Source organism: Hylobates moloch, unplaced genomic scaffold (assembly GCF_009828535.3).
Source record: "Hylobates moloch isolate HMO894 unplaced genomic scaffold, HMol_V3 SCAFFOLD_20, whole genome shotgun sequence".
NCBI classification, from domain to species: Eukaryota; Metazoa; Chordata; class Mammalia; order Primates; family Hylobatidae; genus Hylobates; species Hylobates moloch.
In genome coordinates, this window is record NW_026652295.1 from 41,691,705 (window position 1) to 41,752,441 (window position 60,737).

At 43.2% G+C, this 60,737-nt stretch overlaps 1 protein-coding gene across 1 annotated transcript; it reads right to left on the reverse strand.

The window, feature by feature from the left end:
• Window positions 1–3,829: 3,829 nt before the first annotated feature.
• On the reverse strand, window positions 3,830–38,705 carry ZNF318 (zinc finger protein 318). Its single transcript, XM_032140322.2, has 10 exons — window positions 37,984–38,705; window positions 34,345–34,493; window positions 25,914–26,553; window positions 23,450–24,931; window positions 21,163–21,262; window positions 17,157–17,458; window positions 10,420–10,623; window positions 9,856–9,955; window positions 8,528–8,646; window positions 3,830–8,240 (listed from the first exon to the last, which is right to left on the reverse strand). Exons 1-10 carry the CDS (start codon window positions 38,380–38,382, stop codon window positions 4,914–4,916), a joined length of 6,822 nt encoding a protein of 2,273 aa, XP_031996213.1. The 5' UTR covers window positions 38,383–38,705; the 3' UTR covers window positions 3,830–4,913.
• Window positions 38,706–60,737: the final 22,032 nt, after the last annotated feature.

The following is a 60,737-nucleotide window of genomic DNA, read 5'->3' on the forward strand; positions in this document are numbered from 1 at the left end:
ACAAAGACTTTGTTATCTTTTGTGTACCTGTATTACTTTGTGAAACAGGTATCTTGATTTATATCATTTAATGTCCAAGTGCTTGTACAACATTAATGAACAACCAGTTCAACAGAGGTTGGGGAAAGAACGGGAAGAGGAAGAGAGGAAGAAGAATGGTAAGACATTCTTGAAGAAGGTATGTTGCCCAGCATCGATGGGAATAGGAGAATTTAGGAAGTCTTGAGGGAAAAGCAGCAGGACCTATTTGTAATGATGGAAAACAGACAAGAGGTGTGAAAGAAAACAGGGATGCACTGAGTAGGAGAGACACAACTTAAAAAAAATAATTTTAATACAGAAAAGTATACAGAGGGGTAAAAAAAAAACTGGCCTATAATTCCACAGCACTGGATAACTCTTACTACATATTATCATTTTATACATATGTGTGCATGTATACATATTTTGTTTATAAAACATTTATATTTTATATAAAATGCATTTTCATGGTCACAATGTTGAAACAAAACAGAAGATACAAAATAAAAAGTGATAGCATTCCTTTTCCTTCTCCCAAAGGCAACCTTCTTTGGTTACGATTTAGTTTTGATGAGATGACAAGAGGATGCTGGAGACCATAAATGTTGAATTACTTCTTCAACAATCAGAGGGGTTTGGGGTTTGACTGACTTCAACATGCTTATGAAGTCTGGCTGGAAGGAAAAAGGAGGCCATCTGAAAACTGGATCCCCAAAACCTTTTTTTTTTTTGCTAACTGTAAGGTCAGTTTAACTCCTTCTCATCCTCAGTTTCTCTTCTAGGAGCTGCAGAAGCAGTGTTCCCATCATGGCCTGGCACCATTATTCCAGAATGCTGTTGAAGTGAGGGAACCACTGGCAACCTTGACATGTCTCAATGATACAGTGCTTTGTATACAAAGACCCAGGACAGAAGCAAGAGAACAGTTGGCTTCTAGAGTGCTGAACACCCAGAAAATACAATAGGCAATTTAGTTTTTACCGACTTATAATTTGTTAGTATTTACAATTTGTTAATAAAAACCGCTACTATTACTGCATTGATTCTTTCAATGAATTTTTATTGAGTACCTGCTATATGCCAGACAACTGTGCACTGTGAATACAATGATTAAAAAAGTAGTAAGCAAAGACAGACTTCTTGCTTTGGGGAGTTTATCATGTACTTAAGGGGAGCATATATTAATCAAAGAAACATAAATGTAAAATTACAACCATGTTAAGTGCTACAACATAAACATAGATGTTTTATATGTATTCTTCTGAAAGTGTATACGGATTGAGGGCAAATCAGGAGAGTTGTGATTTTAAGAGTAGAAGATTTTCATTATAAATTCAACTTTGTGGCTTATCGATGAATATTGTATACATAACTTAGTTAAAAATTACATAAACATTACTGCAATTTTAAACTCTAAAGAAGAGATGTGCTCACAAAATTATTTCCATTTGTCCATGTTCTCACATAAATTGTTAATAAATGAAGACTTTGTTTAGGTTCTTATCCTAGATTTGGTACGTAAGCTTTGTTAAGGTGAGAACCAAGTTTTAGGGATATATATTAATATATTAACAAAGCTTGCCTATATATGTTTATATATATAATCTATATAATCTATATAAAAGAAACTATATATAGTATATATAAAACCATATATATAAAAGAAACTACCTCACTTATTTCTGTTACAGGCTACATCCTCTCTGAACCCTCTTCCAATTTTTAAAATTACACTTCATGTTCCTATTGGATGCATGTGTCCTGTATGTCCACCTCCCCACCCCATTCTTCCTCAGTCCCTGAATCTGGCAGACTGATAAATGGACTATGTGCTGGCATGCTCTGCTACCAAAATATCAACTTTTTGACGTTTTAGAAAGATGAAGTGTCATGGGTGAAATAAGAATACTTAACTATATTATTCAGCAATATTAGCAGAGTATTACGTGCCCTGTGAATATAATATGGCTTGTAAAGCAGGAAGCCCCCATTTGTAAGGCCAAGGGGAATTTTTAGCAGGTTATTTATACACCTTAGGTAAAATTAGGTATTTGCCCAAATTTAAACGTAATTGCTGATCATCTGCTTCTCACAAATGAGGATGTCTGATAAAAGTTGTTCCTGATGTTTGTAAAATTTAAAACATAGTTGTATTACACCATAAGCTGCATTTAAAATTCAGGGCCCATTTCTACCATGTGCCTAAGTCTCCTAAGTTGAAAGTTTATTCAGTACTGTGATAGTAGAGAACAACAACAAAAAAATATGCTCTATCTCCAGCTACTGGGTTAGAATTCTGTCCTTCCTTTCACCTGTCTTCTCTGGATAGGTTCCAAAGCTAGATCCCACTAACCAAAAGGAAGGAGGCAGCAACACTTCCTGCCCAGAATACAGAATCCTCAAAGTTCTCCCTCTGCTGGTTCAAGGAAGATATAAAGAATGACACTCCCACAACTCTTAAGTGGGCATTATTTTTGAAAAAGCCGCAGATTGGTAGATGCCTTTGGTGTAAATCCTGAGAAGTTATCCAGAGAATGTAAGAGGAGTTACTACCAAAGCTTAGGCTCAAAGTACTCCAGCCCTAGCTACCTGAACTAGTTCTGCCTACAATAAATTTTGCCTTTTTCTCTTCTCACTCAAGTGGCCCCCTCCTAACCTAGAAAGATTCCAACGCCCTCTGAGGAAGTAAGGTTAGGATTGGGATCTTGATATGATTACCTCCTCCCGACTCTTTCCCTAAAACCATCGGTCTCTCCCTAACGGGAAGTGGAACTAAGTGAACAGGACTGAAAATCAGCACAAAGTGGCATTAAAAATCATGTTCCCTGAATTCCTATAACCTGCTAGAACAGGGAGGGAGTAGTTCTCTGGGAAAACAAATCTCTCTGAAGCTTACTTGGGTTTAAACTCTTCTAAATGGCATCTTTTGAGTTAGTCTATGGTTTCCAAGCAAGAAAACTGCATTGAACCCAGGCTTTGTCCTAAAAACCAGGGCTAGAAAGGTGACATGGGCAGGATACCCTGACCCTGTACATATTGGTGATAGGATAAAGATAACAATCCTTATCTCAAAGGAAAGAACACAAAACAACTCTGTGATACAGTAAGGTAAACTAACTTGTCTAAAATCACAGCAAGGTAAATGACTGAGGCACAGTCAAGGATCTAGCTCTCCCAAATCTGTGTCCTTTCCATAACATGATAAGAGAGGCCAGAATGACTTCTAAATTGACACTAGTCAAGAAAAATTAAAAATCCTTCCCATTGTTGACCTAGGGATTTTATAGCTCTGTACATAAGGAAACAGGAAAAAAGAAATTGGAGGGGCAGGGAGGTTAATACAGATTGGCAATTTTGTATTATCTTTGAGGAACAGGTGGGTAAATAAGACTCTGAAGGCCCTATTGAGTCAGGTTATAAACTGCTGACAACAGGGATATCAAGAGGAAACTGGGACAGAGATAGAAAATCTGAGGACTGAGATCCCTAATTCCCAAGAGCAAGAACCTGATTGTCCTAGGGGAGCTCAGTTCCCAGAAAAGCCTATGGAGAGTCAACACAAAGGTATATAAAAAGCTTCACAATAGGAAGATGCCAATACCAGACAACTGTTGCCTACTCACTACCCATCCAGGCTGCGCTGGGGCAGACTATATATCCTAACATTCTGGCATGAAGTAATTCTGACAAGTGAGGAAAGCATGGTTGGGGGTGAGGATAGACAATAGGGCAGCAGGGATTCACTGTTCTAGTTTTCCTTTGGAGTTCAAATGTGTGTGATTTCAAAACAAAAATCCAGAAGGAAACATGAGATTAATGCATTTATTCCAAGTAATTAACACATTAAAAATAAAGTTAAACTTGTCCAAGCCAACTCATAAATTCTTTAATCTTTTTTAACAAAATATACAACCCAAAACATCATACTATGGTGGAAATTAATTGGGAAAGGAGGAGGTAGAGGAAAGGATACATATGGGTTTGTGGAACAGGGAATGAGTTTAATCTCAAGACAAGTTTCAGAGATCTTCTATCCCTTCACAACACAAATGGCTGCTAAACAATTTAATACAAAGTGTTAATGGATCACAATACAATGAACAAAGGCCATTTCAAAAATAAAAGTGATCTCAAAAGCATATCTGCTCCTGGCAATGAACCATGAATAAGCCTTACCGATTTGTCGTCTTCTAAAAGTAAGCCTGCCAGATATTCTTCCACGTTTATTTCCAAACAGGTTTGTGGGTTAGCAGGACAATTCATCTCAACAAAGGCAACAGAGTAAGGGAAGTACAGGAGTTGACATGCCAATAAGAGGTGTAAACAGTAAACAAAAGAGCTACTCACGCTGCATTTCAAACAATGTTAAGGCAGGCCCATCCAAATGGAAGCCTAAGAGATGAACAATTCTTCCAAGTTTTCCATTTCAGCAAGCTTTCTGGTGTTTTTCCCAGAGATGCATCAACTGCCCAGGAAATTGGGTAGGAATACAACACAGCAATTGGAGAGGTCAGTTGCCTCCATCCTCCCCATTTCAGAAATGGCAGAGTCAAAGCCAAAATACAATCAAAGCACACTATGTGGTGAGCCAGTTAGACATTTGATTTTAATGACAAAGTGGGAGAAAATAAATTGGCAAAAAAATTAACAGAAAATACATTTTTACAGATACATATATATATATATATAAGTTGTTATCGATTTGTCTGGTGTTTTAAGGGGAAAAGGAAAAGGAGGTAAATTTTTTAGCTTCCATGAACATTTACTGTAAGATGCTGACTGCATCTCTTGGTGTAGGTTCCAGATGAGATAGCAAACTAGTCCTGGATCATCTGGGCATCTGATTTCTAGAAACCAATGATTCATTCACAAGTAGCTCTAGGTATTTATTCTTAGCTGTGAACACTGGGTTCTGTGTGGTCCTGGATGGCACCAACTGTAGCTTCCTGTTCAGGCATTTCCTGAGGGACCATATTGTCTTCAATTACCTGCTCCCTTGGAGGGGACCTTGACACTGGAGCTTTAACCAGATTCAGAGGGTCGCCACTGTCATCATCTACTTGCAGAATTGCCATCTCTGTGGTAGATGCATTCGATATTTCTAGCTGTAATGGCCCCAACTCCAGGGAACTACATTTAGAAGGGTCACCTGGCTCAGAGAGTGGAGAACATAGTTTATCTTTTTGAACTCCAGAGGTCCGTGTGACAAAGTCAACAAGGTCTGGAAGGCAAGGAGATGGCCCAAGTCCTGCAGAATTAATTGTTTTTACTTCCAATCCGAGTGACTCTTGTTTGTCTAACTGGGAAGATTCTTTTACTTCCTCAGGCATCATTCCTCCTGCTAACAGGTCAAGGGCCTGGTGTGTTCCCTCTAGGCCCTCCAAGCCACGGTCAACATTTTCTGTAAGTCCAGTTTTCAAAATGTTAGGAGAAGGGATCCTAACACTCCTGGGATTAGATGAGTTTCGTTCACCCTCTGTCTCAAAGTCAAGCACCAAGGTTTTGGGAGAATCTAACGGAAACCCAGAAAAAGATGGGATTGGTTCGAAGTCAGTGGGATCAGAGGAATTACACCCTATAGGTGATATAGAATTTTCTTCACACACTTTCTGAGACAACGCAGTTGGGGATCTATGTACTGGGCTTACCCGAGTAGTGCAGAAATCAACAGGCATATCCCCCAGATTCCCCAGGGCAGTAAGCTCCTCTACCTTTAAGTCTGTAGCTTCAAAGTCTTCTAGGGCCTTGCTTTCTATTGTCACTGTTAACTCTGGATGGACATCTTGTAGCTCCAGTGCTTCTGCTTTTGGTTTCTCTGGGCTCTCCCAGGTCTCTGGCCTCTTCTTGTTTTCATCCCAAACAGCCAACTCATAGATCTTTTTAACTTGAAAGTCTTTTGATCTTTCTCTTTTGAGTTTGAAGCTTCTGTACCTAGAAGTTCTAGAAGCTGATTCTGGAGCTGAATTTTCTAGCCCCTCCTCACTAACAACTGAAACTTCTTGCTCTTGTGGACTACCTGTTAAACACATAGCTGATCTGGCTGGGGAATGAAGAAGCAACTCTGGGGCAGAAATTTTCACAGGTGTATCTTGTGGGTTGAGTAAAGACCTAGCTTCTGATAAAAATGAGTCTAATTTTGCCTTTGTGAAAGAGCAAGCCTGTGGACTCAATTTGATCACTACTTTACTTGGAGTTTCACTTCCTGTCATCAATTTATTGGACTGTTCAGCTTCTTTGTCAATCATTAGCAAGTTGGGCTGTTTTACTTCTCCCTCCCACATGTATCTGTTCCCATGGTTCAAATTAGAATCTTCTATGCTGTGGGGTCCAATGCTGGTACTTGCTCCCTCATCAACTATCCCCTCAGACAGCTCCTTTACCCTTCCTTTCAGTTCAGTGTTTGTCTCTATCTCACTTTCTCTACAATCCTCAGATTTATGGAGCTCTTGGCTTTCCTTATCCTGGTTAACAGATTCTCTGAGGTGGATTTCTACCAACTTCTGAGATTCTTTGCACTGTATATCTAACAGTTGAGGAGGTGGTTCTACACCAGGTGGTCCTGGCTCTCCCAGGTCAAGCTCACTCTTCTTCTCTGGAGATATATCCCTACTAGTGTCACTCTGGAAGGAACTAGAGGTCCAAATGGCCAAAGTGTCTGTCTTTGGGGTAATTGTTTCATAAGGCCTGCTTTGGCACAACCTTGTCAGAGGCTGTAGGAAGCCATAGGTGCTGCCTGTGCTTTTTGGGTCTACATGTTCTACAACTGACCAGTTCCCTAGGGCCACCAGAGTTTTTGCAATGGGCTTTTCAGAGTTGCTAACTATAGGAGCAGTGACCAAACCCTCATCTTGATGCAACTCCTCTTGGGATGCACTGCTGTTCAAAGGAGAAGTAGAAGAGGTGTCTGAACTTTTGGTTCTAGAGAGGTTGCTATTTTCCCCATTGGCCAATGGACCACCACTTAGCTTAGTCTCAGGGGCCCCCTTTCCACCACTACTATAGAATATGTCATACAGGTCCTTAGCATTGGCTGTGGCTAAGCATGAATTTCGCTTCTCTAACTTTTTGGCTTGTTCACTGAACACACTTGAGAGGGGTGGTGGAGGACGTACTAATACAGAGAACAGGGTCTGGTCTCGGTCACTCTCACTCACCCCAGGAGCTGTCTCATCAGAAGGAATGGCAGCTGGCTGTGCTGAGGCCATGATGGCTACAGGCAACACTGGGTTCAAAATGTTAGGACCCACGAAGCCAGGGCTGAGAGTCTGAGATACAACTGGGTTTGATTTTACTGGAGCCAAGATAGCATTTGCTTGAGCAGGAGACGGGGCAGCTGGATGAGGTATAACGGGGGGTGGTGGAGGTGGTGGAGGTGGGGGTGGTGGAGGAGGTGGTAGTATTTGTTCAGGTAAATGAGATGGCTCACTCTTTTCAGCCAACACCACTTTTTCCTCTGGAGACCCTTTTAGAATCACCTCTTCCCCTCCAAATGCTTTGGAGATGATGTCTGGAGGTAAGAGGATATCAGCTGAAGACTCTTTAACCACTGGCAGAGGTTTAGCAGTGGTTCCAGAGGACTTAATAGACAGAAAGGTGTTAAGAGGAGCTGGCTTGCTCATTGTGGCTGAACATGACTTGCGGAGTACTGTGGATGGGATAGGCAGGTTGGGTCGGATCTTAGTCTGTGTGGAAGTTGTCACAACAGGCATCCAAGGGCTGGTATGTGCAACAACAGTTTTCCCAGAGAGCTTGATTTTGATAGGCTTTGCCTTCGCAGCTTCAGTTTTGCCATCCTCTTTGTCCTTAATACTTTCTACAATCTCTTCTTTAGAGATACCTGGGGTCACCACTGAACTTTTCTCCTCTTCTTTTTCTGGCTTCTTCCAGCTGAATTTCCCAAAAGAAGATGTTGGTGATTCCTTCTTTACCTCTTCTTTTAACTGGAGTTTGATGCCAGTGTTCCTTTTATTTTCAGCTTTTTCAGGGGAGTTCCTACCCTCAGACAGTTGGTCTTCTAATTTCTCAGAGACCTTGTCATCTTCCTTTACTTCTTTCACAGCCTTTGCCTTTTTTTCTTTCTTCTCCTCCTTTGGTTTCTCACTAAGTTTGCGCTTTAGCTCACTCTGCCGTCGCCGTTCTGTCTCTAGGACCACAGCCAAGCCAGCTTGGCGGTCCAGATTCCGCCGCTCCTCATATAATGGGTTTTCATCCACATATTTCTGGGAAGAAAAAAGATAAAGGCTCAAAAACTGGTGAAAATACAAGAGAAAAAAATCTTGGCCCTGCTACTGTTAGAATTCATTTAGTAGAAATCCCCAGAATAATCTTCCTCAAGGACATATGGGATGCTATCTGCTGAGCATCTCCCACTAGGATTGAGGAGAACTCAGAGGTTATATGGAATTTGAAGTGTCAATGGCTTTTTCTGGCTCAGACGCCATTTGACAAAGTCAAAATAATTACTTCAGAAAAGTTGGAAACTCCACAGCCTACTACAAAGACCAACCTTGTATTTCTCATTGTGTTGGTGACCCTTCACATGTTGCTCCCCAGAAATTGGATCCCCCAAAAATTCCTCACAGAGCTGGCAATAAAATCCACTGATGGGAACCAGAAACTCAGAGCCTGGAAGAAGTAGAAAAAAGTCAAGGAAATAAGTCGATTCCACCCAGAATGACAGCAACCAATGGAAATCCCACCACCCCTTTGCAGTAAAATGGTTACAGTATAGAGGGCCTTACCCACTTTGAAGTCAGAAGCAGTATTTAGATGAATCCCAATGGCACAGTCTTTCCAACCTAAGGCTTGAACTACAGTCCTCTATTTCTTCTACCTCTTGGGAACATTAACTGGTTAATTTAGGAGTTTCCTGTGCCAGATTAATTCCTGTTGCTGAGTCTCCTCAAACCCTAACTAGCACTAAGCATCTCAGGAGATACAAAAACTATACTCCCAAATAGCCCATTACCATTTTATGATGATCTCTCATGTTGGTATTAATTACTGAGGAAACTATCTTCTGTAGATCTCAAGGATACAGTAGCAGCACTGGCTACTTGTGAAGGTAAGAAATTGAAAAGTTTATGGGCTGGGCACAGTGGCTCATGCCTGTAATCCCAGCACTTTCGGAGGCAGAGGTGGGCAGATCATGAGGTCAGGAGATTGAGACTATCCTGGCTAACACAGTGAAACCCTCATCTCTACTAAAAATACAAACAATACAAGGCATGGTGGTGGGCGCCTGTAGTCCCAGCTACTCGGGAGGCTGAGGCAGGAGAATGGGGTGAACCCGGGAGGCGGGGCTTGCAGTGAGCAGAGATCCCACCACTGCACTCCAGCCTGGGCAACAGAGACAGACTCCATCTCAGAAAAAAAAAAAAAAAAGAAAGAAAGAAATTGAAAAGTTTAAAGACAAAGGAAGTTTCTGCTTCTCCACTTACCCCTTAATAACAATGACTCAAAATATTGTACAGTTCTTAGTTGAAAAGGCAGTTAAATTACTGCATCTCCTGTCCTTTTTAACCTGGATTCCAAACAAGTAAGATTTTGGGCCCATAAGCCAATGACAAAGACAATTCTGTTTTAAGTGACATGTCTATGTTTAACATCTGTGAGTAGTAGATTTTTGGCCGTATGGGTAGAGATCATGGTCTTATAGATCTCTTTATAGCTTCAGGACCTAGTACACTGTTTTGTACACAGAAGCCATTCTTGCGGCTTTGTTAAAAGGAATGGCTGTCTCATGCTATGCTGCTTCCTAGAATGTTAGCTCAGGGACACCTCTTCCTCAACTAAATGTAAGGAAACCACAAAGGAGGCAAAAAGGAAACATACCTTTTGCAGGAACAGTTATCTTGTCAGCACGCTTTATGGCATCTTGCTTGGCCTCACTCTGGGTCTTTGAAGCCCAAGGTCTGTTGTAGGGATCCAGTGTCTATTTGTAAGAGGCAGATGTGCTCACACAACAGCACTAAAAGCTCAATGACCCACGTTTCTCTTTTTTTTCCCCCATAATAAGGCCAGGGGACCAGAAGCCCCCAGCTACCCACCCCCACCCCCTCTGCCAACTGTTTAAATGGAAATCACCTGTGGAAAAGGTAAACACATGTTAGAGCAAGTACCAGAAAAAGGTAAAATGAAACAAAAAAATCAGGTACTCAAGGAATCAAAAGAGGCAGAAACCTCACTTACACTTGTCATGGTGTTTAGTTACAGCCAAGTCCCCTGGACTGAGCCCTGGGGATGGTGTCTCCTTTGTTGGTGTCTCTTCGCTCTTCAGATTGGGGCTCCTGCCCATATGAGAATGTTTCCTTTTCCGGCTTTGCAATGCAGATAGGGGTATAGAAGTTTGAAGAGAGTGAGGGTGGGAGTGAAAATAACAGAGAGTAGGATACCAACCTGTGTGTGCTTCTTATTGTGCATATGAGTGAAGAAATCAAACATGGTCCCACAGATGGTGTTGCAGTCTTTGCACCAGTGATTGCCAGCATCATAATACTCATAAGCAGCAGTGGGCTGATCCAACTGCTTAGTGGCTGACTGGAGGCTTTCGGCAGGCTTGGGGCTCTTAGTACGAAACTTCTCATTGTTTACTTTTGATTCCTAGAGGGGAAAAATCTGTACTTACAAGGAATTCAAGGCAATCTAGACTTGTGTTCTCTTAGAAATAGTAAGTGGCCATAATAATAGAAATAGGGCCATATGACCGTATTTCCAGTGTTTAAAGCTGCACAAGTTGGGGGGAACCCTAACAGAAACATGTCTCTAAGACACAGAACTATTTGACTTCATAGTGCTATCACAGCATAAAAAGTAAATCATAATGGCAATATATTTACTTACATAGCCTAAAATATCTCTAGAAGAACAGCCAAGGTTGTGGAAACATTGGCTGCCTCTGGGGAAGGAAAGTGGAGAACAAGGATGGGTAGGAGTCTCTTCACTGTATACCCTTTAGTAAATGTTGAATATGTTACCTATGCAACTAAACAGTTAAATTTGAAAATTATGATGACTAGGGAGGGAAGAAAAACCAATATGGAAAGGGTAATTGACAGGCTAAGCAAAGCAAATGCAGAAAATAGCTGATAGTGAACTCATCACATGCATCCTGGTATGAAAAACTGGAGAGAAGGGTTGGTGTACATAGATAAAGCAGACTATACAACTACACATAGATAAAGTCATCTATGTAGAATGATTTAAAGGAATCTAGAAAAAACATTCTTAACTGCCTAAAATATCACTTTTAGAATTTAACACCTTTAGAGGCCAGGTGTGGTGGCTCACACCTGTAATCCCATCACTTTGGGAGGTCGCGATGGGCGGATCACTTGAGGCCAGGAGTTCAAGACAGGCCTGGCCAACATGGTGAAACCCCATCTCTACTAAAAATATAAAAATTACCCGGGCATGGTGGTGTGCACCTGTAGTCCCAGCTACTTGGGAGGTTGAGGCACGAGAATCACTTGAACCCAGGAGACGGAGGTTGCAGTAAGGTAAGATTGTGCCACTGCACTCCAGCCTCAGCAACAAGTGAGACCCTGTCTCAAAAAAAAAAAAAAAAAAAAAAAAAAAAAATTTAACACTGTTAACATGTATCCTTTTTAAAAATATATCAACTCCTTAATATTAAAGTTATCAACAGCAAATATTTTAATACGAATTAATTTATTACCAAGCTGGAACAAGGCACTCAGGAAATGAGAATTCTGGTTAATGTTCAGGAGTAAGGCACAGGAAAAAAAGATAATTTTTGCAACTCAGAGGCTCACTATGAATGGGGTTCTATAGTATATAAGATGAAGAGCTGGGTACCTGGAATATTGGCTCATGCAGGGAAAAAGGTAGGATAGAGAAAGGGAAACAATTGGGGTTTCAAAGATACGCTTTCCCTACCTGAATCCTATTCAAGAATCACTAAAGAGATCACACCAGACAGGTAGGGGATGGGAGAGTTCATACACTCCTGGTGGGAGTATTAACTGGCACCATCTTCTAGAAGATAATCTAGGAATACATTACATACCTCAAAATACTGCATACCCTTTAACCCAGCAATTCACTCCTTGACATTTATCCTACGGAAATTATCATGTTAAACAACAGGTGATTTGATTGGTTAAATAAATTATGCTTAACCATGCAACAAAACAACAAAAAATAAGGTTGTTAAAAATGGTATTATAGAAGTGTATTTACTGACATGGAAAGATGTTCATGATATACTGAGAAGAACTAATAAAATACACTTGAAGAATCAACGAAGATATGTAAATCAGCATACAGCGTTGAGTATCACTTTATCCAAAATACTTTCTCTAACCACTCTATACTCCTTATCCTGTTTTCTTTTTTTAGGCACTTATCATTACCTAACATGGACTTATTTATTTATCGTCTTCTGCTATTTAATGAGAATATGAACCTTGTCTATACTGTTCAGTGTGATACTTCCCATATCTAGACCAGTTCCTGACACTTTATTGGTGACCAATACGTATTTGTTAAGTGAATTAATGGACAGAATACCTTGGTGTATGTATTTGGAATAACATACACCAAGGTATTAATAATAAATTAACATATTTGGAATACATAATAAATTAATACCTTGGTGTATGTATTTGGAATAACATACACCAAGGTATTAATAATAAATTAATGTATTTGGAATACATAATAAATTAATACCTTGGTGTATGTATTTGGAATAACATACACCAAGGTATTAATAATAAATTAATGCATTTGGAATAACATACACCAAGGTATTAATAATATTATACACCAAGGTATTAATAACAGTGGTCTCGGCTGGGCCCAGTGGCTCATACCTGTAATGCCAGCACTTTGGGAGGCTGAGGTGGGCAGATTACTTGAGCTTAGGAGTTCGGGACCAGCCTTGGAGACATGGCAAAACCTCAACTCTACAAAAATACAAAAATTAGCCAAGTGTGGTGGTGGTGAGCACCTGTAGTCCCAGCTACTGGGGAGCCTGAGGTGGAAGGAATGCTTGGACCCGAGAGTTGGAGGCTGCAGTGAGCCATGACTGTGTCACTGCACTCAACCTGGGTGACAGAGAGAGACCCTGTCTCAAAAAAAAAAAAAAAAAAAGTAATAATAATAGGTGTCTCTAGGTAGATGAAATTACAAGTTTGTATGTGCTTTTCTGAAATGAACAGAAAGGGAAAGAAAACCTCAAACCAACTATACATTTTAAAGAGAGGTAAAGACAGAAGAAATACCAAGGACAGGTAGGAAAGAAAGGCTGTGGACATAATATTCCTTACTGCTGAGATGAAAACTGAATTGTAACATATCCGTTAGTTTCAGAGACCATGAAGACTCACCCAAATCAAGATGAGAGATTATCATTGGGTTGGTATATGAATAGAAATCCAATGTATAAGTCAATTACAAAGGACCAGAGCTTTTATTTTATTTATTTATTTTTTAATAATTGGATATAGCTTATTTTATTAAAAAAAATATCATTTAACATAAAGTGCTAAATACTAAAAACTTCTAATATGTCACATTCACAGCAAGATTATAAACCCAAGAACAAGAATTTGTGACTTACTGCACTTTGTATCCTTTCGAGCAGAGGTTCTCAAACTCAAGACTCTTCACACTTTTATTTTTTAAGAGACAGGCTGGAGTGCAGCAATGCAATCCACAGCTGACTGCAGCCAGGAACTCCTGGGCTCAACAATCTTCCCCCGCCTGCGCCCCCTGAGTAGCTGGGACTACAGGCGCATGCCACCATGCCCAGCTAAAGTCTTCACACTCTTAACAAATTATTGATGAGTCTTCTCCTTTGGGAAGATAGATTAGACAAAATTCCATATTCCTCCCGCTATGTACAGCTAAAAACTCTAGACAGTCTGTATGAAACAAACATAAGAAAACTCTGAAAGGTGAACAGAAAGTGGCAGATTGGCTAGGAACCGCAGGACCCAAGAAGTCACACAGTGGTAAGTTCCTGGGTTCACTTTTTGCCCCGTATATTCCAGACTTGGAGCTGAAGAAGCTGGCAACCTGGAAATATCAATGGGCACAGACCAGAAAAGCCCCAACAGAAACCTCCTCTCTCCAGCCAGAAGCCCAGGAAAGGGGTAGCAAAACAAGACGGAAAACTTGTAGACAATAGGCCAGCCAAAACCCATGACCACACCCAAACCCAGGCTAGCAGAGGCAGGTGGGGAGCCTAGGCCTGTACTCTCATGAGGCTGTAACGAGGCACCTCAGCACCCTCAGCCGGCTACTGTTGGAGAAGGCCATGAAGGGAGCCAGGATATCATCTCTGCCAGCCTCTGAGTCTCTCTTTCACACACACACGCACACCACACATATGGACCAGAGCTTTTAAATTCTTCTCCCATCAAAGGCCCTACCTAGACTCAAGACCCAGGTATAAAAGACTAGGCCCACCTGGTTGAGAAAGAAAACTCTCCTAGGAAGACATGGAAAAAAATAGAGCTTGGGTGATAATACAGAATATATTCTCTTTCCTACCTCTCAACATTAACTGAGGATGTACTATGTGCTAGACATATTGTATGCCATGGGAAACACAAAGATAAAAAAGATTCCTCTTTTATCCTCTCGGGCCAGGTGGGGTGGCTCACATCTGTAATACCAGCACTTTGGGAGGCTGAAGCGGGAGGATCATCACTTGATCCTAGGAGTTCAAGACCAGCCTGGGGACAGGAGCAGTGGCTCATGCTTGTAATCCCAGCACTTTGGGAGGCCGGGGCGGGTAGATTACCTGAGGTCAGGAGTTCGAGACCAGCCTGGCCAACATGGTGAAACCCTGTCTCTACTAAAAATACAAAAATTAGCTGGGTGTGGTGGCACACGCCTGTAACTCCAGCTACTCGGGAGGCTGAGGCAGGAGAATTGCCTGGAAGACGGAGGTTGAAGTGAGCCAAGATCACACCACACGCCACTGTACTCCAGCCTGGCCGACAGAACAAGACACTGTCTCAAAAAAAAAAAAAAAACGCCGGGCAGGGTGGCTCACGCCTATAATCCTAGCCCTTTGGGAGGCCGGATCACGAGGTCAGGAGTTTGAGACCAGCCTGGCCAATATGGTGAAACCATGTCTCTACTAAAAATACAAAAATTAGCCGGGCGTGGTGGCACGTGCCTGTAATCTCAGCTACTCAGGAGGCTGAGGCAGAAGAATTGCTTGAACCTGGAAGGCGAAGGTTGCAGTGAGCCGAGATTGCACCACTGCACTCCAGTCTGGGTGACAGAGCAAGAACTCCGTCTCAAAAAAAAGACCAGCCTGGGCAATATAGCAAGACCCCATCTTTAACCAAAAAAAAAAAAAAGAAGCTCTCATTTAGTGGAGACAGACGTAAGAAGAGTCTTTAAATAAGACAACGAAATAAATTTTACAAAGAAACAAATTACAGAGTGCTAAAGAAGGCTGACTAGATCTGGGTGGAATTCTGGAAATTCTTCATGGAAGAGGTGGTATCCAAATTGGGCTTTAATGGGTGAGTGGGGTTGGGAGAAAGATTATTCCAGGCTAATAGGATTATTTATGCAAAACCAGAGAGGTGTAATACCAGATATTGCACATCTGGAAAATTGCATTTTGAGGTGACGCAGTGTAAGATGTAATATAATGTTTCTTCAGCAGTATTCATTACTATGTGCCGGGCCCTGGGCTATGTATTGAGAACCATATTGAACAATGACACATATAAAGTCCCTGTAACTTTTGAACCTTAAAATCAAATTAGGGGAACACATTTAATTATAAAATCAGATCTGTCATAAATGCTAAGAAGGAAAATTACAAGATATTATGGGAGTGTATATCAGGCAAATTTAACAGTCTAGGGAATCAGAGAAGGATATCAGGGAAGTAATTTAAGATCCAATCTAAAGGATGCATTGTAGTTAGTTAGAAGAGCAGATAAGGAAAGAGTTCAATTTGCATGGTAAAGAAAGGGAACAGAAAATGTGAGGTGATGAGAGGAGATGATACGTTTGAGGAATGAAAAGGTTAGTAATGAAACTACAGTCAGCAAGAGGGAAAGAGGCATGAAATGAGGTTGAGGAGGTAGGCAAGGGATTGGATTAAGTATCATGATCACTGGCTATATGTGCAAAAACAGTTAACATAGCAACATAAGCAAAAACTGATGTGGCTTGGACTTGAATGTCAGTGGAGATGATAAGGTGGATGGAATCGAGATTCACTTTGGAGAGGGACCTGACAGAATTTGTAATTGATTGCGTATGGAGCAGTTAGGGAGGGCAGAAGACTAAGAGTGACTTTTAAGTTGTTGGCATGAAAACTGTTGGACAGTATGCCATTCATTGAGAATGCATAACAATGGAGGAAGAAACAGTTGGAAGGAGGTTGAGCACAACCATTAATTTAGTTTAGGACATGCTCAATTTCAAGTGCCTATGAGATAATGAAGTGGAAATGGTGAGTTAGGTTGTTAGACACTCAGAAGACTCATTTGACTAGAACATAAAACTGGCAATTGTCACATGGCATTTTAGCATAGGACTGGATGAAATGGCCTAGAAAGAAAGGGCAAATTCTGGAGAACTGGGCAAGGACTGAGCCCCGAGAAACTCAAAAATTTAAAGATTATGCACGAGAGATAGACAGCAAAGGATACTAAGCAGGAGCATACAATGTACTATGAGGAAAAGAAGTGTGACAGAAGCCAAGGGAAAAGAGTATTTGTAGGAGAAAGTGATTCTTGGCCTCAAATGCTGCTCATTTGAGAAGTAAAATGTATCTACTGACTTTAGCAACATAGTAGTGACCTAGACATGAACATAGTTGCTAAATATGAACCCCCCAAAAGGGTATATACAAGTTGTGAGAAGATCAGAAGCCAGACAGGAGTGGGTTAGGGAGTAAATGCTGGAACGAGAACATAGAAGGTCCTGAATACTGAGGATTTTGGATTCTTTGCGGGCAACAAGGAACTGCTGAAATTCTGAAGAGGAGTACCATGCTCTGATCTACACTGTAAGAAAATAATTAACAAGAGTAAGAACAGTTTGAAAACCTAAGTTAAGAAAATGGTTAGAAAACCATAGGAGTCTAAGGGAAAAAAAAGATGATAGAAATGGAAAAATTGAGTTGTTACCTTGTTGGAGGAGGAGTTTGAAAACGATGACACCTTTTCTGGGCTCTTAGATTTTTCTGCTTTCCCAGGCTTCTCTGTAGGCTCTTTACTGTCACTTAAAGACTTCTGGGATTTATCAAAGATGTTAATTCCCAAGATCTGAGCCACTTTGTCCAGTTCAGATTGCTTCTTTTCTGCCTCTTCTGCCTCTTGCCGTAGCTCTGCAATGTCCTTCATAATGTTATCCTGAAGCCGACTCACCTCCACCAAGAGAGGATCTTTGTGGCCATCCTTCTCCCTTCGTTTCTTGCGCAGCATTTCCCCTGAGCAGTCAAATGTCAACAAAAAGAAGTACAGGGAAAATAAGATGAGTCATTTCTCATTTACAAGCAGTAATCTGTCAGGGCTTTATGGTTACAAAATCTTTGCCCACAAAAGTTTCTGAGAGCGGCTAGGCGTGGTGGCTCATGCCTGTAATCCCAGCACTTTGGGAGACCAGGGTGAGTGACTACTTGAGTTCAGGTGCTCGAGACCAGCCTTGCTAACATGGTGAAACCCCGCCTCTACTAAAAATACAAAAAATTAGCCGGGCATGGGGGTGGGCGCCTGTAATTCTATTTACCCGGGAGGCTGAGGCAGGAGAATTGCTTGAACTCAGGAGGCGGAGCTTGCAGTGAGCCAAGATCATGCCATTGCACTCCAGCCTGGGTGATAGTGAGACTCTGTCTCAAAAAACAATTTTTTTTCTAAGAGCAAGTGAGACTCTCCTTCCACATGGGTTGGTGTAAGTGAAGCTTCTATGAAGGTAAAGAATGGGTTATGACATTATCTTTTGTGTAAAGGTTATTAGCTAAGGATTTATGGACAGGCTTCAGGGGCTCCATGAACTCCCATAACAGTATATATAATTTTGTGTGTCTCTCAAAAACATTAATGTGTTGTAACTATGAATTTAGCAGTTGTCCTCTCTTCAGAGGGCTGAAGAATTACTTAGAGGGTAATATATTTGACTTTATCTGATCTAAGGACACTTTAACAACTTCTTCAATGAGGTTTAGGTTTTGCCTCTGGTTTATCTTTTTTTTTTTTGGTAGAGATGGGGTTTTGCCATGTCACCAGGCTGGTCTTGAACTCCTGAGCTCAAAGCGATCTGCCTGCTTCAGCCTCTCAAAGTGCTGGGATTACAGATGTGAGCCGTCACACCCAGCTGGCTTATTTAATGTTATCTCCTGTTCCAAACTGCAGATCCTCTGGTGTTAATCCTCACAGGATAAATAACTCAATTTCTCATCCCTAAACAGTCCAAACCCAGACAGAAGCAATTATATCTTCTCCACTCTGTTCTTTCATACTATCAGTATTTAGAAGCCTTGTTATGTTCTTTTCTTCACTGTGTATGTGAATTCCTAAAAGCATAAAGAAATAGAATAAAAAGGAAGGCATCAGGGAACATTTTTGTGTGTGTGTGTGCCAAATTTAAGGAAAGATCAGGCACTGTGGCTTATGCCTGTAATTCCAGTGCTTTGGGAGGCTGAGATGGTAGGCTCGCTTGAGTCCAGAAATTCAAGACTACAGTGAGCTATGACAGCACCACTGCCCTTCAGCCTGGGCAACAGAATGAGACCCTGTCTCTTAAAAAAAAGAAAAAAAGGCCAGGTGCGGTGGCTTACACCTATAATCCCAGCACTTTGGGAGGCCGAGGCGGGCGGATCACCTGAGGTCAGGAGTTAGAGACCAACCTGGCCAACAGGGTGAAACCCTGTCTCTACTAAAAATACAAAAATTAGCCAGGCATGGTGGCACACGCCTGTAATCCCAGCTACTTGGGAGGTTGAGGCAGGCAAATTACTTGAACTTGGAAGGCGGAGGCTGCAGTGAGCTGAGATTGCACCACACTGCACTCTAGCCTGGGCAACAGAGCAAGGCTCCATCTCAAAAAAAAAAAAAGAGAGAAAAGAAAAGAAAGAAAGAAAGAAAAAGAAGAAAAAAGAAAGTAGTAAAAAATGATGGAGACATATTGAAAGGACACAGGAGCTAACTCACAGGGGGTCCCACTGGCCAGATTTGGAACAATTTGAGCATGAAAATAATGATAATAAAAGATTATAACTTATCAAATGAAGAATCCATGAATTCATACTCATATAAATGAATAAACAAATGGGAGTGAGGGTTAGGAAGTTCCCTCTTACAGTAGAAAGCCAACTAATAAAGGTAGAAGGAATGAGGAACCTTGAAAAATCACTATTTGATAACCATCACAGGCCAGGCACAGTGGCTCATGCCTGTAATCCTAGCACTTCGGGAGGCCGCAGAGCTCAGGAGTTTGAGACCAGCCTTGGCAACATGGTAAAACCTTGCCTCTAGCCAAAAAAAAAAAAAATTAGCCAGGCGTGGTGGCTCATGCCTATGGTCTCGGCTACTCAGGAGGATCACCTGAGCCAGGAAGCGGAGGTGCAGTGACCTGAGATCATGCCACTGCCACTGCACTTCAGCCTGGGTGACAGAGTGAGACCTTGTCTCAAAAAAAGTTTTTAAATAACTATTATCACAATAACTGGCTCAGGCAAGACTCATCAATGGATGCTAAAACCAGTGGGTGAAAGTTTGAGGAGTAACTGAATAATTACATAGTCTCAAAGTATCTCCTCTATAAGATACACATTAATTGAAAAGGATAAAACAGTAACTCTATAGTGGAGAAATCTGGCAGACACCACCTTAACCAAATAATTAAAGTTAACATCACCAGTAATGGGACAAATCAACACCTGATAAAAACTCAGCATCATTTCTGTGATAGTCTTGCCAAAAATGAATAAGCTGAATTTAATCATAAGGAAACAGAAAAATCAAAATTAAGGGATATTCTACAAAATATATGACCTCTTATTTTCCAGAATGTTAATGTTATGAAATACAATGACTCAGATTAAAGAGTACAGGAATATGAAAACTGAATGTGATATATAATCTTGCACTTTCTTTTGCTATAAAGGGCATTAACGGGACAATGTGAAATATGAGTAAGATTGGTAGACTGGGTAATAGTATTGTATCACTGCTAATATCCTAATTTTGATAAGTGTATTAAGGTTATGTACCTTCTTTGTTGTTAGGAAATACTTAAGTATTTAGGAGTAAAGGAACATCACATCTACAAGTTACTTTAAAAAGTTCAGAAAAGGCCAGTGCGGTGACTCATGCCTGTAATCTCAGCACTCTGGGAGGCCGAGGCAGGAGGATTGCTTGAGGCCAGAAGTTTGAGACCAGCCTGGACAAAATGATGAAACCCCATCGCTACTAAAATTACAAAAATTAGCCAGGTGTGGTGGCACACACCTGTAATCCCAGCTACTTGGGAGGCTGAGGCTTGAGAATCACTTGAATCCAGGAGGCAGAGGTTGCAGTGAGCCAAGACTGCACCACTGCACTCCAGCCTGGGCAACAGAGCAAGGCTCCATCTCAAAAAAAAAAAAAAAGTTCAGGAAAAATTACACACACACATACACACAAACTGACAGAGAGAAAAAGATATAGCAAGTGTATTAAAATGTTAATAATCTGGCAGGGCGTGGTAGCTCACGCCTATAATCCTAGCACTTTGGGAGGCTGAGACGGGTCTGGCCAACATGGTGAAACCCTATCTCTACTAAAAATACGAAAAAAATTAGCTGGGCATGGTGGCGGGTGCCTGTAATCCCAGCTACTTGGGAGGCTAAGGCAGGAGAATCACTTGAACCTGGGGGACAGAGGTTGTAGTGAGCCGAAATCACACCACTTCACTCCAGCCTGAGTGAAAGAGCAAAACTTCATCTCAAATAATAATAATAATCATCATCATCATCTGGGAGAAGAGTACCTGAGAATTCTTTGCACTATTATTACAACTTTTTTGTAAGTTTAATTATATTAAAAAAAATTTTTTTTAATGAAGCTTCAGGTTACTGAACCCGTGTGAGAGTATCAAATCTGGGTCTCCTACGCAAGTTATTACAAAAAGGCAGTCATGCAAAGCAGCTGATACCTTGTTGTTTATGAAGCCGCTCTAACTCGGTCCTAAGATAGTACATCTTCTTCTGGCGGGCTTCCCGGTCATTCTTTAGTTTTTCCCTCTCTTCAATAACCTGCAAAATACAAAGTGGTAAGAGAGTCCATCTCCTCCAACACTCTCTTTTCTATTTCTCTCTTCCAGAAGCCTTCATGCTAGACATTATCTGAATGTAAGGATCCAAATGCCTGCACACAGGCTCTGACCTTACAGTCGAAGTAATATTTTGTTCTAAGTTCTAGAATAGAACTGTCCATCTTTTCAAAAACTATACTATCCAGAAAGGTTGTTTTTTGCAGGAAGCATCTAGGGTACTGATAGCAACTATTAGATAGTGGTTCTAAGTTCCAAAGGGAACCATGGATAAAGGAACCATATGTGTTATAGGTAAGGGACATATTTCATGTTGTTTATTTATTTTCACTGCTCCCTGCAAACCAGGGATAACCCATAGGCAGTAGGCCCAGAGTAGCATGTTGTTTAATCCTCACAACATTTTCTCTATTTTATAGTCAGAAAACTGAGGTTGTACAAGATTAAGTAGAATACTCAAAGTCACACATTAAGAGTAGATTTACAATCCAGGTCTATCTGCCCTAAAACTCATGATCTTTCAACTATACTACTACCTCATGGAAAAAAGCAAATATGGCTTGTCTATACTATACCAGCATATAATAGGCCTGTATGTGTCTATAATAGACCTACGTATTATCAGCACCCTGACTTAAGGACTACATTTATAAAAGGAAAGTAAAGAGAAAGTGTATGACCTCCAAACACTGTCTGTAAAGTTTTGTCTATATTCAACCTATTCCCTTTCCCAAAAGACTTCAGTAAAACTAAAGACTGAAGTTCAGGGTATTTAAGTCCAATAGAAACTTAAGAGAAGTGTTTTTTGTCTTCCCAATAATTGGCCCAAACTCTTTAACTGGAAAAAAATGAGACTGGCCCTCTAATATTTTTCTTCAGAACTTTTTTTTTTTTTGAGATGGAATCTTGCTGTTGCCCAGGCTGGTGTGCAGTGGCATGATCTCGGCTCACTGCAACCTCCCCCTCCTAGGTTCAAGCAATTCTCCTGCCATGGCCTCCTGAGTAGCTGGGACTACAGGCGCGTGCCACCACACCCGGCTAATTTTTTGTATTTTTAGTAGAGATGGGGTTTCACCGTGTTAGCCAGGATGGTCTCTATCTTCTGACCTCATGATCCACTCGCCTCAGCCTCCCAAAGTGCTGGGATTACAGGCATGAGACACCACGCCCGGCGAGGTCTTAACTTTTATGAGCAAACCTAATTAGATACATTACATTTTTATGTTTCTAAACAAAGTGAGTTGCTAGGTATAAGTACCTTTACAATTAATAGTATGTATTAACTTTTCCACTCAAAATTCTTCTACTATGTATTCCTTATCTTGATGTAGATAAGGAATTATCTACTGCTCTAAATTATCAGAATTATTAGAATTATTGTATCTTTACCCCAGTCACTGCTTTCTTCCCACAGGCTGGGGACCCAATGAACCTGGATAATATAAAAAATGACTTTAGAGGCCAGGCACAGTGGCTCACGCCTGTGATCCTAGCACTCTGGGAGAGGCCGGCAGGGGAGGATCACTTGAGCCTATGAGTTCAAGATCAGCCTGGGCAACAGTGAGAAGACCCCATCTCTATATAAAATATACGTATACATACACACACACACACACACACACGTAATTTTTTAAATAAATAACATGTCAAAAATGCTGCTGTTACTACTGGGCTCTAAGATAAACCAGAACAAGCAAAGTTTATTTCTTGGTTTGCTTCAATTATCAAGCAACAACTAGTTATTAGCTTTAACTCACATAATCATTACAGGGTAAGAATACAGAATTCACTGGGATCAAACAGGTTTACTGATTCTCCTTCACCACACCCAATTTTGGTTCCCTACTCCACTATGAAATTATATTGAAGACTTCAAGGCTCCCAGTTCCTATCTACAGTGTTTGAAGACCATTAATTTGGATAGAATTAAACTTAAAAAAGGAAGTCTGACAATCACAATAGGACGCAAGGCCGGACTTTTGTTTAGCCCTAATGATAAAACATGTGTGAAAAACAGAGAACAATATACATTTCTTAAGGTGATGACAGCAGCCTCCAAACGAATTCAAGCGAAAGAGCCTTACAAATTTTCAGCCCCCTCTAAAAAACATATACAAATTTATGGTAAAATAGAAGACTTAGGCACAGGATGCCCAAAGCTAATATTCACCTTCTGCTTCTGGGAAGCACGGTTCTTCTCATCAGAGATCTTCTCTGGATTATATCTTATAAGTGATGGAATGGACACCTGGACAGGCACTTGGGCCGCAGGAATTGAACCTCGCAAAGACTCTTTCTGCTTAGGCTTATCAGGAGTCACAGTGGGGATCACACGGAGATTGGGACGGCTACGAGTAGCTTGTTTGGTTATTGGCATTATCCTGTGTGGTTCAGGTACAGGGTGGTTTGACGGTTGAGAGGTGGGATACATGGGCCATCTTGAGGCTGCATATGCCATGTAGTGCCTATAGGCATCAAAAGAGGCAGGGGGAATGGCAGGTCCCTGGTAGTTTGGAGGTATCCGAGCTGCAGCAAACTGAGAGGCCCTTGGCATGTGAAACTGAGATAAAGCAGCAGTGTGTGGAAGTCTAATTGGGGCAGATGGGGCTGATGGCAACATGCACCTGACTGCAACAGATGACTGAAACCCACTACCAACCACCTCTGGTCCTGAAATATGACCCACTGGATGGTCAGACTTCAGGAATGGAGGGCTGTTTTTTGTGAGCAGGTAAGGATCCACAGGAGAAGGTGGGTGTGGATGGGACACCTCTGGAGAGTGGGTATTGCTATGATGTGCCTCCCTGTTCTCTAGTCTGTGGGGATCTGAGGAACGTCGATCAGCTGAGAAGCAGTGGTCAACTGAGGAACAGCGGTCAGCTGAGAAGCGGTGGTCAACTGAGGAACAGTGGTCAGCTGAAAAGTATCGGTCAACTGAGGAACGGCGGTCAGCTGAGGAGCGTAATGATGGCTTCTTGCCATGAAGTCGTTCCTGGGTGCGTGCAGCCAATTGACTAATCTCTGCTACTCCAATATCCAGCCCTATTGTCTTGAGCAAGTCATGGATCTTCGCATATTCTGGACTGGTCTCTTCTAGTGATTCTAGCTTTACAGCTGGAGCTGAAGACGGCAGGGAGCTTGCCTTCTGCCTCATAACTTCACTTTCAGAGCTCCCAAGGGGCTTTGGTAGGGATTCTGCCTTTAAATCCTCTTCTTCATCCCCATAGAGAAATTTCTCCTCATCTTCTATGTCAGGAAAGCTACGTCGCCTTTTTTCCTGTGTACCAGTAGAATCAGCCAACATGCTCAGAATGCGGGAAAAACCACTGCCATCCTGGCTAGCTCTCTCATGGGGCAGCAGGAAGTCTGTGTGTCGCTCAGGTCCCTCAGCCTTCAAATCCAAATTATCCTTGTGGCATAGAAAACTTCCAAATTTTTCTCTGAGAGGACTGTTGTCTTTGGGAATCCCAGGAAGGGGACCCCATTGGTAAAGGTTGCCCTGAGGTTCCTTCAAGGCAGTCTCTACCATAGTCCCCTTGTTTTCGATCTCTGAGGCAAAAGCAGCAATAGCACCACTTAGTGGAAGGGATGGGTGCCCAGAGTAGAGAGGGTGATCCTGGCTGGAGCTGGTACTGCTGGAAAAACTCTCAAGCTGCAAAGACAAACACAACTGACTTAGTCTTATGCAGAATCTCAGAACATTAGTAATTGAGATAAATACTTAAATACTTTGGTCTTCCTGAATTAACAGGTGAGATGTAAGTATGGATAAAAGGGAGGAAACGTATCCTTAGCCAGATTCAAAATGTGAATCCCCTTATCTCCAGATGTTTCTGCTGTTAAGGAGAAACAGGAAGCGAGGCAAACTGGATGGAATCCTCACCTTTATCTATTTGTTAAAAGGAATTTGAATTCAAAAGAATTTTAGAGATCCCCTAGCTTGTTTTCTTTCCTATGGATCCCCAAAAGAAAAGGAAAAAAAAAGAGCTGCTTTGGCTGAAGTGGGGAGAGGAAACTCTGGAACGCTAACTCATCAGCATTCCTTTGCTAGGGAACCTCTTCAGAAGCCTTTATCTCCTAAGAGGACAGCTAAAAACTAGTGGTCTTTCCAGTAGTGGTCTCACCATCCTTTCACAGGTCAGGGAAAAATATCAAGGCTCAGAATGGTGAGGTGACTTGTCTAAAAATCACAGTAAGTTGGTGGCAGAAGTGGGTCCAAAATCAGAATCACCTGATTTCTAGTCCAGTGTCCTACAACTCATACATCTTGTCTTCTCTCTAAAGAGAGATGAGAAAATTGAGATCACCTCCTCCCCTTGCCTTTCAAGGTTCATTTCCAACAAACCCATATTCAAAGATTGCCAAAGGATAATCCAATTTAAGGAAAAAAACTTATAGTACTCTCCAAAATATCTATTTATTAATATAAAGCCTAATATACAGCAATAGAACCCTCTACTGATGCATTAAAAGGCCTACAGTTTCGTTTGGAGAGTCCTAGAAGGTGTAGCTCACAATGTCGGTCCAGCATATATTACAAAGATACCATTAGGAACATAGCCCACAGGAAAGTAACCAGGCTTTAAGATATTAGAGAGACTAGCAAGAGGCCCTACAAGAAATGCAGCAGAGACCTGCATGGAGGGCTCCATTATGTCCACCTCAATCCGCTTCTTCAAAATGGATTTCTTGGGCATCACAGATACTTCCTCAGGCCGATGCAAAGAATATCCTGGCTCTGATGCTGTTAGGACACCTGACAACCCAGGGATGGAACAGCCAGTACCACCACCATCAACTCCAACCAGCTCCTGACTCAAGCTCCTACTTCGCTCCTCCTCTTCCTCTCGCTTTCGTCTGGCAAGATCCAGTTCCCGAAACTCAGGGTCAAGAAACCTAGGACTTGGGCTTCTTCTACGCTGTCGATAGTTGCGAGTTCCTGATGTAAAACTTGGGTGATCCCCTCCCATGCTGTTTATCTTCACTGTGTCATCATAACGGGGTCTTTTGGCCTCCCGGCTCCTTTCTTCAGATCGTATAGAGTAGCCTTTGAGTTTTTCTCGATTGCGTTCTGTTCCCCGCAACAGCTCATCATGACAACTGATATGGGGACTATAATCAGATCGATGCAGGAAAGTTTCTTTTGTTCGGTAGTCCTCATCAAGTTGTCCCAAGAAGGGACTGAGAGGCCCTTCCTCCTGGGAAATATATCGCTCAAGACCCCGAGAGCACTGGGAGCTTCGAGTGAAGACAGAATCATCAGTCAGGTCATCCCTGAGGAAAAAGAGAAGCATCATTGAACAAATGGACTTGGAAAGAACAAGGGCAGACAAGGCTAAGAGACTGGTGTTTGTCAAGGGGGCTATAAAATGCTTAGGGCAAAAGACTATAATCATGAAGTCCAAGAACATTTCCTCTCCCTTTCCCCAGGGGCACAAGCAGCTTTAGCCTCTAACCAAGAGGTAATATTACCAACATATCTAGACAGAGCTGTTTGGGTAATTTCTCTGACTAGACTTAGGGTATGCAGAATATCATGCAAGTTACACAACTCCATACAAGCTAAATTCTAGCTCTTTGCTACTGAAAGTGTAGTGCGGACGAAACAGCATTAGCATTACCTGGGAACTTTTTAGAAATATAGCTTCTCAAAGCTCCACCCCAAGCAGATCTGAACTAGAATCTGCATTTGAACAAGATCTCCAGGTGATTTGTCTGTACTTTAAAGTTTGAGAAACACCAGTCCAGATCAATGGGATTTTTTTGTTTTGTTTTGAGACAGAGTCTCACTCTGTCACCCAGGCTGGAGTGCAGTGGCGCAATCTCGGCTCACTGCAAGCTCTGCCTCCCGGGTTCATGCCATTCTCCGGCCTCAGCCTCCTGTGTAGCTGGGCCTATGGGCACCAGCCACCACACCCGGCTAATTTTTTTTTTTTTTTTTTTTTTTTAGCAGAAACGGGGTTTCACCACGTTAGCCAGGATGGTCTCGATCTCCTGACCTAGTGATCAGCCCGCCTTGGCCTCCCAAAGTGTTGGGATTACAGGCATGAGCCACCGCGCTCGGCCTGTTTTGTTTAAGACAGAGTCTTGCTCTGTCGCCCAGGCTGGAGTGCAGTGGCATGATCTCGGCTGACTGCAACCTCTACCTCCCTGGTTCAAGTGATTCTTGTGCCTCAGCCTCCTAAGTAGCTGGGATTACAGGCGTGCACCACCACGCTGGCTGACTTTTTGCATTTTTTTAGTAGAGATGGGGTTTCACATGTTGGCCAGGCTGGTCTCAAACTCCTGACCTCAGGTGATCTGCCCGCCTCAGCCTCCCAAAGTGCTGGGATTACAGGCATGAGCCTCCACGCGTGGCTCAGATCAATGGTTTTAAAGCTGTGTTCCAGAGGTTGTAAAGAGTGCTCAGGAGCTACCAAAAGAAAGGAGGTACTAGAAAAGCAGAACCAGCAGGGCTCTGGACCTTCTACCCCAGTTAAATCATACTAATTCCAACTTTAAGTCTGTATATTAAGGTTCTAATAATTCAATTGGAAAAAAAAGTGTTTCACTATATGGTAACTTTTTAAAAAACTACTGGTTTATCTAATTAGCATGATTTTCTCATAAGATTTAGAAGGTTCTCCAATGCTTTGCCTTGATGGTTCACATATTAAAACCCACAAAGCTCTCTCACAGCCTGTTTTGTCACCCTCTTTGCCTTCTCTGGATATCTACAAGCACTCAGCTAATCTTGGGCTTAGAAAAGAGAAAGTGATGGTTTGGTTCACCATATATTTTTATTGCATTAAATACAAAGGTCTCAGACCTTTGTGGCATGAGGTAAAAATTCAGGATGGGACAACTATTCTTTTAGCTGAGAACTCTACACCACACCCAATAATGCTAACCTTCTCAGGGGCTATGGCTATGACACAAAACTAAAGTTTCTGATTTAAATCATAGATAGGAATAAAGATCCTCTAGCACTTTATGTATGAAAACTTCTAAGTAATCTGAATAAAAAATAAAAGTTCTTACATGTCACTCACATTCCAGAGTGAATTATCATCTAGAGGATGGTAACTATTAGTGTCTTCTGCAGTTTCTAGTAGCTACTTTTGCTTTTTGTGAGTTTCTAGAAATGACTTTTCCTGTTTTTTTTAGTAGTTGCTTTCCTGTCTCTGAGACTATGCCAGCAGAACCTTAAAACATTGCCTTTTCTTATTCACCAGCCTGCCTTTGTTCAAAGTTGTAGACCTAGGAATAAACTTATGAAAGGTTATCAAGGACAAACTTTGTTTACCTTCTCTAACAAGAATGCCACCTGTGGGAATCCAGGTTTCTGTTACCCACCTTCTAAGAATTTGGGAAATTTTGAGTTTTCAATGTAGTATGAAATAGGAATAAATGGGAATAAACCAACGATGATTTCTGAAATCAAACTGAGGTAAAAATTTTTCTCTATAGGTCCGTCAGCCATAAACACACCTATTTCCAGAGAGGAATGTTCATGAGTTGAGTCAATCCACTGCCAAAACACCATCTACCATACAAAAAGTCTCTGATCATATTAGTATAGCGAGAAAAAACATAGGCTCCATGATGAGGGGCAAGTTCATTCACACTCCCACATTCAGCTCCCCACTAGAACTATTACATGTCACCATGAAACAGCATACTAGCCCAAGATCTAATCCAGTACTAACTATCAAGAAGCTATAAATGAGATGGCTCTCAAAAAGCTGCAGTCCAGACTTGGAATCTCCAGTAGAATAAGACAGAAAAAAGGCATAAAAACAGTTTTCTTAAAAAAGCTATCACATATATATAGGCAGAAATCAGGCTGCTTATTAAAAGCTCATGTCCTCCTTCCCCAGGACTCCAAAAGGATATGAGAAAAGAACTGGCTGTAGTAAGAGCCCTAAAAAGGGTACAATCTCCTATACCCTGAAAGAGTCCAGCGATGGATACTCCTGGAAAGCCTTGGTTAAGTTCAACTGTTTTCTAAAATAAAGTCTATCTATTTAAAAAAACTGATTGTTGGAGTTGGGTAATGAGGACATGGGGTTTCACTGTACTATTCTAAATTTTTGTGTTTACAAATCTCTGTTAAACAAGTTTTTTAAAAATGTATGTATGTCCATATAAAAACTTTTATACCAATGTTCAGAGCAGCATTAATCATAATTGCCAAAAAGTGAAAAGAATCAAAATGTTATCCATTCATTCATCACTGATGAATGGATAAACAAAACATGATATATCCATACAATAAATTATTATCAGCAATAAAAAGGAATGCTACAAACACGGATGAACCTTAAAAAAAATATGCTAAGTCAAAGAAGCCAATCACAAAAGACCATATATTATATGATTCTATTTATATGAAATGTCCAGAATAGGCAAATCTATAGAGACAGAAAGTAGATTAGTGATTGCCCATGGCTGGGGGTAGGGTGGAGGGAGTAATGGCTAAAACAGAGCTTCTTTCTGGTTTAATAAAAATGTTCTAAAATTGATTGTAGTGAGGGATGCACAACTCTGAATATGCCAAAAATCACTGAACTGTACACTTTAAATGGGTGAATTATATAGTATACAAATTACATCTCAATAAAGCTGTTAAAAATGTATATATATTTTAAAAGGTCCTTCAGAGCCTAAACTCTCCATTCTTTTCTGTTGATGAGTCCCAAAAATGCCCCGAGAAAGCTGTTTGCTTCTATTCCCTAAAGTAAATCAGAGGGAAAAAAATCCCACTCCTTCAATCTGTCAGAATAAGGAGAAGGAATTAGGCGATAAGCTGGGCACAATGGCTCACACCTGTAATCTTAGCACTTCGAGAGGCCAGGGCAGAAGGATTACTTGAGGTCAGGAGACCAGCCTGGACAACATAGATAGATAGAAACCCAATTTCTAAAAATTTATTTTTTAATTCACCAGGTGTGGTAGTGCAGCCCATAGTTCTAGCTACTCTGAAGACTGAGCTGGGAGGACCACTTGAGCCCAGGAGTTTGAGGTTACAGTGAACTATGATCACGCCACTGGGCAACAGAGCGAGACACTGTCTTTTTTAAAAAGATAATTTTTTTTTAAAATAAATAGCTCCATGAATGGAACATTATATGTGCAAATTACTTTGATGAACAGGAGAAATCAACCTCACATCCGCAAGTCTTTAGAAGCCAAGTGTTTTAGAATTTTTCACATTACCGTTCATGTTCCCTTTTGAGTACAACTACAGTCCTACATACAGGGCTGCTAAGGTGAAGACAACTAAAACCCAACTTGGCTATCATCCAAACCTGATATAAAACTTAACAGATTCAATAAAGGAAGAGAAAGAATACTAGAGTCTCAGGAAAAAAAATAAATAAATAAACAAACAGCTGGCCAGGCATGATGGCTCATGCCTGCAATCCCATCACTTTGGGAGGCTGAGGCAGGAGGATCACTTGAGCTCAGGAGTTTGAAACCAGCGTAGGCAACACAGTGAGAACCCCATCTCTACAAAAATTTGAAAAATTAGCTGGGCATTGGGTGGTGTGTGCCTGTATTCCTAGCTACTTGGGAGGCTGTGGCAGGAGAATCAATTGAATCCAGGAGTTAGAGGCTACACTAAGCTATGATCGTGCCACTGCACTCTAGCCTGGGTGACAGAGTGAGACCCTGTCTCTTAAAAATAAATTTAAAAGGGGCCAGGCGCGGTGGCTCACGCCTGTAATCCCAGCACTTTGGGAGGCCGAGGTGGACGGATCACGAGGTCAGGAGTTCGAGACCAACCTGGCCAACATAGTGAAACTGCATCTCTACTAAAAATACAAAAAATTAGCCAGGCGTGGTAGTCCGCACCTGTAACCCCAGCTACTCAGGAGGCTGAGGCAGGAGAATTGCTAGAACCTGGGAGGCGGAGGTTGCAGTGAGCCGAGATTGTAGCATTGCACTCCAGCCAGGCAACAGTGCAAGACTCTGTCTCAAAAAATAAATAAAAATAAATAAATAAATAAATTTTTAAAAAATAAACATCTACATAGGCTTTTTCATTTTTGTTTTGAGACAGAGTCTTGTTCTGTGCAGTGGCACAATCTGGGCTCACTGCAAACTCTGCCTCCCAGGTTCAAGCTTCTCCTGCCTCAGCCTCTGGAGTAGCTAGGACTACAGGCATGCGCCACCGCTGGGTAATTTTTGTATTTTTGGTAGAGACAGGGTTTCACCATGTTGGCCAGGATGGTCTCGAACTCCTCACCTAAAGTGATTGGCCCACCTCAGCCTCCCAAAGTGCTGGGATTACAGGTATGAGCCACTGCGCCAGGCCCCAACATCTACATACAAACGATAAAAATGGCCTGTATCATTGGCTGAAGACTAGACTCACTGTCAGGAGACAACCTGAGTATGCCAATGGTCCTATGGCCTGGTTTTAGTGGACAGTAATTATCCACACAAACCATACTGAACAAAAGGGAAAGAAGAGAAATGTGTAGGGGGCAACAGTATTTTTTAAATGGCCTTGTATCTCTGTTTAGAACCTTAATCTCACTTTTATCTAAAATAGACCTGTGCCTCTGAAACACATGATTCTAGAAAGAAGACTGCTGCCCCAAACTCCCTAAGAGGAAAAATTTTAATTTTTGTAATTTAAAAATACAATTAGTTCTATCTGAAGCACACGTGCATAACAAAGTTTATGCAAAGGGGAAGTGACATCCTAGGCCTAAGAAGAGGAACTGCTGAAGCTAACTCAAAACCTCAGCAAAGAATGAAGACAATCGCCGGGCGCGGTGGCTCATGCCTGTAATCACAGCACTTCGGGAGGCCGAGGCGGGCGGATTACAAGGTCAGGAGATCGAGACCATCCTGGCTAACACGGTGAAACCCTGTCTCTACTAAAAATAAAAAAAAATTAGCCGGGCGTGGTGGTGGGCGCCTGTAGTCCCAGCTACTTGAGAGGCTGAGGCAGGAGAATGGCGTGAACCCGGGAGGCGGAGCTTGCAGTGAGCCGAGACTGTCTCAAAAAAAAAAAAATGAATGAAGACCATCATACTATGTACCACCTACCCAGACTACCTACTCAATAATTTCCCCAAACAGAAGCAGCCAGAACGGCAAGGGCTATTGCCTCAATTGATACAGTCACATATCTTGAAGCCCTTTAGAAGCTTCAATGTTGTATGACATAAGACTACTCTGCCTTGCTTCTTCTCTGAGAAAACACCAAATGGCAGATGATGTAGGTGGAGGGGGTGGGGCGGGGGCAGAGGCCCCAGGGACCCTGGGATGAGAAACCGCGGTGGCTTCCGTGGAAGGGCTGGGGTTGCAGCCGTGGACAGGGCTGAGGCCGCGGAGCTCATGGAGGCAAGGCCAAGGATAAGGAGCGGATGCCTGTCACCAAGCTGGGCTGCTTGGTTAAGGACATAAAGATCAAGTCCCTGGAGAACTATCTCTTCTCCCTGCCCATCAAGGAATCTGAGATCCCTGACTTTTTCCTGGGGGCCTCTCTCAAGGATGAGGTGTTGAAGATTATGCCAGTGCAGAAGCAGACCCACATTGGCCAGTGCAAAAGGTTCAAGGCGTTTGTTGCCATCGGGGACTACAATGGCCACGTCAGTCTGGGTGTTAAGTGCTCCAAGAAGGTGGCCACTGCCACCTGCAGGGCCATCATCCTGGCCAAGCTCTCCATTCTCCCTGTGCGCAGAGGCTACTGGGGGAACAAGATCCACAAGCCCCACATTGTTCCTTGCAAGGTGACAGGCCGCTGCGGCTCTGTGCTGGTGCGCCTCATCCCTGTGCCCAAGGGCACTGGCATCATCTCAGCCCCTGTGCCCAAGAAGCTGCTCATGATGGCTGGTAATGATGACTGCTACACCTCAGCCAGGGGCTGCACTGCCACCCTGGGCAACTTCACCAAGGCCACCTTCGATGCCATCTCTAAGACCTACAGCTACCTGACCCCCGATCTCTGGAAGGAGACGGGATTCACCAAGTCTCCCTATCAGGAATTCACTGATACCTCATTCAGAGACACACACCAGAGTCTCTGTGCAGAGGACGCAGGCTCCAGCTGTGGCTACAACATAGGGTTTTTATACAAGAAATATAAAGTGAATTAAGCCTGAAAAAAAAAAAAAAAAAAACACTGTTCTGCCTTGCTTCACTGCATCCACAGCCAATGGAACTTTGAGGTATTACCAACGGCAAAACTGGTCCTCAGACTTCCTGCCCAGCTCTCCCCCACCCGCCTAGCTATGCTCTGTGCAACATGGCAAGCGACAGTCTCAGTTTGAAATTACATTACATTGATTTATTGCTACTGCTAATCATTTGTCAAAACTCCCAATGTGCTGGGCAGAGACCACAACAGTCATGGTCTCAGCTCTGAGTAAGAGTGCTTTCCTGAACTCCCATCCATACTTTGACTTTTGCGAGATGAAAAACACCTAATGTGATTATTTACAATCTACATATGGTTAAGTTCCTAGTACCTGAGGTCTATATCCAAGTCTCCTGAGTGTATCTACCCTTCCTCAGCACTCAATAGCTGTTAAAATAATAACTGAACTTAAACATTTTTGAAGGTCTCTAGCTTTCTATTAATACTTTATCTATTTCACATACACACATATATTAGACATGAACTTACCTAACCCTTTCTGAATCTATGTTTCAGCCTGGATAAGCTAAAAAATAATACCATTTTAAAAAGTCTTCCCATTTTGTCCAGAACTTTTCTTTGGAGAAGGGACCGCTCATAGTTTCACTGTTTTAGAATCTATACCATCTCAACTGTTCTTGTTTTGGGGGACTCTCATTATGTCCCCTCAGCCTCTTCTTTCTAGTCAGACTCGGATGACCTTTTTAAAGTCTTTTTTTTCTATACGATTTATTCAGCAACAGAGTCTACACATCATTATACTCTTCCCACTTAGAAATTCTATCCCAACGTTTTATTTTGTACTGGACACGTGGCACAGGAAATAACTTTAGAGCTGGCACCATCCTTTCAAATATATCATTCAGAAAACAGCAACATTTCTGCCTTCAAGTACTAGTATAGTATGCCCTGCCTTAGGTGATGCCTACCTGTCCATGTCTTCCAGATTATCCACTGGTGACCCCAGCCGATCACTAAGCCGTCGCCGTTCTGGTGTGCTAACACAGAAGTGGTCATTGCCAACAGTGATCCTTAAGCTCTTTTCCAAAGAGTCAGAACGCAGACCAGGAGAGCGTCTCTACAAAAGTAAAGGATAATATGGTTAGTCAATAGGGTCAAGACATCCCTACATCCAAAAACTCTCCTCCCTAGTTACAAAGTTAGCCAGGCATGGTCGCTCATGCCTGTATACCCAACACTTTGGGAGGCTGAGGTGTATAGGCCCAGGCAAGAATGTGAGACCAGTCTGGGCAACACAGACTCCATCTCTATAAAAAAAGTTTAAAATTAGCCAGGTGTGGTCCCAACTACTCAGGTGGCTGAGGTAGGAGGATAGCTTAAGCTTGGGAGGTCAGGGCTGCAGTGAGCCATGACTGCACCACAGCACTTCAGCCTGGGCAATGAGCAGGACCTTGTCTCAAAAACAAAAAACAACCCTACAAAGTTGGGGTTCAACAAGGTGAGAAATGGTTATGGTAAGACACTATACCAAAAATAAAGCATTTTTAAAAAACTGTCATTTTCTTAGAGATATAAGCCCATACCTCTAACTCTCCTCAACAGTGACCTCTCATTCTTACTGGGCATGGGGAAAAAGAAGTGAAGAAAGTCCCTGCTCTCAGAACCTACATATTTCTAGTGAAGGAGGTAAACCAAAAACAAGTTTAAAGAAAAAAAAAAAAAGTACTTCTGGTAAGTGCTATAAAGTCATTAAAACATGGTATCATAAAAGGAGTTACGTCAGATAGAATGGTTAGAGAAGGTTTTTCTCAGGTGATAACCTGAGGCCTGAAGGATGAGATGTCAGCCTTGCAAAGAACAGGTAGAAGGATGTTTCAGGCAAAGGAAAGAAGCACCTCAGTATTGAGCTTAGTATATTTTAAGTAACAGAAAAGCGGCCAGTGTGGCTGCAGCAAAGTGACAGAAGAGGAAAAGATAGGCAGAAAGCACAGTTGGGAAATTTGGATTTTATTCTTAGTGCAATTAACAGTTATAGGAGGGTTTTACACAGGATAGTGACATCATCTGACTACACTTTTCCTCCAGATGCTTGCACGGCACACCCTCACCTCCTTCAGATCTTTATTCAAAAATCACCTTCCCAAGAGGCCTTCCCTGACTACTCTATCAAAAATTTTAACTCCCCAGGCCAGGCATGGTAGCTCATGCCTGTAAGCCCAGCATTTTGGGAGGCTGAGGCAGGAGAATCACGTGAGGCCAGGAGTTTGAGACCAGCCTGGGCAACATAGTGAAATCCCTCCCCACACCAAAAAAACTTTTTTAAATAAAATCAGCTGGGATGTTGTTACGCACCTGTAGTCCCAGCTACTCAGGAGACTGAGGTGAGAGGATCGCTTGAGCGTGGGAGTTTGAGACTGCAGTGAGCTATGATCACACCACTACATCCCAGCCCGGGTGACAGAGCAAGACTATATTACATACACACGCGTGCGCGCACACACACACACACTGTAACTCCCTTCTCTGCTCTTAGTCCTTTTTTTTTTTTTTTTTTTGAGACTTGCTCTGTTGCCCCCAGTCTGGAGTGCAGTGGCACGATCTCGGCTCACTGCAAGCTCCGCCTCCCAGGTTCACGCCATTCTCCTGCCTCAGCCTCCCAAGTAGCTGGGACTACAGGTGCCCGCCACCAAGCCCCGCTAATTTTTGTATTTTTAGTAGAGATGGGGTTTCACTGTGTTAGCCAATATGGTCTCGATCTCCTGACCTCCTGATCTGCCCGCCTCGGCCTCCCAAAGTGCTGGGATTACCGGCGTGAGCCACCGTGCCCGGCCCTATTTTAGTACTTCTTAGTCCTTCTTAGTACTTAATTACATTTAACATACCATGGCATTTCTAACTTCATCTTATTATCCAACTCTACCTGCTAGAATATTAACTCTATAAGAATAGGAGTTTTTGTCTGGTTTGCACTTTGTTGTATCCCCAGGGTAGTCCAGAACAGTGCCTAATGCAAAGTAGATGCTCAATAAATACATATCAAATATATAAAGTGAGGGCTTAAAAATCAATTTGATTTCTGTGTACCCTCCAGAATAAACTGGAGGGTAGCAAGAGCGGAGTGTAGAGAAGCCAAATGCAACAATCCATGCAAGAGGTAATAGGGCTTAGACCAGAGTGATGGCAGGAGGAGGGTAGTTTTGGGGATGTATTCTAGAGGTAAAGCTAACGAGTTAGACAGATGAGATAATCTGACAAATCAGATGCGGGAAGAAGGGAGATAATGACTGTTTCTGATGTAACAATGGATGATGCTATTTACTCAGACAGAAAAGACTGGAGCAAATACACTGTGCACTGGAGAAGAAAAGGAGGTTGTGTAAACAAGCATTCTGTTCTTGCTTCCTCTGTAGTGACTGCCACCCACACTGGCACTGCTCAACTGAAAATCTTAACATAGTGACAAATCAATTTACCCATGACCAAGTACTCACAGTACTTACATACATGTTAGAGAGCCACTCAAAAAAGCAGAACTTTGTTAGTAAGTTTAAAAAAAGAGGCCGGGCATGGTGGCGGGCACCTGTAATCCCAGCTACTTGGGAGGCTAAGGCGGGAGAATCGATTGAACCCCGGGGGCGGAGGTTACAGTGAGCTGAGATCATGCCATTGCACTCCAGCCTGGGCAACAGAGTGAGACTCTTTCTCAAATAATAATAAAAAAAAGACTGATGAACTAAAAATAAAACAAATCCCCAAACACCAGACTCTACCTAGAGAATCTCTTGGGGTGGTGGTTATGGTTTAAAGGTCAACATTATTTCTAAAACTAAACTTAACCTCATGCTCCGTTCCTCTAGCAGTGAAAACACAAAGGTTCAAATCATAGGTTTGGGGAACCAGGCGGATCTGAGTTGAATCACAGCTCCACCACTTAGCCGTGTCACCTTAGTCGAGTTACTTGAACCTCTCTGGGTTGCTTCTTCGGCTGTACAACAAGGAATAATATTAACTGCCTCACTTCAAAGAGTTGTGAGAGTTAAAAGAATGTGTAAAGTGAAAGGCTAGGCATAATTCCTGGCATAGAACTCGATACTTCATTCCAAAGCAGCAGCTCCAATTCATTTAAGCTAACAGTTTACACTCGACGTAAAGCCTGGTAGGGTTCAAGCGTCCCTAACTCGCCACAAAAACGAATATTTCGGCTTTTTTCCCCTAAGATCCAGGAATGCAGCTCAGGTGTAAGGGGATGAAAACTACGGAACCCCAAGGACACGTCAACTCTACAAAAAGTACCAAGGCACACGGTTTGGACGAAATGCCCCTCGCCTTGGCAAACTTTCCACACCTCACCCGGCGTGAAAGAAACAGCCTATTCGTAAGGAACGGAGCGCGCACTCCCGACCGGACGCCCGTGCGCTCCCGAGTCCGTTATTGTGTCAACGCTCCCGGGTCTGACAGAAGCCTCCAGGCTGGGCATCCTCGAGGGAGTTGGCCGGAGGCTTCGCGCTTAGGACCCTGGCCTGGAGGCCCCGGGCGTTTCTGGAAACGGGAATTCCGGGCGAGGGGGCTGGGGGATGGAGGGAGTCCTGGACGAGGGGTGGGATTACCCGGCTGCCGCTGTCGCCTGGATGGTCTCCGCGGCCGTCCCGGGCATAGTCGGCGCGGGACTCCCCTCGGCTGCTGCCTCTGAAGCCGGCCGGGCCCGGCGGGAAGAGTCGTCGGCCCCGCGGTGGCGACGGAGAGCCGCGACGGGCCCGAGGCGGGGACGGGGAGACGCGACGACCCCGTGGCGGGGACGGCGAGGCCCTGCGGCCGCGGTGCCCTGAGGGCGAGCGGGGTCGGCGAGCCGGGGTCCGCGACGAGGAGCCAGAGGACGGAGGCGGCGGTGAGCTGCGGCGAGCCGGGCCTGAGGAGGAGCCAGAGCTGCGGCCGCTGCGCGGGCCGCCCCCGCCGTCGTCTTTAGGCCGGTGGGAAGAGACGGAGGAGCGAGCGCTGCTGCGGTACATGGTTCTCGCAGCGGCGGCCACAGCGACAGCTCCGACCCGGGGGCGCCCTAGACGCAGGCCCGGAGCGCGCCGCCGCAGCTGCAGCCGCCGCCACCTCGGCCGCTGCGCGCCGCCTCAGCCGCGGGAGCAGCCCCCTCTCCTCGGCCCCGCGTCGCCCCGGGGGCCCGGCCGAGCGCGCCCCCGCGGCTGGCGGTTGGAGGGTGCGAGCACGCGTCCGACACACCCCCCCGCCTCCGGGGCTCCCCGCTCCTCCACTCAGGGAGCGGCCGCAGGAACCAAGAAAAGTGGGGAGGAGCGCAGACGCCGGTGCGAGGCTGGGCGAGGGGAGGGGAAGCGAAGCGCGCGCCCTGAGCTCTGCACGCCCCGCCTCCGAATCCTCAAGATGGCGGCCACAGAGCCGCCCACTTCCCCCTCCCCCGGCGGCCACGTGACCCCTGTGGCCTCCGCGCGGGGTGGGCGGGGCGGAAGGGAGGGCTTCTCTGGAGAGGAGCCTGGTTTTCCGGGGATGCTCCAGGCCTCGGGACTTAGGGGTTTGGAGACCGTGCGGAGGTGTCTTCGCTCTTTCCTGTCGCCCCTCAAGCCTCTTAATTTAGGGATGGCCACGAAATGGTTGAAAACCATTCGTGATAATATAAACGGGCCTGTAAACGTTAGCTGTGTCGGAGGTTACGGACCCCGGCAGGAGCGCCCACCGAAGTCCTGTCCCCTGCTGAAGCAACACGACCCGCATCAGTTTACTTTCCAGTTTGCCTAATTTCTGGAGGTTGAAATTGAGGATAGGAAGGTACGAGGTGGAGGTGGTGGGCCAGAATCAAACCCAAAATACACGTTGTCAGGCCTCTGAGCCCAAGCTAAGCCATCATATCGCCTATGACCTGCACGTGTACATCCAGATGGCCTGAGGCAACCGAAGATCCACAAAAGAAGTGAAAATAGCTTTAACTGATGACATTCCACCATTGTGATTTGTTCCTGCCCCACCCTAACTGACAGGATATATTCTCCTCCTCGCCCTTAAGTAGGTGCTTTGTAATATTCTCCCCCGCCCTTAAGAATGTACTTTGTACGCCTATCCCAAACCTATAAGAACTAATGATAATTCCACCACCCTTTGCTGACTCGTTTTTCAGACTCAACCCACCTGCACCCAGGTGAGATAAACAGCCTTGTTGCTCACACGAAGCCTGTTTGGTGGACTCTCTTCACACGTTTTCGAGCTGTTTTCTGACTAAAGTACTTGTGGTCATGGTGGAAGTCCTTCATTACCAGGGGCCCACATCGTGACAGACTGGAGGCGTCGCGAGTTTTTGCAAGAGATTCAGGCATGCCCCCTCCCCTGGCCTAAGCCCAGAATTTTCCTAGATGCCAATCTCAGGGCTCTGCATCCTAAATACAAAAGTGGGCCAGGCGCAAAGGGTCATGCCTATAATCCCACCATTTTGGGAGGCCGGGGCAGGAGGATTGTTTGAGCCTGGGAGTTCGAGACCAGCCTGGGCAACGTAGAAGGACCCCCCCCCCCCCATTTCTTAAAAAAAAAAAAAAAAAAAAATTGGCCGGGTGTGGTGGCACGTTCCTGTACCCCAGCTACTCGGGAGGTTGAGGCTGCAGTGAGCTGTGATCATGCCACTGCACTCCAGCCTGGGTGACAGCGTGAGACCCTCTCTCAAAAAATACATCCATATATATAATATATATATATTCATTTCCATACGTTGTTATAATGGCATATACTTAGTAAAAATGTATAAAATTTTTACTAGTTGACTACTTTCACCCAGCTTCACGTTTTATATAATTTATATAAAATAAGAAACCACTAACTTATTTTAATGAAAAAAATAATAAAAATATGCCAGAGGTGTATGCCCTGTCTTTATTAGAGTATATATGGATTTTGGTTACCCATACTTTTGGTGGGACTTAATAAATGTGAAAAAAATGTAAATCAGTGTGTATAATACTTGGAGTCAATAAATTTTAAATCATGTTTGTTATATTCTGTATCAACTTTTCCTCCTCAACCTGTTTCTAATACTGAGTATTTTTGTCAAAGGAGCTGGGGTGTTTCAAGTCAGGAGGAGACACGGTGTATAATCAGAAAACTCTTCTGCTTCCCCTTCACACTTGCTCTATGCATAGTTCTGTGTCCTGCATGAAATCTCTTGCAGATCCTTTCATTTTTCAAGTATTTTTCAGTCATAAGAGTAGTCATATTGCAATAGGAAATATATAGTACAGAACAAAACTTTAAACTTTATTCAGGCTAAAGGTTCTCCCCTACCCCTGCTTTTACCTGCTTCAGACTTGAAGCTTGCTATATTAAAAGTGGTATGATAGGTTTCTCCACATCCCTGCCTTTGCTCCTCAAAGTTTGCTCCTCCTCTCCCACTGGCTAGCTGCTATTTCTGACCCCCTCCTCCCAGGAGGAGAAGGGATTGAAGGGAAAGAACACAGACTTTCCTGGTTAGTACAGGATGTTGTTATCTTCCAAAATCGGTTCCCTATGGACGAGGAGGAATCACAAATGTTGGCTTTTCTCTCTTACGCACCTTTGTGGGCTTTTTTAGAACTCTCTTGCTGGGAGCTAGGCAGTGGTCCTCCTCTGGTTCACTGTCTATGACTCCCCTCCCCCAAGTCTTTGGCCTTCTGGAGGAGGCTCACTCCATGTAAAACTGACTCCCATGGCAGGAGTCCCTTTCCTCTCTGGTTATCTCTCATGGGACTGATCCCTTTTAAATGACTCCAAGTTGGTTAGCTTGTGGGCCCACTTGGCTCACAGGATAACTCACACATCTTTGCCCCAGTGGCGAAGGCAGTGCAGCTCACTCCCCATGGCTCCCACCTTATTCACCATCCCAGCACAGTTAGCCAGCATCTTGCTTTTGGACTTCCCCCAGGTGGGGGTTAAGACACTATCCCTGTGCATCTCCAAACTCCAGGAGACACAAGCCAAACATTCTAAGAGGTTCTAGTGGAAGACTTTATCTCACTTGGCTTCAGGCAAGGGGAGAAACCCCTCTCCCACCCCAGAGTGGCAGGAGAGGAAATACAGAGCCCACAGGTAACTCTCTAACACAATCCTGATTATCTTATATAGAGGGTGGATGATTAGTAATTCTGGCAGACTAGTTCATATTCTATCATCACCCTTTAAGATGGGGAAATGGGGGTACCTGACATCTGTTGTATTGCCTTCTGCTTTTGAGGCCTTTGCTGAAACTCCAGAGACAATAGGAAGAACCCAGTTAACATACTGTCACTGTTGTCTGCCATCAATTCAAGAAATTTTTATGAGACTTCTGATGAAGATGGTAAAATATGTAAAGGCTTTCACATACACACACACACCACCCCATAGTAGACATATCGCAATGACATATAAAACCTTAAAAAAGAAAAGTAAGGAGACCTAGGCTGTATGCTATGGACTGAATTGTGTTCCCCCCACCACTACTCCAAATTCATTTGTTAAAGTCCTAACCCCCAATAGGATGCTATTTGGAGAAGGGTCCTTTGGGAGGTAATTAGGGTCAGATGAGGTCATGAGGGTAGGGCCCCCATGATGATAGTGTCTTTATAAAGAGAGGAAGAGACACCCATGCCCTCTCTCTGCTATGCAAGCACACAGTGAGAAGGCAGTGTCTACAAACCAGGAAGAGAGCACTCACCAGGAACTAAATTGGCTAGCACCTTGGTCTTGGACATTCCAGCCTCTAGAACTGTAAGAAATAAGCACCTGTTGTTGAAGCCACCCAACCTTATGGTATTTTGTTACAGCAGCTCAAGACAGCTAATACACTCTGAAATGAGATAACCACCTCCCCATGGACCTCATGGGCTTTGAAATGAGTCTAGAATCAAGGGTAGCAGTTAGAGATTTGGCTCCTGTGAGATAATGGAGATATAAGTGCTCCTCAGGAGGTGGAGGACCTGGGACGGATTTTCAGCTTAAAGCCAAGGACATGCCTGTCCCTACATGCAAGCTGAACGAAATTACTGCCAACCTTCTGCTTGGGGCTAAGTTTCATGGGAATGTGCCATGTGGGCAGGAAGATAAAAATATTGACAGTCTTTAAACAAGAACTGAGCCTAGACACTCCCTGCTCAGTGACTGGAATGGTAATATTCTAATATTACCAATATTACCTACACGCCAGTAATAACTAATTAGAAAATACAATTCTGAGGCCAGCCGTGGTGGCTCATGCCTGTAATCCCAGCACTCTGGGAGGCTGAGGCAGGCAGATCGCCTGAGGTCAGGAGTTCGAGACCAGCCTGGTCAACATGGCGAAACCCTGTCTCTACTAAAAATAAAAAAATTAGCCAGGCATGGTGGTGGGTGCCTGTAATCCCAGCTACTCGGGAGGCTAAGGCAGGAGAATAGCTTGAACCCGGGAGGTAGAGTTTTCAGTGAGCCGAGATCACGCCACTACACTCCAGCCTGGATGACGAAGGAGACTCTATCTCAAAAAAAAAAAAAAACAAAAAAAAAAAACAAAGAAAGAAAATATGAGTCTGGCCAGGCGCGGTGGCTCACACCTGTAAGCCCAACACTGTGGGAGGCCGAGGCAGGCGGATCACCTAAGGTCAGGAGTTCAAGACTAGCCTGGCCAACATAGTGAAACTCTGTCTCTACTAAAAATACAAAAATTAGCTGGGCATGGTAGTCCAGCTACCTTAGCACGCTTGTAGTCCCAGCTACTCAGGAGGCTGAGGCAGGAGAATCGCTTGAATCTGGGAGGCGGAGGTTGCAGTGAGTCAAGATCTTGCCACTGCATTCCAGCCTGGGTGACACAGTGAGACTCCATCTCAAAAAAAGAAAAGAAAATATGATTTTTCTGCTGGACACAGTGGCAGGTACCTATAATCCCAGGTACTCAGGAGACTAAGGCAGGAGTTTTCACCTGAGCCCAGGAGCTTGAGATTAGCCTGGACAACAAAGCAAGACCCTGTCTCTGGAAAAGGAAGAAGAGAGAAAATATGATTTTCTGTTAAACATGGTGGATTTAATCATGCATGTATCACTATTACATCCATAACCTCTGTCTCAAAAAAAAAAAAAAAAAAAAAAAAAAACTTTGGCCGAGCACAGTGGCTCATGTCTGTAATCTCAGCACTTTGGGAGGCCGAGACGGGTGGCTCACTTGAGGTCAGGAGTTCGAGACCAACCTGACCAACATGGTGAAACCCCATCTCTACTAAAAAATACCAAAAAATTGGCCAGGGGTGGTGGTGGGTGCCTGTAATCCCAGCTACTCAGGAGGCTAAGGCAGGAGAATCGCTTCAACCCGGGAGGTGGAGGTTGCAGTGAGCCAAGATTACGCTGAGCACTCCAGCCTCAGCGACAGAACAAGATTCCATCTCAAAAAAAAAAAAAAAGAAGCGCTCAAAAGAGGATATTCAAATGATTACTAAATATATGAAACCTCAATCGTGAAAATGTAAATTAAAACCATAACAAAATAGCACTTCACACCAACATAGTTAACATTGCAGATATTGGTGAGGATGTAGAACAAGGGACATTCTTCTACACTGTGTAAATCAGTGCCACCACTCTGGAAAACAGGTTGGCATTTCTATTAAAGTTGAAAATGACTACACAATTCTGTTCCTAAGTATATATCCTACAGAAATGCATACAAGGTATACCAGCAGTTACGTACAAGAACGTTCACAGCAGCTTTCTCTGTAATTGCCAAATACTAAAAAAAGTCCACATATTCTACAACAGTAAAATGAATAAATTTGGGGATGTTTATACAATGGCATACTATTCAGCATTGAAAATTAACAGACTGCTTCACTCAACAACATAAATGAATCTGAAAAACATAATGTTGAGTTAAAGATAATAGGTGCAAAACAATACATTGCATAATTCCATTTATATAGCTTTTTTGTTTTGGTTTGGTTTGATTTTGAGACAGGGTCTCTCTCTGTCACCCAGGCTAGAGTGATGTGTCCCAATCATGGTTCACTGCAGTCTCAAACTCTTTGACTCAAGGGATCCTCCTGCCTCAACCTCCAAGTAGGTAGGACTAAAGGCATGTGTTATCATGCTCAGATAATTTTTTTTCTTTTTTATTTTTATTTTTTTCGAGACAGGGTTAACAATGTTGCCTAGACTGGTGTTGAACTCCTGGCCTCAAGCAGTCCTCCTGCCTCAGCCTCCCAAAGTGCTGGGATTACCACCATACCCGGCTAAATTGTCAAAACTAAACTACAGTGAATAGGAGTACATTCTTAGTGGTAAACCACTATAAAGAAAATGAAGCTAAAAACCGTAAAAATCAGCATGGTGGTCACCCTGAGGATGGAAGGGAGGACACTGTAATTAGACAGAACAATGGGAGGAGGATTGTTCCATATATTAATCTGGGTGGTGGTTTTTCCACAGATACTAGCTTTTTAATAACTCAGTTAGCTGTACATTTATTTATTTATTTAAAGGTGGAATCTTGCTCTGTAGCTTAGGCTGGAGTGCAATGGTACGATCTCGGCTCACTGCAACCTCTGCCTCCTGGGTTCAAGTGATTCTCCTGCCTCACCCTGCTGAGTAGCTGGGATTACAGGCATGCGCCACCACACCTGGCTAATTTTTGTAGTTTTAGTAGAGACAGGGTTTCACCATGTTGGCCAGGCTGGTCTTGAACTCCTGACCTGAGGTCATCCACCCACCTTGGCCTCCCAAAGTGCTAGGATTACAGGTGTGAGCCACCACACCCGTTCTGTACATTTATTTTTATACACTTTTATGTATACATGTAATTTTTCACAATTAAAAGAGCTAGAGACAGAAGACAAACCTGTATCCTAAGAAATGTGAAGCTTGAATAGCACTATGTGTGCTAACAAGCAATTTGTTTCTCAGATATGCTAGTCAGCCTCCAAAATAGCCCCTAATGATCCCTGTCTCTTGGTATTCACTCCCTGGCATAGGCTCCTCCCATACTGTACAAAGGTTGGTCTGTGTGACCAATAGAATATGACAGATGTGATAATGTATCGTGTCCAAGATTAGGTTATAAAGCCATTGTGGCTTCCATTTTGAGCACACTTTCTCTCTCTGGGATCATATGCTTTTGGGGGAAAACACCTGCCATGTTGAGCAACCCTGTGGAAAACCCCATGTGGTGAGAAACTGAGGTCTCCTGACAACAGAAGCAAGGAATTGAGGCCTCCAGGCAACAGCCGTGTGGGTGAGTCATCTCACAAGCAGATACTCAAGTATATCAAGCCTTCAGATGACTGTGGCCCCAGCCAATATCTTGAGTGCATCTTCATGAGAGACCCTGAGCCAGGACCACCTAGCAAATCACTTCCATAGTCCTCATCCTCAGAAATTGTGAGATAAAAGTGCTTGTTTTAGGCTGCCAATCTGGGAGTAATTTGCTATGCAGATAGCTAATACACAACCCTAGAGAATAAAAATTGCTTTTGGTATAGCCCCTACCTTTTTTCTATGAGGCACTAATAATCCTTTTTAACCTTTAATTTGGAGAAACCCTGAGTGCAGGCAATTAATTCATATGTGGATGTTTCACATCCAAATGCTTTTTGTCTGGTCCCCCAGATCACCATGGTTTCTATTTTATAACTAGTACATACTATATACTAATATATAGTATTATATTACTATAATAGTATGGTATTATAATCACAATACCATACTCACACAAAACACAAATGTACATCTTACCAGCTTATTAAAAAACAAATAAATACTGGCCAGGCACAATGGCTCATGCCTTTAATCCCAACACTTTGGGAGGCTGAAGCAGGAGGATCGCTTGAGCTCAGGAGTTTGAGACCAGCCTGGGCAATATAACAAAACTTATCTGTACTAAACAACAACAACAACAAAATAGCCAGGTGTGGTGGTACATGCCTGTAGTCATAGCTACTTGGGAGGCTGAGGCAGGAGGATCACTTGAGCCCAGGAGTTCAAGGTTGCAGCAAGCTGTGATAGCACCACTACACTACAGCCTGGGCAAGAGTGAGACCCTGTCTCAAAAAAATAATAACAAAAGAAAAATAAATAAAATGAAATAAAAATAAATCTAACAGCAATATTATTAATTATGATAATATTTTTATGTTTAAGCATTTTGATGGAAATGTTCAAGTGTTTTGAAGGAAAGGTCCTGGGTGATCTGAGACATGTATTAAGATCTGCTATGGTCAGAGAGATTAGGCAGGACTTCCCTGAGAAGCGGGATTTGAGCTGAGATCTGAAAATAAGTAGGAGGTAGTAGAGCATAAAGCCTGGTAGGCAGAGGGACACCTAATCTAGTACTTCCTAACAGTTACCCTTTTCACTGTCCTTGTCCTCTGTTTACACCAGCCACTTACCCAGTCCCCACCTGTTCTCACCCCAGGGTAGACAGGAATCATTTCTTGACACACCTGTAAACATTACTGGTGTAAGGTTTAGAAAGCTCAGCTGCACACAAAGCCCTGTGGCAGGAGAAACCCTGGTGATCTGATTGACCAGACAGAAGGCCAGTGTGACCAGAGGGCAGAAAGAAAGGAGAATAGTGAGAAATGAAGCTGAAGAGGTATGCAGAGGTTGACCACGTCCAGCATATTCAACATTATAAACATGAATCTGTGTTCATGCCTGTGTGCACACTATACTTGACCAAACTGTTTAGCCCTGTTGGAATTTTTTTTTTTTTTAATAGGTTGTAGCTCACTGCAGCCTTGAACTCCTGGACTCAAGCAATCCTCCCACCTGAGCTTCCTGAGTAGCTGGGACTACAGGCATGCATCACCACACCCAGCTAATTTTTTTATTTTTTGTAGAGACAGAGTTTTGCCATGTTGTCCAGGCTGGTTATTTTTAAATTTTTATTTATTTATTTTTGAACAGAATCTCACTCTGTTGCCCAGGCTGGAGTGCAGTAGTGCGATCTCGGCTCACTGCAGCCTCTGCCTCCTGGGTTCAAGCAATCCTTCCACCCTCAGACTCCCAAGTAGCTGGGACTACAGGCATATGCCACCATGCCTGGCTAATTTAAAATTTTTTGTACAGACAGGTTCTCCCTATATTGCCCAGGCTGGTGTCAAACTCCTGGGTTCCAGCCATCTGCCTGCTTCAGCCTTACAAAGTGCTAGGATTACAGGTGTGGGCCACCGAGCCTGCCTCAGGCTGGTTATCCTTTAAGTCCAAGATTAATGAGGTATAACTGGCTCAGATGATGTGATTGCTGGTACCTATCCAAACAAACTCCAGCTTCGTGTAGGAAACATTTGGCCAGAAGAGGGACAGTGAGCCCTCCAGAAAGACAGATGTGATGCTCAACTCACTCAAGAGTTCTCATCTAGAATTGTGGTCCATTGTTTGTAGATTGCTAGATAAAACATTGTATTTTTATTCACTAAATCTGGCAACCCTACCCATTAGGATTTTGAAAACCCACTTTTCTGTCCAGGAAAATATTACTGACCTACTTGTGCTGCCTGCTTGTTCTGACATCTGTATCCCTTAAATAAACTCAGTTGGATTGACTTAGTAGTGATTGCAGCTTCTTTTTTCAACAATACAAGCCTACTATTGCAGAGGTTGTATAAAAATTATTAATAAAATAAAAACACAATAGATGAAAAAAGGAATCAGCTGGGCAAAGTGGGTCATGCCTATAATTCCAGCACTTTGGGAGGCCAAGATGTGAGGATCGCTTGCGCCCAGGAGTTTGAGACCAGTCTGGGCAACATAGCAAGACTCCATCTCTACAAAAAATACAAAAATTAGCCAGGTGTGGTGGCTTGTATGTGTGTAAATCAAATTAATTACTTTGGGGAGGCTCTAAAATTATGAGTGATTAGTTTCTCTTGTTTTGAAATAAACTTAGGCCTAGAGTATAACTTTACTTAGAATTAAGGTGTTTGGGCCAGGTGTGGTAACTCACACCTATAATCCCAGGGCTATGAGAGGCCAAGGCAGAAGGATTGCTTGAGGCCAGAGGCCTGGGCAACATAGTGAAACCCTGTCTCTACAAAAGTAAAAATAAAAAAAATTAGCTAGTCATAGTTGCTCAGTCCTGCAGTCCCAGCTACTGGGGAGGATTGCTTGAGCCCAGGAATTTGAGGCTACAGTTAGCTATGATTGTGCCACTGCACTTCAGCCTGGCCAACAGAGCGAAACTGTCTCTAAAAAATAAAAATAAATAAATAAAGGAATGGGAGAAAAGATGAGAAGAGAAGGTACAGGGGATGATGACAACATTTTGGAAGCCAGAAAACAGATGGTGTTAGGTACCTAACAGCAAAGCAGAAAAAGCTGAAACTTAGGCATGCAGGTGGGTAGCCCAGAAGGAACCAAAATGGTTCATACACAGAACTCTGACCCTCTTAGACACCCCAGAGACTTTTGAAGGTAGGTTTGGGTGTGGTGCTGAAATGTAGAATTGGGTTGAAAGTTGGTACGAGGAGCAGGTGGATCCTTCAGTCTCTTCATCTAGCCCATGAAGCAGATGACTGCCCCTTCCCTCCCTTGGTGGAAGAACAGATTTCATGTTTAGTACTATATCAGTACTATTACTCGCCAAAAGAAAAAAAAAGGCACTGAAATTTATCTGAATTGTTTAAAACCCTAATAATTGTAGCTGTCAGACACTCTGTTAGGTTCTAGTCTATAAAGATGAATAAAACATGGTCCTTAGCTTGGAGAAGCTCACAGGTTTTTTTAATGTAGCTTTCAAGATACCAATAAAAACAAAAGCATATCATGAGGCATTGCATCCCTCTGTACAATGTCATAGACAGGAGTTCTGTATATGGAGACTTCTTTGAGGACTGGGTGGCCAAAGAAGGCTACCCTCCTTTGTGTAAAAGTTACATTTTGATGTTCTTGGTGATTCCCAAGGCAGTAAGGAGCCAATTTGGCTTGAATGCTGGTTTTTAGAAGGGAATAGGCAAAGATGCATTTGGAAAGGTAACTTGGCATTAACCTGGTGAGAAACATGGATTTCAGAGTAAGGTGTCCGGATTTTACTCTGTCATTGGAGATTTTTGCATAGGATGACAGAATAAAGTGATCTACCCTTTCTGTGTTTTAGGAAGAAGAAAATGACAGGTGCTAAGAGACAGAAGAAAGGGTAAGACAGGCTGGGACCCTGTATCAGTCAGGGTTTCCAGCTGCAAGCAAGAAAAATGAATTCTGGCTAACATAAGCAGAAAATAAAGTGGTTGAAATTAAATTGTGCAGTTCACAGAACAAGGCTCAGAAAGTCCCTCCTACTGCCTGTTATCCACATATATCCTTCTTCCCATACTTAACTCTTCCAAAAAAAAATATTCCTGTCCAGCACACTTTGGACATCCCTTATACAAATGAAAATCACTTACTGCCTCCCTCAAAATAGCCTCAGATTTTAGCAGTCACTACATCCAGTTCCAAGCCCAGGGAGTCTTGTGGATGCCTATTCCTAGTTCTGCCCAGTCTTGTCTTGATATCTTTGTAGATTAGCTTGTAATGTTATCAATCACCAACACATCATTTTTTTTTTTTTTTTTTTTGAGATGGAATTTTGCTCTGTCACCCAGGCTGGAGTGTAGTGGCTCAATCTCAGCTCACTGCAACCTCTACCTCCCAGGTGGAAGCAATTCTTACGCCTCAACCTCATGAGTGGCTGGGACTACAGGCATGCACCACCATGCTTGGCTAATTTTTATATTTTTTTTAGTAGAAACGGAGTTTCACCATGTTGGCTAGCTGGTCTTGAGTGCCTGACCTCAAGTGATCTGCCCGCCTTGGCCTCCCAAAGTTCTGGGATTACAGGCATGAGCCACCATGCCTGGCCAACACATCATTTATTTAAAAAAAAAAAAATAAGAGAGAAAAAAGGGAAATCAGTTAAGATATATGAATATATTTAGGAAAAATCAGGGAAAGAAATATGGAAAGAGGCTACCATTCTCATTTCCACAACTGATCAGAAGGCTGTGGGTATTTATGACTTCTGCCCTCTCTACTAGTTCCGTGGTCTCTTTGCCTTTAGGCAGAACCTCAGCTGGTCAGTATATGACCCAAATCTCATTTCTGAGAGATCCAAGCCTTTGGTGGTCCTGCCTATTCAAGGGGTTGAAGAAGTCTTTCATTAACTTTTAGTTCTGAACATGGTTTCATGAGGATGTACCCCAGGGAATCCCCTCTGTCCCATCAATATGCCTCTTGACCCCAGTGTGTAACTACAATCTTATTTCTTTGCAAAAATCAGGATTAATGACTCAATACCATAACTTCTTTTTTCCCCATTGATATACTACAGTGAAGAATCCAACGTGGCCAGTGGCCATGTCACCCTAAACTGTTGTTCCTGCTGGTGGAATATTTCTCACCAGCAGAGCTCAGAGTTGACGTACTGGGGAGAATAATAGTTCCCAAAGATGTCCACATCTTAATCCTCAAAACCTATGAATATGTTACATGACAAGAGGGAATTAAGGTTGCAGATGGAATTAAGGTTGCTAATTAGCTGGCCTGAAGATGGGAAAATGATCCTCTATTATCTAAGTGGGCCCAATATAATCACCAGTGGTTACCTTCTAAAAGAAAGAGGGAGGCAGTATTGGAGCGCTGCACCATGGGAAAGATTCGACCAGCCATTGCTGGCTTTGAAAAGGGGACCATGAGCCAAGAAATGTGGGCAACCTCCAGAAGTTGAAAAAGCCTAGGGAACAGGCAAGATTTGTCACCTAGGGCCTCCAAAAGTAACACAGCCCTGTCCACACCTTAATTTTAGCCCAGTGAGACCCATTTTGGATTTCTGCACTCCAGAGCTGTAAGATAATAAATATATGTTGTTTCTACCCTCTAAATTTGTAGTAATTTGTTACAGATACAAGCGTATTTATTTATTTATTTATTTTTTTGAGAAATGGTCCCACTCTGTTGCCCGGGTTGGCATGATCATGGCTCACTGTAGCCTCAACCTCCCGGGCTCAAGCCATCCTCCCACCCCTCAGCCTCCCAAGTAGCTGGGACTACAGGTGCGTGCCACCATGCCTTGCTAATTTTTTGTACTTTTTGTTGGGACTGGATTTTGCCATGTTCCCCAGGCTGGTCTTGAACTCCTGGGCCCAAGAGATTCCCTTGCCTTAGCCTCCCAAAGTGCCGGGGTTACAGGTGTGAGCTACCATGCCCAGCCACAAGTGTAATTGTAAGAGGTACCACCTCACCTATATATCTCATCCCCACCCTTGTATATTTTTGGGTATGAGAGAAATGCTCCACATAAATTGGTCACTATTTCAGAGCTTATGTCACTTTCTGTAGGATACCACTCTAATCTTTTTTTCTTTCTTTCTTTCTTTCTTTCTTTGAGACAGAGTTTTGCTCTCGTCACCCAGGTTGGAGTGCAATGGTGTGATCGTGGCTCACTGCAACCTCCACCTCCTGGGTTCAAGCAATTCTTCTGCCTCAGCCTCCCGAGTAGCTGGGATTACAGGCATGTGCCAACCACGCTCGGCTAATTTTGTATTTTTAGTAGAGCTGGGATTTCTCCATGTTGGTCAGGCGGGTCTCGAACACCTGACCTCAAGTGATCCACCCACCTTGGCCTCCCAAAGTGCTGGGATTACAGGCGTGAGCCACCGTACCCTGCTTATACCACTATAATCTTATGAGATGTTGTCTCCAGTTGGCAAAATAACTAAGACCTCAATAAGCCTATTCTATAAGACTAGCTGGAATATACAATAAAACTAAATAAGGAATCCCAGAAGAGTTGAATTGTGTATCCCAACTGTCTTACTTCTTCCACTGTAAAAGTACTCCCTTGGCCAAAAGCATCATTGTGTGGGATGTTATGTTGAATACCTTATAAGTCATTCAGTAAGTTTCTGGATGGTGCTGGCAAAAATACAGTGAGCAGGAAAAATATATAGAAATTTAAAGTAAGTTTCTTCTACAATGAAGATAAATTACTGCCCTGTCCATGAAGGAAGAGGTCCAAATTGGCGGTAGCCAGGTCAGTCTTAGTGTGAGAATGTCTACGTGATTGAGCCTTTACGCTCAACATGCATTGCCTCCATCAGTGGTCCCATGGTCACTTTGTTCACAAGCTCATGTGTAACTAGGGGAAAGGGCGGATACTATCCACAAAGCAGTTCATCTTATCTATCTGATTGTTGATACTCTCTTCTACTCACCGGGCACAGATGTTCTCATTATAGTAGATTGGTTTTCTCAACATACATTCTAAACTCCTTCATACCTTTCTATACTGAGAGTCGAGAAAGATAAAAGCTGTATGTCTCAGATCCTATTACAGTTATGGTTTCAGAGGTAATTGAGATTTTGCCAGTCAGGTATATTTCCATGAGACTTGAATGTGAAACCCAATTAACTGAGTGATGTGGAGAAAGAGGCGGGATATGAAGTATTCACTTTGCTGCTGTGAATTATGACAGAGGAAGTGTGGTTCTGTGGTTACCAGTGTGCTGATTTGCTGGTTTCCTGCAGTGGAAGCCATAGCTTCCAAGCATAGCAGAATCAGTGAGATTCTGGGGGTGGGGAGTGCTCCTACAAGCTCCACCTAAAGCTTCTTCCCCTACCCCTTACAAATATTGTGCAAGCCACGTGATCCCAGGTAATAACGCCCGTCTCCTTTAAATTAAGTAGAGTGGTATCTGTGGTCTGCAACTGAATCATGACAGATATTGTCACATTTGGGAACCATTTTAAGAAGTTCTTCCACATTATACTTCTCCAACTTCATTTTAATATCACTTCTAACTCCCTAATCATCTAGCCAAACCATTAACCTCAGACTGATTTTTTTTTTTTTTTTTTGAGACGGAGTCTCGTTCTGTTACCCAGGCTGGAGTGCAGTGGCGCAATCTTGGCTCCCCGCAAGCTCCGCCTCCCAGGTTTAGGCAGATGGAACTACAGGTACGTGCGGCCATGCCTGGCTAATTTTTTTTTTTTTTTTGTATTTTTTAGTAGAGACGGGGTTTCACCATGCTAGGCAGGATGGTCTCGATCTCCTGACCTCGTGATCCACCCGCCTCGGCCTCCCAAAGTGCTGGGATTACAGGCATGAGCCACCCGGCCCGGCCAAATCAGTGTAGATTCTTAACCTCTTTCTCCTTCTGGGAAAACTAGTCAAGTAGTTGTATTTCTTGAGGTCCTGACTATCCCCAGTGTCCTTCAGGGTCACTCTTGATTGGGGGCCACAGTAGCACAGCAGCCCATTTCCTTCTAATGCCAGCACATCAGGTGAAGACAGCTACAAACTAATCATGACTTTATTCTACTGCAGTCTGGTAACAAGGCCCATTTCATTGGTTATAGTGGTAGATGAAATAGCAATGCAGCAGAAGTAGTGGTGTGAGTGCTAGGAGCCATTTGTGTTTTCAGGATCTGCTCTAGCCTCATTTTGTATATGTCATTTCTACTTGATAATGGATCTATGTCCTAGGTATGAACCAGCTTCATACCTAGGAAGACCAGATAATAGCCAGTTCATGATTATGCTGTGATCATGCTGAGTTCCATGATCATGCTGTGTCTGTGGCCCAGCAGCAAGCTGAGAGCTGATTCTCAGAGAGAATATTTACCTGCCAAAAGGCATGCTCAGAGGGCCTCTGCTGTGATTCTCCTATCAGACGTGCCACAGATGATAAAGCAGCTCAGTCTGCCACAAACACTTTGAACATTATAAAGATCGCAAGGACTAAGTTGCACTGCAGACTGGACCAGCTGGAGAACCTTTTCTTCCTCTGAATCTTACTCAAATATGGCTTCATTTCAAGTGACCAGGTAAGGAGGTCAGAGCAGTAACCTAAATATGATCAATGTTGTCTCTAAATTCACCTAAGTGATGTGACTCCTTTGGTTTAGGGGTAGGTAGCACAAGTAAAGCAACTTGTCCTTCCTTTTGAAGGGAGCACCTGTATGGAAGATCACTAAACACCAAGAAATATCAGTGAAGTGAAAAGCCTTTGTACTTGAGCCTCCCTACCTTCTGGTATACATATATTTCCTAAAGCGTGTAAGATACTTGCTATTTTTTACTCCATATGCCCTATTAGTTTGATGTCATGAGTTCAGTGGGCCAGCATATCTTGTGGGATGGTAAGATGGGTCAAGATCCCCACGTGCTAACTTGTGGCAGAGTCAGAAAGTTCATGTAACCATGAGACAGTGTAGATTGATGTGTGTTCTATCTGTTGTTTTCTGCTATTAAGCCAAAGAAAAAGACTTCACTGGATTAATGTCTTCTTTTTTAATTGCATTTATTTATTTATTTATTTATTTTACCTTCTCGCCTTTATCAATGCCTTGTTTGTATTTCTTACTTCTCTCTCTCTCTCTCTCTCTCTCTCTTTCTCTTTCTTTTCATTTTTTTAAGAGATAGGGGCCGGGTGCGGTTGCTCACACCTGTAATGCCAGCACTTTGGGAGGCCGAGGGAGGTGGATCACCTGAGGTCAGGAGTTCAAGGCCAGCCTGGCCAATATGGTGAAACCCCATCTGTACTGAAAATACAAAAATTAGCTGGGAGTGGTGGCAGGCACCTGTAATCCCAGCATTTTGGGAGGCTGAGACAGGAAAATTGCTTGAACCCGAGAGGTGGAGGTTGCAGTGAACCGAGATCAAACCACTGCACTCCAGCCTGGGTGACAGAGTGAGACTCCATCTCAAAAAAAAAAAAAAAAAAAAGACAGGGAGATGGGGTATTCTGTGTTGCCCAGGCTGGTCTCAAACTCCTGGGCTCAAGTGATCCTCCCACCTCAGCCTTCCAAAATGCTAGGGTTACGAGTGTGAGCCACCATGTGTGGCATCCCTTTCTTTTCACTAACACTCTCTCAAAATAGATGTAACCATTCTTCTGACTTCTAATATCCTTGATCGGTTTTTCTGATTCTTGAACTTCATACACCGGCAGTGTATAAGCACGATACCTGCTCCAGATTCTTGCCAAATATTGGTATTGTCAGGTTTTCTTTTTAATGTAAGCCTTTCTAGTAGATGTAGTACTGTTCTGTGTTTTCTTAGGTTCAATTCTGTATTTGTCTATTTGGTGTCCATTAATCATAGGGCCAAACTGCCAGCCAAAGTTGTTTACATGTCCCCTAGATCCAGCTTTCACAAGCACACAAAAATCCCCCAACAAATCCTGACATAGAAAACTGTGTTTTCTTAGCAGAGGTGATCGTATAGTTTTGTAACCTCGTTACTATTATAAATGTAAATAATTCTCATGCTTTCTCACCTCTGGAGGGAGCTTCTTTCACAGTTATTCTCATTCTTTGGTAGCAGTTTAAATGAGGCCAGACTCAATCTCTTTTTGAAAATAAAAAACCTAGCAGAGTTAGGGGTCTTTATGTTTTCCATCACGCCAATCATTCTCTTCTCATTTGAGGAGACAGTATGAATACTGTAAGTATTCAGAAACATAGAAATACTGGGCCAGGTGCGGTGGCTCACACTTGTAATCCCAGCACTTTGGGAGGCCAAGGTGGGTGGATCACCTGAGGTCAGGAGTTCGAGACCAGCTTGACCAATATGGTGAAACCCTATCTTTACTAAAAATAGAAAAATTAGCCGGGCATGGTGGTGCCTGCCTGTAATCCCGCTACTCAGGTGGCTGAGGCCCGAGAATCACTTGAACCTGAGAGGCAGAGGTTGCAGTGAGCTGTGATTGCACCACTGCACTCCAGCCTGGGTGACAGAGTGAGACCCTGTCTCACAACAAACAAACAAAGAAACGAACAAACAAAAAACATAGTAGGTTTATTTTGAAAGTAATTTTCCCAGGACAAGAGTTTTACGTGACCTCCTTTTCAAAGTATACTTCCAATGAATTCACATTAATAGAAAACAGTACAGAGTAAGCTGATAATTATGAATAGTCAGCAAGTCTCCATTTTGCACAAATGGAAATGGAGAAAACAAGATTGATATTTTCCTAAATGTTTTCAATTTAACACTGCACCAAATCAGTCTTGGAATTCATTTTACAATGTGAAAGGATATTTCTCTCTCTGTTGCTTCAAGGAAGAGGGAACATTTTAATTTCCTTTGTAGACACGTTTTTGTTAATTTTTGACACTTGCTTTTTTATAGCCAGTCTCTGAAATGTCATTAGGTAGCATTAAATAGTAAATTCAAGCCTTTAGATCTCAATTTAACTGGCTGAAATGAAGAAAGAGATGGAAGGCTTTTATTTAATAGAGAACATGGCCAGGCATGATGGTTCATGCCTGTAATTCTAGTACTTTTGGAGGCCAAGATGGGAGGATTGCTTGAGCCCAAAAGTTCAGGACCAGCCTGGGCAACATGGCGAGATTCTATCTTTACAGAAATTAGCCTGGCATGGTGGCACATGCCTATGGTCCCAGATACTTGAGAGGCTGAGGCAGTGGGGATCGCTTGAGCCCAGGAGGTAGAGGCTGCAGTGAGCCAGTGAGCTATGATCGCACCCAGGCACCCCAACCTGGGTGACATAGAGATACCCTGTCTCAAAAAAAAAAAAAAAAAAGAACATATAGCAGGAATCTTCCATATTAATCTTCCACATTAGTAAATCTCTTCTTCATCTTTTTATTGATTTCCTTGAGATATGCAGAAATCTTATCTCAAAAATTACCTGAGTGTGATATATCTATGCCATGGACTACTGCTCAGCAACAAAAAGGAATGAACCACTGAAACATGCAACAGTGCAGATGAATTTCTAAAACATTGTGCTGAGGGAAAGATGTTAGGCACAAAGATCTATCCTGTATGATTCCATTTATATGAAACTCCAGGCTGGGTGCAGTGGCTCCTGCCTGTAATCCCAGCATTTGGGGAGGCCAACCTGGAGAACTGCTTGAAGCCAGGAGTTTGAGATCAGCCTGGGCAACAAAATGAGATACCTTCTCTACAATAAAATAAAATAGGCCAGGCGCAGTGGCTCATGCCTGTAACCCCAGCACTTTGGGAGGCTGAGGTGGGCAGATCACCTGAGGTCGGGAGTTCAAGACCAGCCTGACCAACATGGAGAAACCTCAAAATATACAAATTTTGTATTTTTAGTAGAGAAACTCTACTAAAAATACAAAATTAGCTGGGTGTGATGGCGCATGCCTGTAATCCCAGCTACTCAGGAGGCTGAGGCAGGAGAATCACTTGAACCCAGGAGGTGGAGGTTGCAGTGAGCCAAGATCATGCCATTGCACTCCAGCCTGGGCAACAGGAGCAAAACTCCTTCTCAAATAAACAAATAAATAATAAAATAAAAATAAATAAGAAATTCCAGACCTGGCGCAGTGGCTCACACCTGCAATCCCAGCACTTTGAGAGGCCAAGGTGGACAGATCACTTGAGTCCAGGAGTTCGGGACCAGCCTGGGCAACGTGGTGAAACTCCATCTCTCCAAAAAAGACAAAAAAATTAGCCGAGTGTGGTGGTGCATGCCTGTGGTCCCAGCTATTTGGGAGGCTGAGGTGGGAGGATCACCTGAGCCTGGGAGGCAGAGGTTGCAGTGAGCTGAGATCATGCCACTGCACTCCAGCCTGGGCGACAGAGTGAGACCAAAAGAAAGAAGGACATTTCAGAAATGGCAGAAGTCATATATAATAATAGCAGATAATAGTTGCCTGGAACTGGAGGTAAAGTAGGGGATTGACTACAAAGGGGCATAAGGAGACCTTTGGGGATGATAGAAATGTTTTATGGATTGCTTGTGGTGGTTAGTTACATGGGTCTATACATTGAACTATATATTTAATTGGTGAATTTTTCTATGTAAATTATACCTCAATAAATTTATTTAAAACTAAAAGGAATAGAAGAGATTTTAAAAATTCTAAGAAATTCAACTTCTATTTCTGGTAACATGGTGAAGTAGGTTTCAGGTTTGAACCTTCCCACTCAAAACAACTGAAATGCTGGATATAATAGAGAAAAATATCTCCTTGAATGCATGTATGAGTTAGGAAGAAAGTGAAGAATGTTCAGACAAGAAGCTGTGTAAAGGCAGAAAACCAGACAGACAGACCACTGAAGCAGCTTTCACTTCTAGAGGATTGCCAGACCAGGTGAACTGGAGCACTGGATTTTGAGACCCCTGGATCAAAGTCAGGGTCTTCCCAAAGTAGGGATTCTAAAATAGGACACCCCTAATAAAGCTAAGACCCTAAAGGACTACACCAATTGTATACATGTTAATTAGAAACAAACCTACCCTAACAATTTGAAGAGTCTTTTCTCCAAAGAAGACCTACAAATGGCCAATAAACACATGAAAGATGCTCAACATCGTTAGTCATTAAGGGATGTAAATCAAAGCCATAAGCTCTTCACCCCACTGGGATGGCTAAAATTAAAAAGATACAAACAAGTGTTGGTCAGGATGTAGCAGAATGAGAGCCTTCATACATTGCTGGTGGGAGTGTAAAATGGTGCAGCCACTTTAATAAATAGTTTGGCAGTTACAGGTTAAATGTTAAATACAGAGTTACTACCAGAGAGACCAAACATGTGATTAGAGGGTTGGAACTTTCAGCCCCACACACTGACATGGGGGAGGTGGGCAGAGGGACCGGAGATTGAGCTCTATAAAAAATCTTGAACAATGACATTTGATATGAGCTTCTGGGTTGGTGAACACATTTAGGTTCTGGGAGGCTGATGTCCCCAGAGAGGACATAAAAGCATTACTCACCCCTCCCCCACCATCTTGCTCTATGCATCTCTTCCATTTGGCTGTTCCTGAGTATCACTTATACTAAACCATCAATAGGAAGTAAAGTGCTTTCCTGAGTTCTGTGAGTCTTCTGGCGAACTATCAAACCTAAGGGCCAGGGGTCGTGGGTACGCCTGACTTTTGTAGCCAAGTCAATCCGAACTGTGGGTGTCCTGCGGATCCAGTATTTGTGACTGGCATCTGAAGTGGGGGCAGTATTGTGGGACTGAGCGCTTAACCTGTGGATTCTTCACTAACTCCAGGAGTTAGTGTCAGAGTTGAATTGAATCTTTGGGTGCCCAACCGGTGTGAGAGAACCAGAGGGTTGGAAAATTGGTGTTGAAAATGACCATGTATTTGGTGTTAGAGAGGAAACAACCCTTCACATATCAGTATAAAAATAAAGTGTTGGACATTGTTCTAGGAATCTTATACAGCTGTTAAAACTTAAAATGGCAGCTACATCCTGGTTGTGATAAGTGCATTTTTCTTTTGTAATTTTGAAGAATTAGACTTAAATGTGCTTAAGAGAATAGCAAACTTTACCGCCTCCTAAATTTATCCCAGCAACTAACCACTCCTTCCTCCCTCCCTCCCTCCCTCCTTTTACTTTCCTTCCTTCCTTCCTTCCTTCCTTCCTTCCTTCCTTCCTTCCTTCCTTCCTTCCTTCCTTCCTTCCTTCCTTCCTTCCTTCCTTCCTTCCTGCTTTTCTCTTGAAGGAAATAATATATACAGTGGTCCATTTCCAAGACAAAGTGCCTTGAATCAGCTTAGGTCAGCAAACTACAGAAGAAATAGGATATACTAGGCCCCTGCTTGGATAGCAACGCCTGCTTGTTGGCCTCCGTCCCCCACCCCTTCACCTAAACCAAAGAAGTTTTATTCTAAGATAAAAGTTTACTAGGTCACTTTGTCTGTTCTTATCAGCCTGTCCAGCTACTTAGGTCATTAAGTCAAACACTTAAAGAGCCCTTGAGCTAACTAGGATTGCAGTGCATTGTGGGCTGCAATAAAATGCAGCAAGACAACCCCCCCAAAAAAAAATCACCTAAAGCCCCTACTCAACAAGCATAGGCAAAGTCCGGGAAGATTGTGACCCCATAGCACTCAGCCTATGAGGAACCGGGGGAGGGAGCTGCGCACTAGGGGATAAATTGCTTGTTAAAACTGTACTGGTGGGAGGCTGAGGCAGGAGAATCACTTGAACCCAGGAGGCGGAAGTTGCAGTGAGCTGAGATCACGCCACTGTACTCCAGCCTGGGTGACAGAGTCTGGGTGACAAGAGTCTCCAAAAACAAACAAACAAACAAACAAACTGTACTGGGCGTGCCTGCCTATCAGACACCCAATCTTGCAAGACCATCGTTAAAAGTCTCACTTTTGCTGTTCTCCGAGTCTCTGAATCCATTCTTTGGGTTTGGAAGGGTGAGTTTGTTTTTCACAATCTGGTGGCCATACGGGGATCTCTGTGTCTGCATGGAGAGGAGAGACGCGCCCCACTTGATTTATGTGGCCCGCTCTGTCTGAATGTCCCGGCTCCCCACAGAAGCCACAGACAAACTGGAGACCATGATTCAGGAGGTAACAAAAGTGACACAGGAAGAAAAGCAGGCACCGCGGCAACAAGACAACCTCGTGCACGAGCCACGGTGGGAAAATGGGATTGTAAGTAC

Bases quoted from the DNA above. Each gene is read 5' to 3' on its own strand.
- ZNF318 (XM_032140322.2), bottom strand. From the start codon at position 38,382: ATGTACCGCAGCAGCGCTCGCTCCTCCGTCTCTTCCCACCGGCCTAAA. The intron at 10,624-17,156 runs GTAACAACTCAA...TTTCCCCTCTAG, and splicing joins CAAACTCCTCCTCCAACAAG to GAATCAAAAGTAAACAATGA. The intron at 8,647-9,855 runs GTATGTTTCCTT...TACTTCTTCCAG, and splicing joins GATAACTGTTCCTGCAAAAG to GCTCTGAGTTTCTGGTTCCC.